We start from the raw sequence: 72,089 nt of genomic DNA, 5'->3' as shown, positions 1-72,089 counted from the left end.
TAATGTGAGATGGCCTCCCTCTTACCATTCATTGTCCGAATGAGCTTGAGGATGTTACCTCTATCCGTTCGCAGGGCATTTTCAAAGAGATCTGTGTCCCTGGGGGTGGAGTGTGACCTGAGTTTTTTCATTGAAGACTGAGTTGACTGCCAGCCTGCTAGTCCGGAGGAGCATTTTGTCACGACCCTTTCTCTTGCTTGCTCCCTGCTGTTTTGGTGGTCCGTCCATGTTTTATTGGGTCTTGTTAAATTCTGGTGACCCTGCCATTGGTGAAGGTGCCACTCCAGTGCTGGATCCAGCAGTCCCCAGGCCTTCATTTTTCCAGCCGTAAAGGTGGCTGCACTTCAGCCCCTCAGACTCCGCTGGAGGTGGTGCCTCTGAGTGGCCTGCCTTAGTGTTCAGGGGTACTATCCTCATTTGGGGCCTGTCTTTAATCATGTCTTTGAGGTCAACCAGTAGATTTGACATCATCACCGGAAGTGTTGACAGCTTGTCTAGGACAGGAGAACAGCCACACCTCTGCCCTATTCCCTGTGTGTCAGCCTGTGCCGTCTTTCGGTTTACAATTTTCAGTTTGCAATTTTATCATCAATGCCTGACACGTACATTGCTAGAGTATTCAGGAGGCTAATTTGTATGTCCATTTTGTTTGCCTGAAAATTGAGTACCTCTTCTGAGCTCTGCAGAATTCTTAACATGGTTGACCATAAGTCCCCTTGTGAGTTTGTGCTTCCTTTTGGGTTAGGGCTGGAGTTTGTTGGTGCCTCGTTGCCCAATGAAGCAAGCTTCCTCTCCCATTCCTTCGAGTAGAGATATAAGGTATCATTCAAAGCTGCTAATGAGTTCTCGTTGTCAGTACCAGCCAAATTGTCAGCTGTTTCCTGAGGGCTCAACGCAGTGGGGGGATAATCGCAGCCACAGCACGATTCGGCGGAGTTGAACAATTGTTATGGGATCCCATTCCTAGCCCTAGCCCTAGCTCTGTGTCAGTCCTGAGTATTTGACATTTACTTTCTTCCTCTTTCAAGTTGGTTTATTAACTGTAGCAGGTCGTCCTGCCCCCCAGCGGTTGACCGTGTTGGCTGCGAGAAATGTTCTGGTGTCAGAGGGTTATCATTTTTCATCACTATTTCCTGGGTCAGCTCAGAGTGTTCTAAGAGCTCTAGGCATAAAGGGCTGATTTTGACTCTCAGGCTGGCTTGAGCTACTGGCACCATATCCAGGTTATCTGAATTATTCTGCTTAACAGGGGACCTTTAGATATCTTTAATTATCCTGGTGCCATTGCTGGATGTCAAACCCACCGCCTGCAGGGGGGTAGCTGAGTTTTGAGCCAGTACTGTGGGGCTTAGGGAAACAGGAAGCCCTTTGATGTTCATGTTGCTTAAAAATAAGACTCCCCCAGCGTCTTTCAAGAAGGTAAACTTAAATGTAATCTTTGACTGTAGCAGTCCCACATTGGCCTCCCTAGGGAAGCATGAGAAGTCCAGGAGTGTAATTGTTGGAGTTTAGTGTGGAGATATCGATATAGGTCTTGGTGCCAGTGGCTGGCCTGGCTGCTTTGGTGTATTCCTTTTCCTCTTTTGGGTCACCACTGGAACCCCGGATTTCCCTGATCACAAGCTGGGATCTTTTTCCTCAAGTTATTCCAATGGGCGTCAGGAGGCCCCATCTCCCGTTGATTTATGCAGCGCCCGATCCCAGTTATCTCACAGTAAAAGCCAGAACCAATGTTGCCTTCCTCCTGTGCCTACAAATAACCCTTTATCGTACACTGCCTACTGGGAGAGGCACGAGCACACCAGTACCCAATATTAGTTGAGCCTTGTGTCCTGTTAGATACTTTATGGTGTCTTAAAAGTATCGAAACTCACTATAATAGTTCTCAGTTGGCTGTTTTGAGCACTTGTGGACAATTCTTAGCCTGTGGCTGCCCAGTGGGGATGTGCTGTGTATCCCAGCAGGGATTGCAACCAAAACTGAGCTTACTGGCAGAGATCAAGGGCGGGGGGGATAGTGGCAATATTGTTGTAAAAATGGTAAAGGCGGAGCTGGTACGTGGTTCTAAAAATGAATGCACAAGCTACACCCAGCTAAAGCCGGCCACCTTGGCACCTACCAGTTGTGTGCCACAGCTCTATGGCCTTACCTTAGCTCATACTTCACCCTTCGTGCCAGAGCTCAGCAATCTCTGCCATCCTAGTTTCCTTTGGAGATTCTCTGGACCTTGGCTTGCATTGCTCTCCGTGAGGGATTCGCCACCTTCTCCACTTGCAGCCCTGTTGACATGCAGTCTCAGTATCTCCAATGCGTGCTCTGCAGACCTTCAATGCAGACGCAGGGTTGCGAGCAATGCATGAGGTCCTGGAAGTTTTGGCACAAACCTTCCCTTCCTGGGAGCTGGCTGAAGAACAGTACGTGTCTCTGTCTGATATCGCGCCTCCGTGCTGCTAGGAGTCAAGAGCTGCAAGGGACTGGTGTCAGCGGGGCTGCAGTCTGGGGGCCACAGCCCTAGAGGCCTGTGTGGACTGGGGGCCCCTGGGTTGACCATCTGTGAGCCTCAGATGTCTCTTGTGCTGCCACTTGCTTCTCGTGGCACCATTCTCCTCAGCTTCACCTCACCGGCTGCAAACCATACAAGCTTCACGCTCAAACTGCGCCCTTCAAGCTCCTGCCTCTGCTTCTTTTTCCTACATCCTGCGTCAGACTCTGCACTGCTAACCATGAATTCTTGATTCTGTTGTGTAATGTCAGTGTTGCAATATATATATAATCTAGGCCTATTCCAAAGTCCGTCAGCACTCTCTGCTCTTTGTTCATTATTACTTTCTGTTTATGAGATTATCTGTCCTTACTGTTCAATCGACACTTGGTCAATCCCCACTGCTTGATGCACCTATTTTTGAGGACGCGCATTTATTTTTCCTCAACAGGCTTTGATCCAGAACAAAGGAGAGAAAACCCCCAAAAGTAGGAAAGGGGGAAGAGAAAGGCGGACAAACAGTGACACAGGGACAAATCAGGGATAAACAAGCACCTGCAAGAGTGAGATAAAGAGGCAGGGAGTGAGGTGGAAGCAAGGCAATGCAATGTTGAATGTAGCACACCTACATTTGATAATGCCAGCCGCGGACATCTGAGCAAAACTTTGGGCTCTGGGACTTATTCTTATATAAATTAAGCACTTCCTATTGCACTTCCTACCAGAAATCTATTCACTGTTCGTCTCCTTTCCTACCTTTCCTACCTGATTCTTTTTATTTAGCATCCTACTGCCAATGCATGTCTCACTTCTTTTCGCATCTGAATTCAACAGAAACCTAAGTTCTCAGCTTTATCTCTGAAACCCCCAACGCATCTAGTTTTGATGCCTTTATAAATTCTGCGCTGCTCACATGTGCACAGTTGATGATTTCCAGTGGTGCCTTACTACTGAAATTATAGACACAATACAATCCTGCAATTAGGATTATTCTACTAATATGCTAAATTAATAGGAGGCATTCTCTTACTTGAGACATACAGGATCTTATTTAGGGATTCTCAGATGTGAAACTTTAACAAAACGTAACGGGTATCCCCTCTGCCTTATTACAAGTGCCAAACATAGGCTGTAATGCTCTTTGTAATAAAGTGAATGAGAAATCCTCCACGGCTGTCATGTAATTGTAATTGGATTTATATAGTGTTTACTACCCCTGACGAGGCGTCAAAGTGCTTTACAACGAATAGCATGCTACTCTGGAATGGTTAGTGGTTATTCCAGTGGTTGTTGTTGGGTATTTTGATTAGTAATGTGCTCTCAAGAGAAAATGCATCCATTTACTCCGGTTACTTTGTTATATATTAATATCAGGTAAATGTGATCATTAGTGGGGGCTATGTGGTTTCAGGTGAACTGTTGGTGGGATAGATAGGCTGGCAGATATTAGTTATTGTTAGATCACAGGGATAGGGATTTAAAGAGGGGAGGTTGTAATCTATGAAATGAGGTATCAGCCAAATGCAGAATTACAATAAGAAGGATTTGGGCAGACAGGCAAGAGACAGAGAAGAACATTGTTTAATTAAACTACTATTCTCAGAAATAGAAGCTATGCAGAGGATGGAAGCCAAGAAGAGGGTCACTCTGAATGAAGAAAGGAGAGGAAATAAGCAAGAGTAAATTAATGCCATTTTTTCATGCAGTGTTTATGAGTATAGTAGGAGAAGGCTCTCTGTGTTAGCAAGTAGTCAAAGAATGTAAGCTGTAGAGACTAACATTATACATAGTGTTCTATATCCAGGGCAAACAGCTTAAACGTGATTGCAAGCTTATACATCATTCAAACATTAAGAGCCCTATGCATTGCAGAAAAAAGTGTGATGCTCATTTAAAGTGCTCCAGTTCCCCCGAACCCGAGTTCGCGCTATATAAAACTGTAAAATAACATCAGTATGCCGTGTAATGTCCTCTTTAAGTCACGCTTAGAGAGTGTGTGAGGCAATGGCCAGAAATGTTGAATCCAGAGCCAGGGAACAAGGCTCGAGTCTCCGCATCGAGCCAACATCCCATGACTCCGAGCAAACCACTCCATCTCCTCATGCCTACAAAATTGGCGTGTTCCTGTACAATGCAACTGGCTCCCATTCCAAGCAATCCAACACCCTCTGGTCGAGCTCACATAACACTATGTGAAAGACAAAGGGAGGCTAAACCCATGGCTATGCAGATGTGGGGCCGGAGACTTGTTGATTAAGAGGCTGATAGGGAGACCCATTTGTTGGGGGCTTTTTGCAGGGAGGCGTCCTGGAGGGTAGTGGTTGAGATGGCACCTGAGTTGATTATCCTGTTCCTCCCTCCGGTCTGCTCCTGGTTCAACCCATGTTTCCCAGTGTGGAGGAGGCCCTGACACCCATGCAAAGAAACAGGCAGCTTAGTTGGGACAGGAAGAGTGGGAAACACTCCAGTGAATGTAGCATGTTTATAGCCTCTGGAGTCATGTTTTTTTTTTAATCCTTGCCAAATGAAAATGAACCAGGCCCACAGAAAGGAAAGGCAGACAACTGAATCGAGGGGAGGAACGGGACACAGGGATGGAACTGAGACAGAAAAGATCAAGAAATGCAGGAATCAAGTGCGAAGAGAAAGAGACGACAGAGACGAAAGCAAGTGGTAGAGAGCAAGATGGTGACTGTGTAACCTACCTCACTGCGTATTTTGCCCGCCCCACCTTGATAGCTCAGTGGTCCATTCCAGTACCTGAACAGCACAAGGAAGTTCCGCGGGAGGTTGAGCCAATGGTGGTGAAATGGGAGAAGAGCTTTGGTGACTCGCGTTATGGATGCTTTAGATGCAGTCTCCTCAAATTTGGTGTGGATTATAATTTGGCTGTGATCCTTACAACGTCGAAGCAACTGGCTAAGGTGCTCTGAACACGGGCCGTTGCGCTAACACTAAGAGAGGAGCGGCCAGCAAAGATGGCAGGCAGAGGGGCCAAATCCACGAAAACTAAACCTCCGTCGGCAACAGTCACAGAGGCTCTATCAACCGGAGAGGCCAGGACAGGTGCACCTACTTCAGCTCAAGCACCGAGCAGCCAAGACACAGCAATGGAAGTAGGGACAGTCTGAAAAGGTGACAAGCAGATGGCTAAAGGATAGGGAAACCCAGATGCTGGCAAAAAACAAGCATAACGGCTGGCTCATGGTATTAACCCCATGGAAGCTGGGGATGGTCAGCCATCAATTGTTGATATGTTTTCTGCTACAAGGAGTAACGGAATGAAAAAGGCAGATATCACAGTGCTCCGGTTGGATTTGGACACCCTTGTGATGTCATCAGAGGAATTTCTGTTTACGACGCAGAGCGAGACAGCTAAAGAGACAGTAATCCTGTTGCCCTCATCAGCACTAAAGTCGGATGCATTGAAGTCGGCATCACCAGGGGGGTCAAATAGAGTGGAAAGAAAGTGGGGGTTAGATATCCGTGGTTGTTGCTTCCCCCCATAAGGCAGGTCCTACCCAGATAAACCAAGGCAGTTTAATGGGTCCAAAAACTTTGTTCCCCGGAGCATTTGTGTGAAAAATTCTTCTGGTTGGTGGATGACCCTGAGTTATCATCACCAAGAAACGAGTCCTGCACTACTGCCTTGTTGGACCTAAGCAGCAACAGCTCATTGGAGGAATCAGTGGTGGTTGTACGGGGAAAAAATAGGTCCGGGGTGGGGAGAGAAAAAAAAGCCTCACTACAGAATAGAGGGGAAAGAAAATGAAATGTGAGAAGAGAGAGCTCTAGACAAGATTGATTGAGTCTGGGAGACTCACCCAAACTAAACTGGGATTATCCAGACACACAGTTGGAAAATGAGAAACCAGAGAACGGAGTAATGGAGGGTCCCAACGGTACACCCGACTCAGAAGTATGGAGCACTGGGGAACCTTCACCCTCGGAAATTTTATTTTCTATAAAACAGATGCAGGAGTAAGTGAGAGGGGACCATCGTCGGGCACATCAGGCCTATAAAAAATTGCAGGGTACAGTAAGGAGTAAGGATGATCAATAAAACATGCACAGACATATCGGAGAGATTGACAATGGCTGAGGCTTGTACAGAGTCTCTCGAATCAGAGGTAGCGGAATTAAAGAAGACAAAGATATCTCAAGATCCCAAGATAACTGACATGATGTGGAAATTGGAAGAGCAGAGAATAGGCAAGGAAGAAATAACCTCAGACTTCTAGGAATACCTGAGGGCCATGAAGGGGGGCATGCAAGAGGGTTTAGAATAAAACTTTTGAAGGAGGTCTTCCCAGATTTTATAGAGTGGGACTGGGACAAAGAAATTCAAAGGGCCCATCGTTTTCCCTTAACTCCTAAAAATCATCACACAGGCAATCAAGAGCGGGCAAAGCTTATATTTTTAGGCAATTTTTGCTGAGGGAATGTATATATGTGCAAGCACGCCCAAACGCAAAAAGAGTTTGAAGGGGTTTCCTTTTTTGCGATACCTGACTTCGCCCATGCCACAGTGGAGAGGAGGTGGCGTCTGAGGCAATTATTCAAACCATTCCAGAAATTGGGGTAGAGGTATATTTTCAGAACCCTGAGAAACTGAAAATAGTAAAGAGAAGTGTTCATAGCTTTTTTTCTGAGATTCAGGGGCAGGAATACCTGAATGAACTGTTGGGGGAGATCTGAAAGGCCTTTATGGAGAAGTGGAGGATGGGAGCCGAGTAGTTAGATGCAGCTGTTGAGGAGAGAGATTCCCCAAAGATTTACAATGAGATGAGACCATCAGGCTTATGATTCTTTGAAGCAGAATGAAGTATGGAGAGGTTGTAGCAGATGGATAAAGTGGGAGGGTGGCGAGAGCGGTTATACAGACAACTGTACACTGGCTAGGCCTGATTGCTCACATGTGTGGGGCAAGTGGAGGAAGGGGGTGTGAAGGGAAGCAGGGCTTTGGGTGTTGGGTTGGGGTGGCTTGGAGTGAGGGGAGGAGAGCCTTTATTAATATTCGAAGGTTGAATGATGGCAAAAAAGAGCGAGAGTGGCTGTTGGTCTGCAAATGTTGAAAGCAGATGTAGTTTGCTTGCAAGAGACCCACATTGAAGGCTCACGGAGAGATGTCCTAAGTACTCTTGGCTATAGGTTGATTGTGGGGACCTCTCAAAGTGTTCGAATAGGGGGGGTGGCGATTTTGGCCAAAGGTAATAAAATACAGTTCATGCAAGTTCAAGCCGATAGAGAAGGTAAATGGGTGATTGTAGGATGTCATATTAAAAATGGAGGTGTACTGACATTATGTTCTGTGTATGGGAGTATTTTGGACGACCCACATATTATTAATGACTTATCTAATTAATTAACTCATCGGCATCTGCTGAAAATGGTATATGCGTATTTGAATATCAATCAGCCCAGTGGTTGGAATAGGGGCATATCTAAAAAGTAAGTGGGTCGGAAACTGAACATTTTTCGTGCCTTAGAAAACATCAGTGAAGATCATGGGCTTATTGATGTCTGGAGAAGGAAGAGACCTCTAGAGCATGGGTTCACTTATTATTTGGCCCCGCATAGTTTGCATGCCCGTCTAGACAATTTCTTTATCTCAAATACACTTTTGACGAACTGTAGAATTGAACGATACGCACATTTTTGTCAGATCATAATCCTTTAGTGCTGGAAATTCAAGGGAGGGGGGAGTGAAACTAAAACAAAGTGGAATTTTGAACAGGCCTTATTAACAAATGTGGATTATCGCAGTCGTATGAGGAAATGGATCCCAATATTTTTAAGGAAAATAGTGGTAGTGCACCAATGGGGTCGTTTGGGACACACTGAAGGAGTGTATACGTGGGGAGATGCTTAGGTTCTCATTGAATAGAGAGAAGGAAAAAAAACAACTCATTCAGTGTAAACAAGATATGGTAGCCACTGCTGAGGAGGACCTGGTTAGAATAGTCCAGCAGGGAGGGGAGGTAGGGGAGGCTTCACTAAGGGTCACCTTAGCTAGAACTGCATTTAATCAGATTTTTGCAGATAGAACCGCTGAAAAAATGGCAGCCTGGAGGGAAGGAGTGAATGGATGTAGTGAGCAAGCCAGGCATCATCTGGCTGTAAGAGCTAGACAGAAAAGCTCAGCAAATGAAGTGAGAGAAATATGTGATCCTACTTTCGGGCTAGTTTCTGAGACCAGGAGGATCAGGGAGGCATTTCAGGCTTAGTAGCAACAGCTATATACTGAGAGTCCAACAGCTAGCTCAGATCAGATAGCCGATTTTTGAGAGGAGTGCCGCTAAGGAAATTGTCCCCAGAAGTTAGAGAATCTCTGGAAGGGGACATATGTTGGGAGGAGATTTATACCGCTTTAGCTGGTATGGCTAAAGGTAAGGCCATTGGGCCTGATTCGATCCCAGTGGAATTTTATAAAAGGTTTGCGCCCCAATTGAAAGAACATCTGACTGATTTATTGAACCACATTTATAGAGGAACTCCCCCTCCAGGATCATGGTCTACGGCCAAAATGGTTGTTTTCTTAAAAAAATAATAAAGCAGCCAAAGTTCTTAGTTCATACCGAACAATAACTTTAATGAAAGCGGATGCAAAGGTTTTTACTAAGATTTTAGCTGCATGGTTGGCACAGGTTATGCCACAGATAGTGTCCAGCCGACAACATAGCTTTATAGTAGGGCAGGACACAACAGAACATATCAGAAGAGTGGTCACGCTGTTTAATGCAGTACAAATGTCAGGGGACCTTATGGATCTGGTCTTATTGGATGCAGAGAAAGCCTTTGATAGGGTCTCCAGGCACTTTTTCTGGCAGAGGATGCAGATTATGGGATTTGGGACAAAGTTTATACAAGCAGTTAAGGCCCTATAGTAAAAACCAGGAGCTAATATTTTGATCTCAAGTGATTTGTTGGAAAATATAGAGATCACACGGGGATCACGTCAAGGGTGTCCCTGCTCCCCCTTGCTGTTTGCACTGTATATAGACCCTCTGATACATAAATTAGGGCTAAATTTAACAATTGCACACACGGTAGTACAAGGGTACGAAAACAAAATCTTAGCATATGCAGACGATATAGCCATGGTGACCCCTAAACCTGAAATGGCCCTTATAACAATCGAAAGGGAGGCGGTACTCTTTGAGGAGGTTTCCGGATACTCGTTGAATAAACATAAAGCCCAAGTGGTGATAAATGATAAGATAAAGATGGTGGCTAAAAGGGTGGTAAAAAAAGCTGTCTATTTGGGTGTTAGCATCAACTCTGAGGTAGACAAAATTGTTAAAGACAATCTGGACCCTCTCATAGGAAAGATGAAAAAAGATCTAGGCAGATTAGACAATTTACATCTTACAATTGCGGTGAGATGTAATTTAATCGAAATGATTTTTTGCCCTAAAGTTCTTTATTTGTTTAGGTCAACCCCTTCAGAATTCTCGAACCATTGGTTGAAGACACTCGAGGCAGTGTTCTCAAGGTTTTTATGGGCCTACTCCAAACCTAGAAGGGCATTGAAATACTTTTCACTTCTAAAAGAAAAAGGAGGGTGAGAGTTACCAAGCCTCAAATTATATTATTGGGCTACTATGTTGCATTATAGCTCTATATTACTTGGGAAACCGCACATTATTAAGACTCAAGAGGATATACCTTCAACATATGAGTTATTGATTGCCAATGAATCCTGGGGTTGCTTCTGGAGACAACTAGAGTTTAGCTATTACAAGAAAGTTAGATTCAAGTGTATTTTGGGTGCCTATAAAGTCTGGGCCGGGGTACGCAAACTGCTGAAAATAGGAAGAATTAACTTTTACACACCGTTGCCCTTAATTTTTGAGGATCAGTGTATACAAAGATGGCCGCAATTAGGTCTCAACAGTCTAGGGGCTTTTCATCCCTCCACTGGGATTGTCTCATTTGATGAGTTAAAACTTTAGTATTAACCACAGAGACTTTTTTAAATATCTGCAAGTCAGGGACGATCTGCAGCGTATGGGTGGTGGCTAGGTGGGCTTTGGTAGACTTGAGCTGGTTGAGAAAATAACAGAATGAGGCGAAAGCAGAATTGGGAATTTACATCATATTCTCAGAGATGAAAGATGATCTTGAAAAGTTCTCGTCAAAACGGCAAGAGAAAGTATTGTTATCGGATTCGGATTTCTATAAAGCTGTTAATTTCTTGTAATCCATTTTTATGTCAGCTTATTTGCAAGCTCAATTCTTTAAGACCTGCTTTGTGTTATACTACACACTCGCTAGGATAGCAAAATGGGGCACGGCAGATGTACGAACTGTCCTCGCTGTTCAATGTTTTGTGCTGATTTAGTGCACATGTTTGCCACTTTTAGTTCCCTGAGCCCTTTAAAAGACAAAATCACCTGATTTCTTGAATATAAACTAGAGATAAAAGTCAGTCTGACCACAAGCCTTATTTTATTGGGAGTTCAAAAAGAGGGACGGTTATTGAAGGCAAAGCCTTTTTTGGATTGGCAATGGCTTTTGTAAGACTGACTACAGCATCGGCCTGGCTATATCCGAATCCCCCATCATTCCAACAATGTCTGAGCCGGCTATTGGCATGCCACAAGAAGGCTATTTATGCTAGGAAAGGCAACAAAGCAAAGAATTGGGGAAGTAAAATGAGCCCTTTCAAAGACAAAATCACCTGATTTCTTGAATATAAATGTGAGAAGTTGGCCTGGCATATGCTGGTCACTAGTTATAGTGGCCACCTTGCACCAGTCCAATTCGACTCTTATGATGTTAGGTTTAAAAGACAACCTATAAAGAAAGCTATCCTAGTGGTAGCTGTGGAGAGCAGCCTTCAGGCTAAGTCTTGAAGGAGTGTTAAGCTTATTGTTTTACCATAGATAACCTCTTGAATGACCAAATGAAAGAGTATTCCACACAGCAATATATATAAAATATATGTGTTTATTCTAGACAGAATCCCTGAGTCTCTTTATGAGGCTTAGGCAAAGTTATACATCAAACAAGCATTGATAGATACAAATAAATAGCACTGTTAACATTGGGCCCCAGGGGGAGACCAAACCATATACTAAAATAGTGGTATAAGAACCACGACAATTCTGCAGACAATGCCTAGAGCATTTAGGATCGCTGGCCCCTTAAGAATCCACCCTTGGTTATGAGGAAGGGGACCCACGGGAGGCGCGTGCAGTGGAAATAGCTGCTATCGAGATCCCTGTTGAAGTCTATGGAGAATGTCGCGGTTGGAAATAAACAGATTAAAAATACTTCTAGCAGGAGTACAAAGTTAAAACTTTAGACTTAAGCTTTTGAGGAGCCCACTACCTCGGGAGTACTGTAGTACCACTGTTACCTGCCCCAGGGAAGCCGGGTGCATAAGTCGATTCTGGTGTCGGGTCGCGGGCTGATTTTTAATGGGAAAATAGTCAAAAGTTCTTCTAGCCAAAAGCGTCGATGATGCCGTGAAGATCAAAGATGTGTAGATTGTAGAGATGAACCTGAAAGCAGAGGGGACAGAGTCTGGGTCACGGCAAAGTGACCAGGAGGCTCAAAGCAAAGAGCCCTTCGATGTCGGGTGCTTCAAGTTGAAAGTGGTGTAGCTTGGATCTGCAGCCACGGGCTCCGGGAGGCTTCAAGGAAGGCCAGCTTCGGGAGGGCGACTGTCCCACGTCGGATGAGGGTTGCTGCGGTGTTAGTGTCCGGATTGGATCCACTAAGCCTTGGCAACCGCAACCCATGCAAGATGCACAAATCTGCTACTGTTGCAGACCCACGAGGTCTGAGAGAGGTCTCCTTTGGGGAGACTGGAGAGCAGGCCTGGAGCAACCAGGGGAGCTCTTTAGAAGCAAGATTGTCCTCCGCTAGGGCCCACAAGTCAAGCGACAAGGGACCGCGGAGAGCAGCAAAATGGAGTGCGTAAAAGGACGCCCACGGGCCACCGGAAGGTGCTGGGGCGCTGATCTTTGGCACGGGTGCTGCTGGATAGTTGGCTCACAAATGGGCCAAAGCACAACTTCCCCACTGGTCGGGGTTGTGTGCTACGCAAGAAGTGGCTGGTGTCCTGGGGTATCGGGGATCTTGGCACCCACGGGGGCCACGGTGCCCAAACTCGTTGAGCACGCTCACTGGCCTCTGGGATGCGCTGGAAACCCACCTCAAGGGAGCTGGAGGTCGTCAAAGATCGTTAGAGCAGCGAAATTCCAACCGGGTCACTTGCAGTGTTTCAGGTGCCTGCCAAGCAGGGGGATAACTCCTTTATCCCAAGGGAGATTTCTTCCGTCAGCTGGGCAGCAGCAAGTCGAAGGTCAAGACTGTAAAGTTCAAGAGTAATCTGAGGCTCTGGGGCCACGTTATTCACCTTTATCCCCAAGATTAGGGGAGTGTCCAGAGTAGTGTCCACCAATGGCTGGTGAGGCGGGAAAGGGTGGCTACACCCTCTCCCCTTTGTGTGTTTCCCGCCTGGGCAAGGGGCAGGATGCCCCTGAACCGGTTCCAAGCGGTGTATGCAGAATTAGGTCTCTGCAGCTGCCTACGTGCAACTCTGAAAGGACATTTGGTGCACCCACCCTGTTCCATTCCACATAATCCTGTCTGGGAAGATGCTAGCACCTCCCTGCCACAGGAGCCCTATTGTCCAGCTGGCGAGGCTGGGATTTTCCCCAGCAACAGCCAGCCAGAGTCGTGTGGGTGGCGGGCAGTAGCCATTTTGTACTACTAGTGCACTTTTAAATTGGTGTCTAAATTCTACCGCTTTTTCCATATCGCCCCTCTAGCAGGGGGGAATCGTACCCTCATGCCCATGGCTGGACTGGGGGTATGATTCCTACATGTTTGACACCAAACACAATATGGTACTGTGTAGCCATTCTCAAGTTATCGCGATGACGCGATTTACTTATAGTGCGGTTAAGAGTATATGGTATGGCTACACTACAAACAACCCAGTAAGGATTTACGAAGGTTGCAGAGAGGCCCTACTCACGTAGGGGTCCCCCCTCACACATACCTCAGCACCCTGCCCTGTAGGATTAGCAGGGCCTGCTATAGGGGTGACCTATGAGAGTATGTAGGAGAGTAGGGTCTGCTATACTATGGTCACCCCAAATGTTTGCTTTTTGCTTCACTGGTTTTTGACATATTGAGGCTGTGGGCCTGCCAATCAGACCCCCAGCCTGCTGTTCTCTCTACTAAATTCACACTATGCACCCTAGGTGCATAACCAATTGGAAGTGGATCACCCTGTGAGCCCCTGTACCAGTGTACACTAGGTACCCAGGGCATTGGTGTATCTAAGGCCTACCAGGGGCTGAAGCATGTATTGTGCCACCCCTGGCCTGGCCTAACAAATTTGACACAACTGGCTGATCACTCAGCTGGGGTAAGTTGGTGTAACCACCTCTTACTTAGGTGTAGTATACCTATACCTAACCTTAAATGGGACACCTGGTAACCTATAAGTCACTCCTATGGCAGGCCTTAACAATCCTGAAGGCAGAGTGCTTGGTTCCATGTGAGATGGTGCTCTGGAATGAGCTGAGCCTGTCTGCAGTGGTCGGAACCACTTCCTTCTACTGTTTCCAGATATCGTCATACCATATACTCTTAAGTGCATTATGAACCTCGCGGTTAAATGCTATCTTTGGTTTGGCTTTATCAAAACATGTTGAGTAAGGTGTCATACGAATTGGAATACTAACCCCTCGCCAATTCTGGCGACGGGGTTAGCATTCCACCCTTCTAGAGGGACACGACATGTACAGTACCTGAAACCCGGGTAAAATCAGACATAGCCTCAGCTCCACAAAATGGATGCTGCCACCACAGACACAAGTCTGCCCTCCTGCTGCTAGGAGTCCTTCCAGCTTGGGAGGTGTGGACAAAGGGTTTCCTGCCAGGGAAGGTGCGTGCACCACCCCAGACAGGATTTTGTGTATTGGTCAGGTAGGGCTTGAAAGAAACCAGACATGCCTGAGGCTCACAAGGAGCCTCGGTGCATATGCCAGTTCAATCCGGTCCTGGGGCACACCAGTCCCGGGCCTGGGGCGAGCTGGACAAAGGATTGGGGGTGTAACCACCCCCCTTCCTGGTCCCACCCTTAGGGAGGGACCTAGCAGGTAGTCCGGCCCCTAGAATCCGCTTAAAGTTAGGAGCTGTGTCCTAAGACTTCAGACATCCTGGAATCGACTTGAAACTAAGAAGAAGACGGGAACTTCGACGCTCTGCCGCACAGAGGACTGAAGCCAATCTCCCCTGTGGTCAGGGAGTGACCACCTTGCTAACGCAAGCACCATTCAGCGAATCAACGTCTGCTTTGCCGCCGCCTCCCGCCTGAGCCCGAGCCCAGAGACTGACAAGACCTGGACCTCCAGACCTCTCACCGCCCGATCCACAGTCCCTGAAAAGAGGAGACCCGTGGAGGCACCGAGACACGTGGAGCCAGCCATCTTGAAAAGACCACGACAAGCTGCAAGCGCAACAACCGAGGCTCCCTCCAAGTTGTGCTTTGGGATCTGAGAAGCCCAACACCCGAGCAGCATCTGCACCAAAGGTGAGCCCTCCAGCACCTCCACGATCTGCGTGGGGCCCTTCTGCATTTTGCCACTCGACGCGCCTAACCGGTTGCTGGCCCGCTGGCTAGTGGCCATCTTGGCGACGAACTTCAAGAAATACACCACTGGTCTGGTTGCTCCAGACTGGCCCTTGCTCCCCTCCAAAGGAGCAGTCCCTCTGACCTTGCTGGTCAGAACCATCAGCTTATTTCGTTTTCCACAACAATTGCTTTTGCCAAGGCTTGTTTGCTTCGACCAAGTCGCCGACACCGCCGACAGTGAGAACCTGTGTGGGACAGCTCGTGAACCGGCTCCTGGACGTCGTCGACCTTCAGGGACCACGTGGCTGCAGAGACAAGCTACACCTTTCTTCCTGTTTGCACCCGACATCGCCTGGTACCCACCTGGTGCCACGCTGGTCACTGGCTAGTGACTGTGAACACTGTCCCCTCTGCTTACAGGTCTTCTACAACTCCGATCCACTCTTGGATCCACCGCATCCCTTCCGGACCGACCGCCTGCAGCATCTTTGTCCACAGGCTCCATTGAACAGATAGAATAAACCCGACGCACTTCGAGGCCTATGCACCCGCTTCATGTGGGTGAGGTAAAGCTGGCACTCCGGTGCCCAAGTGTAGAGAATCATCTCTAGTGTCTGTGTTTCCAATCTTGAGTTCATAGTCCATCCGGAAGATCCTTTTTGCAGTAACGTTGTAACTTTTACGCACCCATTGAAAACCTATGGGAGCACGCGTGTGACTATTTGCTCTGCACACGCAACCCGTGGACCTCCTGGTCACTAACTAAAGTTAGCTCCTTGTCGGCCTAGCGATTCTAGAGGCCCTAGGCCTTTTCCCTTTTCTGTTCGTGGTACTTATACCACTATTTTAGTATATGGTTCGAGCGGCCACCAGGGCCTATCCATATAAAGTGCAACTTCTGTGTATTCTAACGTATTCTTGTTTAACGATTTGTGCTCCTGTGCTCATAAAGAGTCTAGGGGATACTTTGAGAAATAAATACATATATATTTTCAATATATATCTGTGTGGTGTCCTTTCATTGGTATAAAGGGGGGTTACATTTGGTAAAACAGCCTGCTTAACACGTTTCACGAGTTTAGCCTCAAAGACTGCTTAGCCTACGCTACCACTAGGGCAGCTAGTTCGAAAAGGTTGACTTACAACCACACCATAAGGGTTGCTTGGCATGGTACAAGGTGGTCACTTTAACTAGTGAACATCATATACCAGGCCAACTTCTCACATTGGTGAGCAGCGGTTGGATTTGAGCTTGCTGTGTTTTACCATTGTAATCTCTTGGTTACCAATTGAAAGATCACATAGGTACCTGTAGGTACATATAAAACAAGATTAGATATACTTAAGTTCTACTGAACTTAGTTGTTGTAGAGCAAAGGGAGTAGCACACCCTGACTACAACTACTAGATAGGTTTAGTAGGTAAACCCAAGTGTAGGTAGATTGCAACACATCCACCCACACTTAAGAGCAATGGCTGGGGCAGAGGGGTCCACTGTACTTTTTTCTGTTGAGAGTGACCCCCAGAGGGCATCATCCATCTTTGCTACCCTTAATCAAAATGAGCTCAGGCAGTTGGCAAATATCAGGGGCCTTAAACAGCCCAAGAATCCTACTTCTGCTGAACTCAGGGAGCTCTTACAGGCTGATGAAGATCAGAAAGCTCTCAGGAAAGCCTCCCAGTCAGGCCCCTTAGGGACAGGAACAGGAGGGCCCCCTTCTGAAGATGCTACTGAAGTACCCCTTTCCAATAGCCATCCCTTAGATGAGAATCATACTACAGAGGAGGAAAGTGGTGGGGATACAGAAGGTAGTGAGGATGAAGGGAGAATTATCCCAGTGCCAAGTGTTATACGTGGCCCAGCTAACTTAAGGCTATTGGGGACTGACAATGGGATCACCCCATTGGATCTCCCCAGTGGACTTAACCAGGGGCTTGGGAGGCAAAGGAATCACTCAGGTGAATCCAATGCTTCTCATACCTCTAGAGGCTCTCAAGGTCACTCCAGGAGAAGGATGACCACCCCTCAGAGGAGGGAGCATGAGGCCAGAATGCAAGAAGCCCAGCTGAGGATCAGGAAGCAGGAGCTAGAAGTAGCTCTGATGGAAGAGAAACTGAGCAAGGCTAGGCAGCATAAAGAGAGTGGGTCTATACCCACTGGTGGCAGCATTGTCCCTAAGGACAAAGATAGGGTCTTTGATAATAGGAACCCCCTACAAAAGTGGGGATGACATCCACAAATGGATGACTGCTCTTGAGAGAGCCTGCAAAGTACAGCAGGTTCCTGAAGACCAGTGGGCAGCAATCCTCTGGCTCTCTTTTGAAGGAAGAGGCAGAGATAGACTCCTCACTGTTAGAGAAGAGGATGTCAGAAATTACAGAGCCCTGAAGAGTGTCCTAGTTGATGGGTTAGGCTTAACCACTGAACAGTACAGGTTAATGTTCAGAGACACCCAGAAGACACAGACTCAGGACTGGTCTGAATACATTGAATGTGCCACTAAGGCTTTGGAGGGTTGGTTGCTGGGAAGTAAGGTATCTGATTATACAGGATTGTACAATTTGATGATGAGAGAACAGATTTTAAATAACTGTCAAAACCAGCAACTTCATCAACACTTGGTTGACTCTGATCTGACCTCTCCCCAAGAATTGGGAAAGAAGGCAGACAAATGGGTCAGAACCAGGGTTAAGCAAAAGAACCAGGGCCAAGGGGGTGATCAGAAGAAAACAGACCAAAAGGGTGGAGATCAAAAATCTAAAGACCAGAAGTCTTCAACAGGGCCCCAAACTACTGCTAAGGTGGGTGGGTCCCAACAACAATCTAAGGGAAAGAAGAAAGAAGGTCAAAAGAAACCCTGGTGCAATCATTGCAAGAATACAACTCACTGGACTAGTGATTGTAAAAAGGGTGTAGCCCCCAACACTGTTGCCCCTAAGGCACCTGCTCCCAGTACTACTGTTAGCAGTGTTGGTCCCCAGACAAAGGGTGTAGTGGGAATCACTATGGGAACTGAAGGAGATTCTGACTTAGACAGAACCCTGACACAGGCAGTCTTGATCTGTGATGGGGACATTGATGTGTCCCTGACTGTGAGCCCCAGTAACCTGGGCAAGTACAGACAGACTCCTTTAATTAATGAAAAAGTGGCTCAAGCCTACAGGGACACATGTGCCAGTGTCACTATGGTGACACCAGGCTTTGTGGACCCTGGACAGTACATACCAGGTGAGAATTACCTGGTGACCAATGCCAGCAATGCCACTACTTCACATAGTGTGGCAGTTGTTAACTTCTCATGGGGAGGGGTAACTGGCCTCAAAAGGGTTGTGGTTAGTGCAGACCTCCCAGTAGAATGTTTGTTGGGCAATGACCTAGAGAGTTCTCTATGGTCTGAAGTGGAGTACAGGACACATGCAGAGATGTTAGGTATATCACCACATGTCCTTGCTGTGACCAGGTCACAGGCCAAAAAGTGCCTTACTGAACCACAGGTCTTGGATCCTGGAACAATGGACCAAGCACCTACCAAGAGGAAGAACAGGAGGGTCAAGGCTGTGCCTTCCACCCTGCCTCAGAGTGATGATCAACCTTCCCAGGAAGCTGATCTAGAGGACCCTGAAGGAACTGTCCCTGAAGAGCTTGAACCTGATCAGGTTGAGTTTCTGGGGACAGGGGGACCTTCAATGGCTGACTTGAGGCAGGCTCAGTTATCCTGTCCCTCTCTTGAACCCCTCAGACAGCTGGCTGCTGCTGAGGCTGCTGGGAATGCTCAAGGTACCCATAAAGTGTATTGGGATGAAGGGCTCCTTTATTCAGAGGCTAGAGACCCCAAGCCTGGTGCTACCAGGAGGTTGGTTATACCTCTGCAATTTAGGGGCTTCCTTCTTACCTTGGCCCATGATATTCCTTTAGCAGGACACTTAGGCCAGAACAAGACTTGGGACAGACTTGTCCCTCACTTTCACTGGCCTCACATGAATGAAGATACCAAGGAGTTTTGTCGCTCCTGTGTGACCTGCCAAGCCAGTGGCAAATCAGGTGGCACAACAAAGGCCCCCCTCATACCACTACCTGTGGTGGGGGTCCCCTTTGAAAGAGTGGGAATAGATATAGTGGGTCCCATGGATCCTCCCACTGCATCTGGGCACAGATTTATACTGGTGGTAGTGGATCATGCCACCAGGTATCCAGAGGCAATTCCCCTTAGGACCACTACAGCTCCTGTTGTGGCCAGGGCCCTGCTGGGAGTATTCTCCAGAGTGGGGTTTCCTAAGGAGGTGGTTTCTGACAGAGGTACCAACTTCATGTCAGGATACTTGACAGCTATGTGGAAGGAATGTGGTGTCAACTACAAGTTCACCACCCCTTATCACCCACAATGCAATGGGCTTGTTGAGAGATTCAACAAGACCCTAAAGGGTATGATCAAAGGATTACCTGAAAAGCTTAGGCGAAGATGGGACATCCTTCTACCCTGCCTTCTGTTTGCTTACAGAGAGGTCCCACAAAAGGGGGTTGGCTACAGCCCCTTTGAATTGTTGTTTGGGCACCCTGTAAGAGGCCCACTGTGTTTAGTGAAGGAAGGATGGGAGTTACCTCTCAAAAAGCCTAAACAAGACATAGTGGACTATGTACTTGGTCTCCGCTCCAGGATGGCTGAGTATATGGAGAAGGCATCCAAAAACCTTGAGGCAAGCCAGGCCTTACAGAAAGCTTGGCATGACCAAAAGGCTGTCTTGGTTGAGTTTCAGCCAGGACAGAAGGTATGGGTGTTGGAGCCAGTGGCCCCAGCAGCACTCCAAGACAAATGGTCTGGACCCCATACAATCCTGGAAAAGAAGGGAGAGGTCACCTACTTGGTAGACCTAGGAACTCCCAGGAGTCCCCACAGGGTACTCCATGTTAACAGGTTAAAAGCATATGTTGACAGGGCAGACATGGGCTTGCTCATGGCTACAGATGAGGGACAGGAGGAAGAGAGTGACCCTCTCCCAGACCTGTTGTCTCAGAACCCTGAAGATGGCTCAGTTGAAGGAGTGACCCTTGGAGGCAACCTCACTGCCCATCAGCAGACTGAATGTAGACAAGTTCTACAATCATTTCAACATCTGTTTTCCCTAATACCTAGCCAAACTGACTGGTGTACCCATGTGGTGGACACTGGTGACAGTCTGCCTGTAAAGAACAAGCTCTACAGACAACCTGACCACGTCAGGGACTGTATAAAGGCTGAGGTACACAAAATGCTGGAATTAGGTGTCATTGAACCCTCAGAGAGCCCCTGGGCTAGCCCAGTGGTTCTGGTCCCCAAACCTCACACCAAAGATGGCAAGAGAGAGATGAGGTTCTGTGTGGACTACAGGGGTCTCAATGCTGTCACCAGGACAGATGCACACCCTATTCCAAGGGCAGATGAGCTCATAGACAAACTAGCTTCTGCTAAGTTTTTGAGCACATTTGACTTAACAGCTGGCTATTGGCAAATCAGATTAGCTGAGGAGTCTAAGGCCAAAACAGCATTCTCAACCCCAGGTGGGCATTATCAATTTGTGGTGATGCCCTTTGGTCTGAAGAATGCACCTGCCACCTTCCAAAGGCTGGTGAACCAAGTCCTTACTGGGTTGGATGACTTTTGTGCAGCATATCTTGATGACATTGCTGTCTTTAGCTCCACCTGGGAGGATCACCTGATCCACCTGAAGAAGGCTCTTGAGGCTCTGCAAAGGGCAGGCCTCACTATCAAGGCTACTAAGTGCCAGATAGGGCAGAGTAAGGTTGTGTATTTGGGCCACCTTGTAGGTGGAGGCCAAGTTCAACCACTGGAGAGTAAGATACAATCCATCAAGGACTGGTCTCCTCCAACCACCCAGACTCAAGTTCGAGCTTTCTTGGGCTTGACTGGGTACTACAGGAAGTTTGTTAAGAACTATGGGTCCATTGTGACTCCTCTTAATGATCTGACATCCAAGAAGATGCCCAAAAAGGTTCAGTGGACAGTAAGCTGTCAAAAGGCATTTGATGACCTGAAGGAGGCCATGTGCTCTGCACCTATCCTGAAAAGTCCTGACTACTCCAAAGAGTTTATTGTCCAAACAGATGCTTCTGAGTTGGCTGTGGGAGCTGTGCTGTCACAACTTAATGTAGATGGTCAAGACCAACCCATTGCTTTTATTAGCAGAAGGTTGACCCCCAGAGAGAAGAATTGGTCAGCTATTGAGAGGGAGGCCTTTGCTGTGGTGTGGGCCCTGAAGAAGCTGAGGCCATACTTGTTTGGCACTCACTTCACGATTCAGACCGACCATAAGCCCCTCTTGTGGCTAAATCAGATGACGGGTGAAAACCCCAAACTGCTTAGGTGGTCCATTTCCCTACAGGGGATGGACTTTACAGTGGAGCACCGGCCAGGTACTGACCATGGGAATGCAGATGGTCTCTCCAGGTACTTCCACTTAGGACATGAAGACGAGACTGGTCAAGGCTAGTTTAATGTCCCTGCGTTTGGGGGGGGGGTTGTGTAGGAGAGTAGGGTCTGCTATCCTATGGTCACCCAAATTTTTGCTTTTTGCTTCACTGGTTTTTGATATATTGAGGCTGTGGGCCTGCCAATCAGACCCCCAGCCTGCTGTTCTCTCTACTAAATTCACACTATGCACCCTAGGTGCATAACCAATTGGAAGTGGATCACCCTGTGAGCCCCTGTACCAGTGTACACTAGGTACCCAGGGCATTGGTGTATCTAAGGCCTACCAGGGGCTGAAACATGTATTGTGCCACCCCTGGCCTGGCCTAACAAATTTGACACAACTGGCTGATCACTCAGCTGGGGTAAGTTGGTGTAACCACCTCTTACTTAGGTGTAGTATACCTATACCTAACCTTAAATGGGACACCTGGTAACCTATAAGTCACTCCTATGGCAGGCCTTAACAATCCTGAAGGCAGAGTGCTTGGTTCCATGTGAGATGGTGCTCTGGCATGAGCTGAGCCTGTCTGCAGTGGTCGGAACCACTTCCTTCTACTGTTTCCAGATATCGTCATACCATATACTCTTAAGTGCATTATGAACCTCGCGGTTAAATGCTATCTTTGGTTTGGCTTTATCAAAACATGTCGAGTAAGGTGTCATACGAATTGGAATACTAACCCCTCGCCAATTCTGGCAACGGGGTTAGCATTCCACCCTTCTAGAGGGACACGACATGTACAGTACCTGAAACCCGGGTAAAATCAGACATAGCCTCAGCTCCACAAAATGGATGCTGCCACCACAGACACAAGTCTGCCCTCCTGCTGCTGGGAGTCCTTCCAGCTTGGGAGGTGTGGACAAAGGGTTTCCTGCCAGGGGAGGTGCGTGCACCACCCCAGACAGGATTTTGTGTATTGGTCAGGTAGGGCTTGAAAGAAACCAGACATGCCTGAGGCTCACAAGGAGCCTCGGTGCATATGCCAGTTCAATCCGGTCCTGGGGCACACCAGTCCCGGGCCTGGGGCGAGCTGGACAAAGGATTGGGGGTGTAACCACCCCCCTTCCTGGTCCCACCCTTAGGGAGGGACCTAGCAGGTAGTCCGGCCCCTAGAATCCGCTTAAAGGTAGGAGCTGTATCCTAAGACTTCAGACATCCTGGAATCGACTTGAAACTAAGAAGAAGACGGGAACTTCGATGCTCTGCCGCACAGAGGACTGAAGCCAATCTCCCCTGTGGTCAGGGAGTGACCACCTTGCTAACGCAAGCACCATCCAGCGAATCAACGTCTGCTTTGCCGCCGCCTCCCGCCGGAGCCCGAGCCCAGAGACTGACAAGACCTGGACCTCCAGACCTCTCACCGCCCGATCCACAGTCCCTGAAAAGAGGAGACCCGTGGAGGCACCGAGACACGGGGAGCCAGCCATCTTGAAAAGACCACGTCAAGCTGCAAGCGCAACAACCGAGGCTCCCTCCAAGTTGTGCTTTGGGATCTGAGAAGCCCAACACCCGAGCAGCATCTGCACCAAAGGTGAGCCCTCCAGCATCTCCACGATCTGGGTGGGGCCCTTCTGCATTTTGCCACTCGACGCGCCTAACCGGTTGCTGGCCCGCTGGCTAGTGGCCATCTTGGCAACGAACTTCAAGAAATACACCGCTGGTCTGGTTGCTCCAGCCTGGCCCTTGCTCCCCTCCAAAGGAGCAGTCCCTCTGACCTTGCTGGTCAGAACCATCAGCTTATTTTGTTTTCCACAACAATTGCTTTTGCCAAGGCTTGTTTGCTTCGACCAAGTCGCCGACACCGCCGACAGCGAGAGCCTGTGTGGGACAGCTCGTGAACCGACTCCTGGACGTCGTCGGCCTTCAGGGACCACGTGGCTGCAGAGACAAGCTACACCTTTCTTCCTGTTTGCACCCGACATCGCCTGGTACCCACCTGGTGCCACGCTGGTCACTGGCTAGTGACTGTGAACACTGTCCCCTCTGCTTACAGGTCTTCTACAACTCCGATCCACTCTTGGATCCACCGCATCCCTTCCGGACCGACCGCCTGCAGCATCTTTGTCCACAGGCTCCATTGAACAGATAGAAGAATCCCGACGCACTTCGAGGCCTATGCACCCGCTTCCTGTGGGTGAGGTAAAGCTGGCACTCCGGTGCCCAAGTGTAGAGAATCATCTCTAGTGTCTGTGTTTCCAATCTTGAGTTCATAGTCCATCCAGAAGATCCTTTTTGCAGTAACGTTGTAACTTTTACGCACCCATTGAAAACCTATGGGAGCACGCGTGTGACTATTTGCTCTGCACACGCAACCCGTGGACCTCCTGGTCACTAACTAAAGTTAGCTCCTTGTAGGCCCAGCGATTCTAGAGGCCCTAGGCCTTTTCCCTTTTCTGTTCGTGGTACTTATACCACTATTTTAGTATATGGTTCGAGCGGCCACCAGGGCCTATCCATATAAAGTGCAACTTCTGTGTATTCTAACGTATTCTTGTTTAACGATTTGTGCTCCTGTGCTCATAAAGAGTCTAGGGGATACTTTGAGAAATAAATACATATATATTTTCAATATATATCTGTGTGGTGTCCTTTCATTGGTATAAAGGGGGGTTACATTTGGTAAAACAGCCTGCTTAACACGTTTCACGAGTTTAGCCTCAAAGACTGCTTAGCCTACGCTACCACTAGGGCAGCTAGTCCGAAAAGGTTGACTTACAACCACACCATAAGGGTTGCTTGGCATGGTACAAGGTGGTCACTTTAACTAGTGAACATCATATACCAGGCCAACTTCTCACAGAGTACATATGTTGTAATGGGGTGGAATATAGGGTACCTATATCCCTGTAAGGGGTGCTAGCACCACCTTACCCAGACTACAGTAGTGGTCTGGTGGTGTCAGTTTGTATGGCTGTCCCAGGGTGGCACAATAAGTGCTGCAGCCCTGGTGGGCCTACTGAGGGACCCATGCCCTGGGTACCTAGGGTACCATCTACAAGGGACTGTCAGGGCATCCTCAGCATCCTATTGGTTAGTACCTAGGGTACTCACATCGTTTAATCAGAGGAAGCAGATATGCTGGGGTCCTGGATAGCAGGGCCACAGCCTGGCTAAAGTCATAAAACAGTAAAAACATCAGCAAAAAGTTGGGGGCAACTATGCAGTCGATGCCACTCTCCTACACAACCCCCCCCCACCCCGAACGCAGGGACATTAAACTAACCTTGACCAGTTGAGTCTTCATGTTCTAAGTGGAAATATCTGGAGAGGCCATCTGCATTGGCATGGTTGCTCCCAGGTCTATGTTCTACTGTATAGTCCATCCCCTGTAGGGAAATGGACCACCTGAGTAGTTTGGGGTTTTCACCCTTCATCTGTTTTAGCCATAGGAGGGGCTTATGGTCGGTTTGCACAATGAAGTGAGTGCCAAACAAGTATGGCCTCAGCTTCTTCAAGGCCCAGACCACAGCAAAGGCCTCCCTCTCTATAGCTGACCAACGTTTCTCTCTGGGGGTCAACCTTCTGCTAATAAAAGCTACTGGTTGATCCTGGCCCTCCTCATTCAGTTGTGATAACACAGCACCTACCCCCACCTCTGAAGCATCAGTTTGAACTATGAATTCTTTGGAGTAGTTGGGGCTTTGGAGCACTGGAGCAGAGCACATTGCCTGTTTAAGGTCATCAAAAGCTTTTTGACAGCTTACAGTCCACTGAACCTTTTTGGGCATCCTCTTAGAGGTGAGATCATTCAAGGGGGTCACTATGGATCCACTTAGTAGCCTTGATAGTGAGCCCAGCCTTTTGCAGGGCTTCCAAAACTTTCCTCAGGTGGATCAGGTGATCTTCCCAGGTGGAGCTAAAGACAGCAATATCATCTAGATATGCTGCACTACAGTCTTCCAGGCCTGAGAGGACTTGGTTCACCAACCTTTGAAAAGTGGCAGGTGCATTCTTCAAACCAAAGGGCATCACAATAAATTGATAATGCCCACTAGGGGTCGAAAATGCAGTTTTGGCTTTTGTAGACTCAGATAACCTTATCTGCCAGTAGCCAGCTGTCAGATCAAATGTGCTCAGATACTTGGCTGAGGCCAATCTATCTATGAGCTCATCTGCTCTGGGAATTGGGTGTGCATCAGTCTTAGTGACTGCATTGAGTCCCCTGTAGTCGACACAAAACCTCATCTCTCTCTTACCACCCTGGGTGTGAGGTTTGGGTACTAGGACTACTGGGCTAGCCCAAGGGCTATCTGAGGGCTCAATTACCCCTAATTCCAACATCTTTTGGACTTCTGTCCTCATGCAGTCCCTGACATGATCAGGTTGCCTGTAGATTTTATTCTTGACAGGCAGACTGTCCCCAGTGTCCACTTCGTGAGTGCACCAGGTGGTCTGACTTGGAGTCAGAGAAAACATATGTCTGTAAGACTGAAGAACTTGTCTACAGTCTGCTTGCTGCTGGTCAGTGAGGCTGCCTGCCAAGGCTACTCCATCAACTGACCCATCGTCAGGGTCCTGAGAGAGCAGGTCTGGGAGAGGGTCACTCTCTTCCTCCTGTCCCTCATCTGTTGCCATGAGCAAGCCCATGTCAGCCCTGTCCACATATTCTTTCAGCCTAATCACATGAAGTACCCTGTGGGGACTTCTGGGAGTGCAAATATGTAACCTCTCCCTTTTTCTCCAAAATGGTATGGGGTCCACTCCACTTATCTTGGAGAGCTGCTGGGGCCACTGGCTCCAACACCCATACCTTCTGTCCTGGCTGGTACACCACCAAGACAGCCTTTTGGTCATGCCAGGCTCTCTGTAATTCTTGACTTGCCGCCAGGTTTTTATTTGCCTTCTTCATGTACTCAGCCATCCGGGAGCGGAGACCAAGTACATAGTCCACTATTTCCTGTTTAGGGAGTTTAAGAGGTTGCTCCCATCCCTCCTTCACTAGACACAGTGGCCCTCTAACAGGATGGCCAAACAAAAGTTCAAAGGGGCTATAACCAACCCCCTTTTGTGGCACCTCCCTGTATGCAAACAGAAGGCAGGGCAGAAGAACATCCCATTTTCGCCTAAGCTTTTCTGGGAGCCCTTTGATCATACCCTTTAAGGTCTTGTTGAATCTCTCAACCAGACCATTACATTGAGGATGGTAAGGGGTGGTGAACTTATAGTTAACCCCACACTCCTTCCACATTGCCTTGAGGTAACTACTCATAAAGTTTGTACCTCTGTCAGACAATACCTCCTTAGGGAACCCCACCCTGGAAAAGACTCCCAGGAGGGCCCTTGCCACCACAGGTGCTGTGATGGTCCTAAGGGGAATAGCTTCTGGGTATCTAGTGGCATGATCCACTACCACTAGAATGAACCTGTGCCCAGATGCTGTTGGTGGGTTTAGGGGACCAACTATATCAATCCCCACCCTTTCAAAGGGCACCCCCACCACAGGCAATGGTATCAGGGGGGCCTTTGTGGATTTACCTGCCTTGCCACTGGCTTGGCAGGTAGGGCAAGAGCTGCAAAAGCTCTTACAATCCTCGCTCATTTGGGGCCAATGAAAGTGAGGGACAATTCTGTCCCAAGTCTTGTTTTGGCCCAGGTGACCTGCTAAGGGAATATCATGGGCCAGTGTGAGCAGGAAGCCCCTAAACTTTTGAGGTATGACCAACCTCCTGGCTGCACCAGGCTTGGGGTCTCGACCCTCAGAGTAAAGGAGCCCTTCATCCCAATAAACTTTATGGGTCCCACTGGCATTCCCTGCAGCCTCAGCAGCAGCTTGCTGTCTGAGGGGTTCGAGAGTGGGGCAGCTCTGCTGCTCCAGGCTCAAGACTGCCCTAGAAGGTCCCCCTGCCCCCAAGAACTCAACCTGATCAGGTTCAAGCTCACCTGGGGCAGTTCCTTCTTCAGGAGATAGATCCTCTTCTGCTAAAAGAGTCTCTACAGACTGATCCTGGGGGGAAGGCTCTGCCTTACCCCTGCTACTCCTCCTCTTGGAAGGTCCTTGGTCCATTTTTTCAGGATGCAAGGCCTGTTCAGTTTCTGTCAGCTTTGCTTTTGACCTTGTCAGGGCAAACACCTCTGCTGATATACCCAACATTGCTGCATGGGTACTTAGCTCCACCTCAGCCCATGCTGAGGACTCCAAATCATTCCCTAGTAAACATTCAACAGGTAGGTCTGCACTCACCACAACTTTCTTGAGGCCAGTTACCCCTCCCCAAGAGAAGTTCACAACTGCTAGAGCATGGTCTGTACTAACGTTGCTTGCATTGGTCACTTGGTAAATTTCCCCAAGTATGATTTGGTCAGGGTTTACAAGGTCCTTAGCCACCATTGTGAAACTGGCCCCTGTATCCCTGTAAGCTAGTGACTCACTTCCATTAATTTTTGGCTGTTGTCTGTATTTTCCCAGGCCACTGGGGCTCACAAACAGGGACAGGTCCCCATCACAGACTAACACAGCCTGAGTAGGAGTTCTGACTAGGCCAGAGTCCTCTCCAGATCCCAGGGTCAACCCTACTATGCCCTTGTTCTGTGTACCACCACCTATAGTTGCACTAGGGGGAACAGCTGCCTTAGGGGCAGGTGGAGTGGTACTTGTGGAGTCTTTGGCCTTTGTACAATCTGAAGTCCAATGGGTCTTCTGCTTACAGAACTTACACCATGGCTTCCTTGGTTGTTTAGCTTTAGTAGCTTGGGTATTATTATTATTGTTAGATGCAGATTTTTGGGGGCCTGTTGAAGACTGCTGGTCTTTTCCCTTTTCCCCACCCTTCTCAGAGTTCTTGGCATCTTCCTTTTTAGTTGCAACCCCCCAAGGGCTGGACCTTCTGCTTAATCCTGGTTCTGACACATTTGTCTGCCTTCTTTCCCAATTCTTGGGGAGAGGTCAGATCAGAGTCTACCAGGTGCTGATGTAATAGCTGGTTCTGACCATTATTAAGAATCTGCTCCCTCATTATGAGATTATACAATCCTTGGTAATCATTCACCTTACTGCCAGTTAACCAACCTTCCAGTGCCTTAGTAGCGCAATCAACAAAATCTACCCAGTCTTGATTCTTTGCTTTTTGGGTATCTCTGAACTTACGTCTGTATTGATCAGTGGTTAAGCCAAACCCATCTATTAAAGCATCTCTCAAGATGTAATAATCATCAGCATCCTCTTCTCTTACAGAGAGGAGCTTGTCTCTACCTTTGTCTGCAAAGGAGAGCCACAGGATTGCTGCCCACTGCTCTACTGGGACCCTCTGTACCTTACAGGCCCTCTCAAGAGCAGTGATCCATTTGTGGATATCATCCCCTGACTGATAGGGGGGCACAATCTTGTGGAGGTTCCTATTGTCAGGGACTTTCTCTCTAACTCTAGGGGTTTCAATACTGCCACCAGGGGTCTCTAGACCCCACTTTCTTGAAGCTTTCTGAAGCTCCAGGGTTTCCCTGTCCAATGCTAACTGTTCTCTCTTAAGCTGTAGCTTAGCCTGCTCAAATTTGATCAGACTGCATTTCCTCTCATGGGAGGATTCTCTTCTCTGAGAAGAGGCAGAGGTCCCTTTGGATCTCACAGAATGGTTGGACCCCTCTGAGGGGGATCTGTTCCTTCTGTCTGGATCCACCATTCTCCCTTTAAGGATGGAGGGAGTGCCTCTTGGGCCATCACCTCCAGTTTGTGAATGGTTGTTGTCTTCCAGGTCAAGTTCATCCTCTTCCTGGTCCTCCTCAGAGTCCACCCCAAAGATGTCCTCTTCTGGGGGATGCCCACCCAATTCATCTACCCCACCAGACCCTAAAGTCTGCTTAAAATCTGCTATGAGCAGGATTTCCCTGAGGCGTTGAGTGTTGGCACCTTTGTTTGTCTTAAGTTTCCTAGAGGTGCACATCTACCTAAGCTCAGCAAAGGAAAGATGGTCATACTTGTCGACTGGAACCCTTTGGGGTCCTTCCAGAGCCTTATGGGCACCTGAACCTAAAGACATTTTCTAGTGTAGTGGTACTGGTGTATCTACCTACACTAAGTGTAGCCTACTGAACCCTCTCTTGAGTTGTAGTCAAGGTGTGCTAAACCCTCTACAGACAACTCTAAGTTCAACAGAACTTATTGTATTCTAAGCTTGTATTTATATGTACCCTTGGTAACAAGTGGCTTTCACTTTAGAAATTCAATTTGTTATCTGGTAAAACAATGGCAAGCTTGAATCCAACCGCTGCACACCAATGTGAGAAGTTGGCCTGGCATATGCTGGTCACTAGTTATAGTGGCCACCATGCACCAGTCCAATTCGACTCTTATAATGTTAGGTTTAAAAGACAACCTTTAAAGAAAGCTATCCTAGTGGTAGCTGTGGAGAGCAGCCTTCAGGCTAAGTCTTGAAGGAGTGTTAAGCTTATTGTTTTACCATAGATAACCTCTTGAATGACCAAACGAAAGAGTATTCCACACAGGAATATATATAAAATATATGTGTTTATTCTAGACAGAATCCCTGAGTCTCTTTATGAGGCTTAGGCAAAGTTATACATCAAACAAGCATTGATAGACACAAATAAATAGCACTGTTAACATTGGGCCCCAGGGGGAGACCAAACCATAAACTAAAATAGTGGTATAAGAACCACGACAATTCTGCAGACAATGCCTAGAGCATTTAGGATCGCTGGCCCCTTAAGAATCCACCCTTGGTTATGAGAAAGGAGACCCACGGGAGGCGCGTGCAGTGGAAATAGCTGCTATCGGGATCCCTGTTAAAGTCTATGGAGAATGTCGCGGTTGGAAATAAACAGATTAAAAATACTTCTAGCAGGAGTACAAAGTTGAAACTTTAGACTTAAGCTTTTGAGGAGCCCACTACCTCGGGAGTACCGTAGTACCACTGTTACCTGCCCCAGGGAAGCCGGGTGCATAGGTCGATTCTGGTGTCGGGTCGCGGGCTGATTTTCAATGGGAAAATAGTCAAAAGTTCTGCTAGCCAAAAGCGTCGATGATGCCGTGAAGATCAAAGATGTGTAGATTGTAGAGATGAACCTGAAAGCAGAGGGGACAGAGTCTGGGTCACGGCAAAGTGACCAGGAGGCTCAAAGCAAAGAGCCCTTCGATGTCGGGTGCTTCAAGTTGAAAGTGGTGTAGCTTGGATCTGCAGCCACGGGCTCCGGGTTACTTCAAGGAAGGCCAGCTTCGGGAGGGCGACTGTCCCACGTTGGATGAGGGTTGCTGCGGTGTTAGTGTCCGGATTGGATCCACTAAGCCTTGGCAACCGCAACCCACGCAAGATGCACAAATCTGCTACTGTTGCAGACCCACGAGGTCTGAGAGAGGTCTCCTTTGGGGAGACTGGAGAGCAGGCCTGGAGTAACCAGGGGAGTTCTTTAGAAGCAAGATTGTTCTCCGCTAGGGCCCACAAGTCAAGCGACAAGGGACCGCGGAGAGCAGCAAAATGGAGTGCGTAAAAGGACGCCCACGGGCCACCGGAAGGTGCTGGGGCACTGATCTTTGGCACGGGTGCTGCTGGATGGTTGGCTCACAAATGGGCCAAAGCACAACTTCCCCACTGGTCGGGGTCATGTGCACGCAAGAGGTGTCCGGTGTCCTGGGGTATCAGGGATCTCGGCACCCACGGGGTCCACGGTGCCCAAACTCGTTGAGCACGCTCACTGGCCTCTGGGATGCACTGGAAACCCACCTCAAGGGAGCTGGAGGTCGTCGAAGATCGTTGGAGCAGCAAAGTTCCAACCGGGTCACTTGCAGTGTTTCAGGTGCCTGCCAAGCAGGGGGATAACTCCTTTATCCCAAGGGAGATTTCTTCCGTCAGCTGGGCAGCAGCAAGTTGAAGGTCAAGACTGTAAAGTTCAAGAGTAATCTGAGGCTCTGGGGCCACGTTATTCACCTTTATCCCCAAGATTAGGGGAGTGTCCAGAGTAGTGTCCACCAATGGCTGGTGAGGCGGGAAAGGGTGGCTACACCCTCTCCCCTTTGTGTGTTTCCCGCCTGGGCAAGGGGCAGGATGCCCCTGAACCGGTTCCAAGCGGTGTATGCAGAATTAGGTCTCTGCAGCTGCCTACGTGCAACTCTGAAAGGACATTTGGTGCACCCACCCTGTTCCAATCCACATAATCCTGTCTGGGGAGATGCTAGCACCTCCCTGCCACAGGAGCCCTATTGTCCAGCTGGCGAGGCTGGGATTTGCCCCAGCAACAGCCAGCCAGAGTCGTGTTGGTGGCGGGCAGCAGCCATTTTGTACTACTAGTGCACTTTTAAATTGGTGTCTAAATTCTACTGCTTTTCCCATATCGCCCCTCTAGCAGGGGGGAATCATACCCTCATGCCCATGGCTGGACTGGGGGTATGATTCCTACATGTTTGACACCAAACACGATATGGTTCTGTGTAGCCATTCTCAAGTTATCGCGATGACGCGATTTACTTATAATGCGGTTAAGAGTATATGGTATGGCTACACTACAAACAACCCTGTAAGGATTTACGAAGGTTGCAAAGAGGCCCTACTCACGTAGGGGTCCCCCCTCACACATACCTCAGCACCCTGCCCTGTAGGATTAGCAGGGCCTGCTATAGGGGTGACCTATGAGAGTACATATGTTGTAATGGGGTGGAATATAGGGTACCTATATCCCTGTAAGGGGTGCTAGCACCACCTTACCCAGACTACAGTAGTGGTCTGGTTGTGTCAGTTTGTATGGCTGTCCCAGGGTGGCACAATAAGTGCTGCAGCCCTGGTAGGCCTACTGAGGGACCCATGCCATGGGTACCTAGGGTACCATCTACAAGGGACTGTCAGGGCATCCTCAGCATCCAATTGGTTAGTACCTAGGGTACTCACATCGTTTAATCAGAGGAAGCAGATAGGCTGGGGTCCTGGATAGCAGGGCCACAGCCTGGCTAAAGTCATAAAACAGTAAAAACATCAGCAAAAATTTGGGGGCAACTATGCAGTCGATGCCACTCTCCTACAATAAACTAGAGATAAAAGTCAGTCTGACCACAAGCCTTATTGTATTGGGAGTTCAAAAAGAGGGACGGTTATTGAAGGCAAAGCCATTTTTCGATTGGCAATGGCTTTTTTAAGACTGACTATAGCATCGGCCTGGCTATATCCGAATCCCCCATCATTCCAACAATGTCTAAGCCGGCTATTGGCATGCCACAATCTGGAGAAGGCTATTTATGCTAGGAAAGGCAACAAAGCAAAGAATTGGGGAAGTTAAATGTGGACACCCCTAAGTGATTGGGTAAACAACTATATATGTAAAGGGCTCTTTGGGGGATTTGTATTTACTACATATGGCCGTGGGGGACCCATGAGGTCAGGCTATAGCCTTTTCTATGTATTTTTAAAATAGCCAAACTAGCTTTACAGGTTATATTGTGTGGATAGCAAGACGGTTAGGAATTTGTATATGTATAGAAGTATTGCTCCATTGTTTGTATGTCCTGTGGACAAATTGAATGCAAATGGTATATGACACCCTCAAGTTGAGGGGAGTGGGTCTGTCACTTTTACTGGTATTTTTGGAGGGTTGTATTTATCTTCAATGTTTATTCTTGCACAATACACATTAAAGTAGGACATATGACTTAGTTAGGGGTAAATCTGCCCGAGGTTGGTCTGCTCCAACTCTATGTTGTGGTACAATAGAAAATATTGTATTTTTGGTTATATGAATGGAATTTTTTTTATGCTCTTCATGTATAGTGATTAACTCTGAAAGTATGGGGCAGGGAGGGGGGGTAGGTTCAGGGTGTTTGTATTGATAGAAAATGTGCAATAAAAATATTTAAAAACAGAGACGAAAGCAAGGGGGTCGGCGGGCAAGTCGAAGAGGGGCCAGTGTGCGGCTAGAAAGCAAACAGATGGAATGATGGAAAAGAACAGGGACGGGGAATGAAAGAAGAGGATCTCTAAGATAAGTTTCACTGTGCAACCACACAAAAACACGCATCTGCCGGACCGATAAAGTATGCATAACACGCAACACATATACACATTCACAGATCTCCCTGTGGAACACAATCAGCAAGGCTGCTATTACACTGTCCATCCACAGCTGACTCCAGAACACCTGCTCTGCACTACACAATAGGATTGTACGCCACATAGTCACACAAAGCAGAAATGCCCTGCAAAGCTGCGAATACACAAAACATGACAGTCCACTGGCATAAAAACCCCAGCATATATTATGAACAAGCATTTTCAATGCAATAGGCCTCACATTTGCGAGAGTTTAAGCTATTGGCATTGTAAATGGCAATGCCTTTTATTTCTCTCTTTTGAAACCCACACATAAATAAATAAAAGGCATTGTTATTTACAATGCCAATAGCTCAGTCTTTCACAAATGTGAGACCTATTGGTTCGTTGTGTATAATATTGAAAATGCTTCAGTTCTGACATGATGAGACTATGAAAGAACTACAACGAGTGTCTTCGAAGTTACATCAAAGGCAGTAAAGGGCAGTACTGCTGCAGAGTTTAAGACCTTTTTTTCACACTGAGGGTGAGGGCAAAAATAGAGAGCCCGATAGGAGCTCGTCTCAGCACCTGCTCTTTAAAACTACTGGAGCTGAGCACAGAAAAGACCTTGGCCCACTTAATGCCCTGAGTGAAGTGTTTTATAAAAAAGATTGCAGCATATTTCCTCATAGGTACCTCAAAGACGTGGGGAAGTATCACTACACCCCCCTCCCGCCAACTATAAACAACACATGCCCAGGATGCCTGGGTTATCACAGGGGGCGGGGAGGTATCTCTTCATCTACCCCCGCCAAGTTTACACTACACATGCCCAGGCTGCCTGGGTTATCAGAGGGGCAGGGGCGTATCACTATACCCCCACACACACAGTTTACCCTACTCAGTTCCTGCAGGAGCCACTTCCGTGCATTGTCACCACAACAATAAACCTGGAAAGTGAGATCACGCCTATCCCTGGTGCACTGGTGTGTGCAGGCCCAGATGGGACACAGTGCCACGTTCATTACAGCACAATGAAGCTTCATCGGTGTGACTAAGCACCTGGGATCACCACAGCTTGTAAGGGAGACCCCCCCCCCCCCCCCAGAGCACACCTGCCGGGGAGGAAGGGGCGGCCCAGGAGGAGTGCACTGCATGGAAAGGGAGAGCACAGAGAAGGAGGGGCGGTGTGTGTGAAAGGGGGGCAGGCACTCAAAAAGGAAAGAACATGTGGTGAGGAGAGAATTGCTACAGAGGGTAATGAAGGCGGGAGTAGGTGGTGAAGGGGGGCTGGCAGGGGTAAGGAAGGATTAAGTAAACACTGAAAGAATTATGAAAAGAAAGGCGTAAGAATGAGAAAGCAGAAATGGAGTGGCTAAGGAGTGTCGGGACGAACTAAAAGCAGAAGACAAACAGGAGAGAGTAGTTAGGGAAAGTAAAACGGAAGGATGTAGTACATGTTCACCCCTGGGTATCCAGGCTCCGCATAACAGATGTTTATTCTAATTCCACTTAACGGCGGTTATTGTATTTGTATTTACTATAGCACTGACCTCACTGCGGGGTTTCAGGGCGCTGTACATAGGTAGGTGTGAAAAAAACACCAGGCAGAAGTCAACTCATGACAAAGGTGAAGAGCAGGTGGTTCTCGGCGGCAGATCACACTAAAGAACCAAGTGTGTGGCTGATAGTCCCATCCACGTGAGTCTGCCTTAGTGACAAACCTACTTACCAGCGATAATCTCTTCCACACCAGCCACTGCGGTCTTCTGGATGCCCACAGTTAAACACTAGTAATGAGTCAGCATCTCTGCACCCCTTTCGCTGGGGCCGGCCCACTGGCGGAAGGCGGGGAAGTGCAGCTGCTAATTGCTGTGCCGAGGGCACGTACTGTGTCTAGGTGCCACACTCATTAAAGTAAAAAAAAAAAAGAAAGAGCACGGTGTCCGTGAAGCGGGCGCCGCCCATTACTAAAGTTAACAAGCATTTGCAATGCAATAGGTCCAATTGCATTTCAAATGGTTAAGTTTAAAACTGAGCTTGGCGCCGCTTCAAGGACACCGTGCTTGTTTTTTTTGTTGCTTTTTTATATAAGTTTAACACTGAGCCTGGTGTCCTTGAAGCTGGCGCTTCGCTCACTGCTAAAGTAAAAAAAATATGTAAAGAAACCGAGCGCAGTGTCCTTGAAGCGGCGCCGCGCTTAGTTTTAACATAACAAAAAAAAAAACAGAGCGCGGTGTCCCTGAAGAGGACGCCGCGCTCAACATAAATGTAAAATATAAATAAATAAAGTGAGTGTGGTGTCCCTAGTGGGCACCACGCTCATTAAAGTAATTAAAAACATAGGGGCAGATTTACGAGCCCCTTGCGCCACTTTTGCGTCACTTTTAACATGGGAAAAGTGATGCAAAAGTGGCGCAAGAGGCTTGTAAATAAGCCCCATACAGTTTAGAGCTCATAGCACTGCACCCACCATTGTCCCTATCAGTGTCCATTTCAAAAACAGTGCTCACCCACAAGATAAAGCCCACCGTTAAACACGGCAAGTAAACGATCCAGTCCGTATGGGAGGTCCCAAAAGGAGACAGGGAGGTAACAAAGAAGACTGCGTTTACCATAAACGATGACACCTGCCAATAAAAAAGATGGGCGGGGACTCAACTCCACTTCTAAAACCTACCCTATTACAATATGCCTCGCAGAGCGAGCAACGCATGCGCTCTGCAACGCTAGGTCTGTGAGACCTAAAAATGGTCACAACAACAATCTAACAAATTTATAAAGTAGTATCAAAACACAGTACCCCCTCTATAAAGGGATATCATGCCAGTTTCTTCTAGATTTAGGAAAGGTTGAGCTGCTGCTGTCCATGTGGTACCTTTATTGCGTTATGAAGCTTAGTATTATACTTTCCACTACACAAAGGACAAAACGATTTATATTGCCTATGCTTGTTTTAATGCATGATGTGAGTGAACCCTCACAAAATATGTGAGCAGAATTTACTTTTTGTTTTATGTGTGAAACAAACTGTTTTTAAGTTATTAGGATAAGGGGTTTATTTTTTTTCAATTTTTTTTTTCTCGCTATTGCTCTCGTGAAGATCGGGCGGGAAGGATAGATTCCCGTTATTGTCCTTTACGCAGGACCCCTCATTATGGGATTTTGGAAATCCATTAATATGTTGAACTAAGAACTGCAATAATATTGCCTTGATTCTATTCTACCGGTTGTCCGGCTATCATACTGGATGAGATGTTTGTTTCTTTGGGACTGGAATGAAACCACCCTTTTTGTACCTGCCTGGATGTTGGTGATTACCTCCAATACAGTAATAAGTGGAATAGTAAAGAATTATAATACCTTTGGAAAATGATTGATCTCGCGACATATGATCTCTTCATCTTTGAGAATCGTCGCCAAGATTACATAGTTGCCCTGAAGAAGTCCTACCAGAATAGGACGAAACGCGTTGGCTGAAGAATTGTTTGAATAATAAAAGTCATCAATTGGATTAAGTGGCCTCTCCTATATGTATTGGATCTAATGAGAATTTATGGACATTTAAGATCTGTGTGTGGAAGAGTGGTGCGATTCTGATCTAGTAAAAATGGGTTGTTTCCTTTTGTAGGTAGCACCTTTGGACAGAGGGTGTTTTCAGAATCTACACACAATTTTGATTACTGTGTTACAACGTTGTTGGTAGTACTTTCCACATTGGTGCTGCATTAGTGCGATAAACCCAACTGTCCTTTGTTTTTGTAAAAACCTTTTGACTACTGTGGACCCCCACTAAATCATTAATGGAATGTGGTGACCCCACCTGAGTCATTATTGGAAGACGGGGTCCCCCCAGCCTAAGCAATTTTCATGATTTGAATCTCAAAACAATGCACAAAAATACAAAAACAAACATATACCAAACAAATTCTCAAATATTGAAATATTTTGTTTAATTCACATCCAATATAAACTTTAACATTTTCAATTGTGCTTCCTTTTTTGTATACACTTTATTATTTTAATGTATTTATTTTAATGTTATTTCATTTCGTAACACAATCATGGACCCCCTGAGTTGGCCTCGCTGACCCCCAGGGGTCCTGGGACCACAGGTTAAGAACCACTGATCTAAATCGCTTTGATTTCATTTTTAAACATAGCTGAAAATTGTCTCAAGGTCTGTATAACCACACCAGCCAATTCTGACATTTTAGCCAGCAGCACTTTGAATGCTAGGATTATGAGCCCTTAATGAAAGTATAAAAAGGAAAACTACAAGGACCACAGTGCTGTGGTCTGAAAAGCCAGGAATGGCTGATATTATCATATGTCATAGTGCTACTAGGCAGGCTTGTGAAATGAAAAAAGGAAAATGACATCCTGACTGACTTTTCTGTTGTAAGGCATCAACAGCCAAGTAGGTGAGAGGACAGAGATAGCCTTTCAAAGGCAAATACAAGCTACTCACTGCTAATGGATTAACATTAACACTCATTGAAAATGAGCATGCTAACAAAGGATGCAATTTACCAGAACAGCGCAGCTGTAGAAGAAGCTGGACATGTCTAAAGACACATTTGGAAAGATAAAAACAACATGCTGGCACCATTCTTCCTGAGAGTAATTTTGCGTGATTTAGATGGGGCATATGCATCTCCACTATGATTGATGCAATCTGCCTTGAACAGATGCAACACTTGCTGCAGGTGTGCTATGTCGATCTCTTGCGCTAATTACACGCCAGTGTTATACTCTCAGCAGGGGTCATAAGTCACCATGGCCGAGTGCGAGGTTGGTGGTCACTGGGACACCTCTGTTCTTCCTGTTCGAGCACTGCCACTGCGCATGAGGAGGCCCAGCCCATGCAGCCTACTAGTTCAGTAGTATAATCAGCACCAATTTAAAATGATGAATTTAGTTTTGTACTTCTCTGCTGTGCTGTCAATCATTAGGTGCCTGTGTGCCAGCTTGCTTCCTATCCACTCAACACCAACAGACCAGTCATGGCATTGTTCACCCTAAGTGGCAGGGTATGCCCAGACGTGGGTCCCTTGCTCACTTTGCCACTGGATTCAAGCTAGCCTGGCTGATAAGGGGTGTTACCCCAAACCGGTCCCAGGATTCTTGTTTCAGGTCCAGGGAGGACTTGGCCTGGCAGTTCACGCTTGACTGTTCCCATGAGGATCAGGGTCAAGACTGATTTGCATATAGCTGGGTCCAAACTGAGGTGGCAAAGTGAGCCAAAGGAGGATGATGGATTCAACCCAAATCTGTGACTGGGGGTGAGTGTCTGAAAAGTTTCAGTGCTCTGTCCATCATTTCCTTGTGTTGTTCGCCAGGTGCTGCACAGACATGCACTTGGGCTCAGCCTTGATTTGCTGAGTTAATGTTATGAAGGATGGTGCAATCGTTAGGGATGATGACAAGTGTCAAAGACTGAAAGTCACTTGTGCCTTCTGTGAAGGCTGAGGCAGCACACATTGGTGTCACATGTTATTGTGCTTGTGGAGGGTCAGCAGGAATACCTGTATTTTCCTTGTTCCTGCACTGGCCCCGCCTGTGTAAGCGACACCAGCAATTATCACATGACCACCATGAATGGATGACTGTGGGTAGCGCAGTTCCAACTCTATCCAATCAGGCTGGCAGCAAAGAATTGTGGATGGACAAAGCAGGTTCCACACTTGTTGGTCAATCAAGCAAATTACTGAGTCTGAGCCCCACTGCAAGCAAGATAAATAGGACATATATAGTTTTATTTAGGTATGGAAACACAACTAAAGTGCAGATGTGTTTATACATTTAATCGTTTTACAAAGCTCTTAGATGTTGCCCTATGACTACTTTAGAGCACTATGGAAGTAAAGAAGGTGAAAGGAATAGAATTATATGGTGATGAAACGAATTGGACCACCTCGATATGGTACACATTAGTAGAAACGTCACTGTTAATCCTAGGAAAAGGTCTTGGAGGACATTTATGTCTGGTTTTTATATTGACTATGTTTTAAAGGGTCAACATTGAATGCATCTCTGAAAAGGCAGGTTCTAAGGTGTTTTCTGAACTGAAGGCACTTTACCAGGTTTCTCTTAAAAAGGGTCCAGATCGTTCCCAAAGTTAGGCCTCACGCACATCAATCATCTTCCTCATTTGTCAGTCTTCTGGGCTTGTGATGAATGAGCTGTGGAGCACTGTCGGATAATGAGGTTTTCATAGGTTGGTAAGGTTAGGCCAGATGCTTGACTGTATGATAAAGAGTGACTACTTTCATGTGAGTGCAGATGAGTGACTGCATGGATGAAAGCATAGAGGTACTTTCAGTTGTAAGCCAGACTAATTGACTTACACAATGCCTTCTCATTGTGCAGACACCACGATACAAGGTTTAGTAGTTCCAACTGATTCTAATTCATGATTTGTTGATTAAATACAGTTTTCTTTTGCAGGAGCATTAGCCCACCAAATCAGATTGCAACAGGCAGCACTACCTTTGAATATCTAGTTTCACATAAAGCGCCCATCTCCTTGGCTCTGCACATGCCCATGGAAGTCCAGGTTCACACCTGCTCCCACGATTCTGAAATATGAGAAAGCTTTGTGCAGCATGAAAGGGGTATCTCACTCATTCCTCTTGCATCTTGTAAATAGCTGCGCTTTGCTGGCCTGGGGACCTCATCTATGACCCACATGTGGAGGGGCTCTGAAGGAGTGACTGGAGCAGTGCTTTCCCATAGAAACTTAAGACAGAGTGAAAATCAGGTCAAACAAGTTAATCTTTGACAGCAGACTAGAAAGGCCCTCTTTACAAGTTCATGGCCAAATGCCACATACTTCACAAGAAACTCTGTGACCACAACACCTGGAGCCACTAACATACTGGATAAAAAGGAAGCTCTCCTTTTCGACTCTTTTCATACAAATCATCTAAATCATTTCCATATGAAACATTTAAGACGCATCTCATTTGGTTTTGTGTGGAACAGCTCATATTTAGGTCGAGCATTTGAAACCTGTTGTAACTTCTCTTGTGTGCTTAAAGCCATCCCCCTACTTTTGATTTGTTTGTTTCAGTGTCCTTAAAATATTCTTGATTGTTAGTGGTCAGTCCTGCCTCTTTGTCCCTCCTTTTTCTCTCCCGTACCTCCCACGCAGTAGGGACTAAGTACTGTTGTATTACATTAAGTTTCTTTATCTGTTCTCTGGGGGACTGTTTTCTTCTTGGTTTCCTGTCCTGTTGCTGTTTGCCTGCGTACAGCTTAGGCGTGATACCTGCTTACATTTTAATATAGCATTCCTCCCTTCCACCTTCTCTTAATGCCACAGTTGTGCTAGTGCTGCCTCCTGCTCCTCTGCCTGTTTTCTTATTATTATCTGTCTTTTTGCAAATGTCAATGTCGACTGTCATTTCGGCTTCTTTTAGTAGGAACTAGTTAGATTTTGGCTTCCTTTAAAGGGGGATTAGGCTTGTTTTTTTAAATGTAGTGATGGACATGCTCCCATCATACTCTGCTTTGGGGCACTGGAACTGCAGCACAGACGAGAAAGCAGGAACCTTCAAGGATGAGATAAAGGGGAAGATGGTGTCTGGTAGAGGATTAACGAGGTATGAGGTAGATTGAACACTATGCGACTTTAATTTTCAGCGAGCTAACATTTAATAGTGCAGAACGATGGCTCCTGAGGCGAGTTTTGGGCACCAGCCCTCATTGTTTTACCCATTAAGCACTGGTTATGGGACTCAAAATTCCGTGCATGGCACATGCACAATACTGCTGGCTAAAAAGCCAGGACATGTTAAAGTTTTCAGGTGATGGGACTACTTGCTGGAGTGCAGCAAGCAGTTCAGTGTCAAGCTCAAGTAGCCCTTATATTGCCATGTAAACAGAAAGGAGTGAATACACCCAAGCATGTCGTTAAATGGCCAGGTCACATTTTCTCATTATTTGCAAATAAAGGTAGAACCATGGTTGTTTTTAATTAATACAAGCAAAGATTTTCTTAAACGAGTTTATGAATTAAAAAAAGTAAAATCAATACTATTCCAAGATGGCCGCTGCATGTGCCTGTATTTACCAGCACTATCATTGGTAAAGTAGATGCTAAGTCTCGGGATGCCTGTCTAAAGCTGCTTCGACCAAGTACGAGAAATTGGAGACTAATGTTTAGACTCAAATAAAAGTAATTAAAATTAATAGTACAATTTATTGTTTTTATGAGTTCATACATTTTTTAATATTTCATAAAGTATTTACAGCTGTGTATAATGCACAAATTGGGTTTGGAAGCAAAGCTGGGGGTGTGTAAGTGTTTTACGAAAGTAACTGTGAATTAGAAGGCTACCGGTGAATTCTACACCAAACTATCACGTTATCTTTTTGCTAAAAACACCTGTTACGTTTAACCCAAACCACAAGCGATTGTCATTATGGATGAAAGCACAATTGGAGATTTATAAATGCATTTATCCTCACGGATGGAATGTCTCTAGGTCGAAAGAAGGTACACTCCAAATTGTGATTTCAATAGCTATTTTCTTTTTGTTTGCATTGAGATGCTTAGGATATGTGGGACTGGGTGAACGAAAGTGCACCAAAACCGAGCTAAATGCATAGTTTACAAATTGTATTGGACAACTTCAGATGTATACTCGCCAGGGACTGATCTGCACAAAATTGAAGGATCTCAGTTTTTTTGGTGTTCTGCAGTCTGTAAAACATATTCAAAAGTGTTTTTAAGACACCATTTAATGTATCTACCCCTCCGGTTTCATTCTGAACACTGAGTTCAGCCCACTTCAATCCAGCCCATGCCGACGTGCAGAAGGCACAAGGATCCTCTTGCATTTCCTCCTGCCCTTCAGATACTGTCTACTGTCCGCTGCACGAAATTCATAAAATTCCAACCACCTCCTGCGTTACTTGTTTTGTCAGGCACTGGCTTCCTCTTGCGTTTCCCACTGTAGTTCATTATGCTGCAGTACTTGCAGCATGTCCCTTCATCGTTATGCTGCCGTTGAAGTCAAGACTGTCCAACCTATCAGCCACCAGTTTGTTATTAACATCTAACATGTTTAGCTATCCTTGCACAGATGGTAAAGTATGGCTTTCAACACTGGCTGCTTCACCCTAATTGTTTTTTTATAACCGTCAGACTATTTTATCAGTAACCGAATCAATTATAGGCTTAGCTGCCCTTTCTGCACAAAAGGCACTCAGCAAACAGGAGGTTTATTTTACAAACAGAACTGTAGTTACCTTCATTTACTGAGTCAGCATGTTTAAAGCTTTTCAGCTTTCCTTTGTTTTTCGTGTGTTTTAGATTTTTTTGGGGGCGGGGAAATACATCATGTATGGAATTGACAGTGATCAAAGCACTCTCCTGTAACACCAGTGATTTCATGCTCTCTCGGGGGGTTTCACTAGGTATAAACAAATAACCCACTTATGCTGCTGTCCCAGGTATGACCATCTTCCCTCAACTAAAACTCTCGGCCACCAGTCTTCCACTAAAATTTACCACATGCTTCACTATCTTTGCAAAGACGGTAACGTATGGCCTCTAACACTTGCTGCTTCACTATAACTGGTTATCCATAACCATTAAACTATTTCATGACTAGCTGACACAGTCCTAGCTCTTTCACATTAAAATAGGCACATACAACTGTATCTGGTCCAATATTATCTTAATTAGATACATTCACGTGGACATCTCTTACTTCTTACTGACTCCATTGTTGGACCCGGCCTCATAACATGGCTTTACTGGTCCCCACACCACCTAACCTGGTGCCGGCAGCCCCAATCCCCCGGCCTCACCAAGCCTTTCCACCAAGAACACACGCACTCGACCCGGACATCCTCGTCCATGGCCTCTCTCCTTTCGGCCACCCCGGGCCCGCGTGCCCACTTCATGCACCAAGATGGCCGCCCGGCCCCAGCGCGACCCGGGCCTAGAGGCGCCACTCCGGCTGGAGGACATCACGCTTCCAGGGGTTGAGAGAGGGAGGAGCAGTTTCTATCGCACCTCTGAACTCCCCTGGGACGATGGGTTTCGATCGGCCCTCCGGCCTCCCTGAAGGCTGGCTCCATGCCTGCTGGGTGTCTGGGACTCCTCCCGACCCAGCTCTGAAAGGATCAAAAGACAATGGCAGGAAACCCCGACAAGCGACCCCCAGGTGACAAGACCCCTGCCTGCACAGACTCCGGACATCAAAGAGGGGTCGACCTATAACAAGGGGTGCTCTGAGACTGTCCGGCAGATTCGACGCTGGAACAACGAGAGCCTGCTGACGCGGTCGCGGCTCCTGGAACTTAGAACTACCTGAGCCCTGCTGAGTGACTCGCGGCTCCCTGAAGATCGTAAGACCTCCGAACTGCACCTGAGCCCTGCTGAGTGACTCGCGGCTCTCTGAAGATCGTAAGACCTCCGAACTGTACCTGAGCCCTGCTGAGTGACTCGCGGCTCCCTGAAGATCGTAAGACCTCCGAACTGCACCTGAGCCCTGCTGAGTGACTCGCGGCTCCCTGAAGATCGTAAGACCTCCGAACTTGTACTTGAGCCTGCTGAGTGACTCGCGGCTCCCTGAAGATCGTAAAACCTCCGAACTGGTACCTGAGCCCGCTGAGTGACTCGCGGCTTCCACAGACTCCACTGGCCCCGCCGGACCCCACGACAACTAGCCTACCCCCCAGCTCGAGGATTGTGAGCTGTGCGCCGGGTACATCCTTACCTTGCGCCTTTGTGCCAAAGACTGTCCCGCTACCCCCTATCCCTTCCGAGACTCATTGAGCCCACGCTCTCCTTGTACATATTTGCAGTGCTAACCTGTTTGATAAAGATTGATTCCTAAGGACGCACGGTGTGGTGTTTCTGTGTCGTGTGGTGCCAGAAGTACGATCCTCGATCCGAGATTTCTCCTCCTGAGGAGTCTCCCGCCAGTGCCCGGCTACGATACTTTGAGGGTGGGTCTCAGGGTAGTCAGGACCCCCTTTCCGGGCTCCTCTGAGGTCGCCGTCTAACATTGGTGGCAAGCGACGGGATTCGGGCCCATCACCGAGAGATCGTACTGTGAACGACGGACGCACTACCAACAAAGATGGCAGAAGGAAACACCATGATCCCCGCAGAAATCAACGCCAACAGGGTGTTCCAGGTGGAACAACTAGAAGAATACACACACAAAGAACTAAAGCAATTCTGCAAAGAACTTAGAATCGCTACCACCGGTCTCAACACCAAGGAAGATTTGCAGAAAGCACTGAAAGCCTGGGTGGATACCGGGGCCTCCCGCCCGGAAGACACGGGGGAGCGCCCCGACGAGGCCGAACCCCCCCAAGGCGAAAGCAGCAGCAATCCGGTGCGAAGCATCATACCAGACGGGGGCCTGTCCCAAGAGGAACTCGCGGACAGAGAGAGAAGCCGCAATCACGAACTCGAGCTAGCTAAACTCAAAATCGAAGGCGAATTAAAGTTAGCAGAGAAAAAGCTAGCAGTAGAGCAAATGCGCGTGCAAGGCGAGCTAGAAGAGAAGAAGCTCCAACGGGAACACGAAGGAAGGAAGCTCCAACTGGAGCACGAACGCAGCTTGAAGGAAATCGAACTCAAGGCCAGAAGTGAGGAAGGGAGGCCCCCGGGAAACCGAGAGGCGACCTCCCCAGCGGAACAGAAGGTCCACATCCCCAAGGATGTGGTCAAGGAATATTATAAAAACGATGACATTCAGCAATGGTTCAGGGCCTACGAGGTCGCCATGACCTCCCATCGGGTCCCGCAGAAGGACTGGGGGGCAGGGTTGTGGGGACGGTTTCTGAGCGAAGGAAGAGACACCCTGCTCGACCTACCCCTCTCTCTGCAGACCTCCTACAGCCACATGAAAGAGGCTCTACTCACAAGGTACGGTCTCACCCCCGAGATGTACCGTCAGCGATTCCGGGACTGCAGGAAAATCCCGGGCACCACCTGGGTGGAATATGTAAACTTTTTTAGTCGGGCCTTCGATGGGTGGGTCAAGGGCACCAAAGTCACCACCCTTGAGGAACTCACCGACCTCCTATTGTGGGAACACCTGGCTGCGAACTGCTTTGTGGAACTACGCCAGCATCTGCTTGAAAGCAAACTCACCGATCCCAGGAAGCTGGCGGTGGAAGCAGACCGCTGGACCAACACCAGGGTCACCCGGGGCATGGTAGGAGAATACCCCCGAGCCAGTCAGGGACCACCCCGCCAGAGAGGAGGGGGGAAGCAGGGAGGCCAGAGAGAGTCCCAGCCTAGTCCCTCGAAGACCCAATCTCCACCTTTCCCAGCGCCCCCCCCCACCAGTAACCGGACCCCGCGGGAGACGGGGACACAGGGTAACCGTCACTTGTTTCCGTTGCCAGAAGCCCGGGCACTACGCCAATGACCCAGAGTGCCCCATGGCCACCCAAAACACCCCTGCAAGACAGATAGCCAACGTAGCTCTGGGGGAGGAGGTTGAGGAAACCGGGGAGTGGGAACCCGCAGCCATGGCCCTAGTATCCCTGGGAGATAGGGAGATGGTCCCTGGTAGCCTCCTGCCCTCCAATACGAAGAAATACGGGCAGCTCGTTAAGATCAATGGCCACCAAATAGAGGCCCTGCGGGACACCGGGGCCAGCATCACCGGTGTCCTCAGGCACTTAGTCCCCGAGGAGCAGATCCTCCCCAACGTCTTTTGCCCAGTCATTTCCGCCGATAATAGAGAGAGTATGTGTCAGGTAGCTCTGGTGCCGTTTGAGTGGGGTGGAGTGATAGGTAAACTGAGGGTTGCCGTAAGAACCTCCCAGCCGGTCGACTGCCTCCTAGGGAACGACCTGGAGAGTTCTCCCTGGAAGCACGTCGAACGCAAGGCCCACCTAGAGATGATGGGGCTCCCCGAGTGGGTGTGCGCCACCACCCGATCTATGTCAGCCCGACTCACCCCCCTGGGAGAAGTCGAAGACGCCCCGACCGAAGAAGTCAGAGCAGTAACCCCCGAGGGTCCTCCCGTCCCCCCATCGGAGGGGCCCGTCGCCAGCGACGAGCCCTCCCTGTCCGACACCGCCCCGGTCCCTGAGTTAGGCGATCTACCCGAGTTGGCCCAATGGCGCCACGAGGGTGGGCCCACCCGGGAGGAGTTTTGCCGGGAGCAAGCCACCTGTCCTTCCCTGGTCGGACTGCGGCGCCAGGCCGAGGGCCAAGCCGCAGGCGACCAAACTGGCACGCACCGAATTTATTGGGAGAATAGCCTTTTGTATAGTGAGCAGAAGTCGGTGGAGCTGGGATCCGGACGGGTGCTGGTGGTACCCCTCCGCTTCCGAGACTTCCTCCTGGGCTTAGCCCACGACGTCCCCCTTGCCGGCCACCTGGGTCAAGACAAGACCTACAGCCGTCTCGTGACCCATTTTTACTGGCCTAAGATGAAAGCAGCCGTAGAAGCCCACTGCAAGTCCTGTCCCACGTGCCAAGCTAGCGGAAAGAGGGGGGGAAGCGCAAGGCTCCCCTCCAACCCTTCCCGGTCGTCAGTACCCCCTTTGAACGAGTCGGGATCGACATCGTGGGGCCCCTGGACCCCCCCACCTCCCAAGGTCACCGTTTTATCCTGGTCCTGGTGGATCACGCCACCCGATACCCTGAGGCGATCCCCCTACGCACCGTCACGGCCCCCGTAGTGGGCCGGGCCCTGATGGGGATCTTTTCCCGGGTAGGGTTCCCCCGCGAGGTCGTGAGCGATCGCGGCACTAATTTTATCTCGAGGTACATGACGTCCCTGTGGCAACAATGTGGAGTGTCCTACAAATTCACTACCCCGTACCATCCCCAAGGGAACGGCCTAGAAGAGAGGTTTAACCGGACTCTGAAAGGGATGATCACCGGCCTAGAAGAGCCCCTCCGGTGTAAGTGGGACGTCCTGCTCCCCTGCCTCTTGTTCGCTTACCGAGAGGTCCCCCAGAAGTCCCTAGGGTTCAGCCCGTTTGAGTTGCTCTATGGACACCCCGTCCGAGGTCCCCTCAGCTTGGTTAAGGAAGGGTGGGAGGCAACACCCCAGACCACCCCACGAGATGTGTTCCACTATGTTCTGACCCTCCGGCACCAGACCAGGAAGTTCCGAGCACTGGCCGAGGCCAACCTAGAGACAAGCCAAGAAGAGATGAAGCGCTGGTACGACCAGAATGCCACTCTGGTCGAGTTCCAGCCGGGCCAACAAGTATGGGTCATGGCTCCCGTGAAGCCAGGCGCCCTCCAGGACAGGTGGACCGGGCCCTACAAAGTGATTGAGCGGAAGAGTCCAGTCACATACTTGGTGGACGTCCAGTCGCCTCGGGATCCCCTCCGGGTCCTTCACGTGAACCGCCTCAAGCCTCACTTCGTGCGTACAGAACTAAGCCTCCTGCTGGCCACCGATGACGGGGCCGAAGATGAGTCCGATCCCCTCCCGGACCTCCTGTGTGTCAAGGAGCAGGATGGCTCCGTGGAGGGAGTGAATCTCTCCCCAGCCCTCACTGCCCAGCAACAAGAGGACTGTCGCCAGCTACTAGGACAATTTGCCGACCTCTTCTCCCTGATCCCCCGAGTCACCGACTGGTGTGTCCATGACGTGGACACCGGGGACAGCCCGCCGGTGAGACACCGAGCCTACCGGGTCCCCGACCGGGTCCGGTCCTGCATTCAAGCTGAAGTCTCAAAGATGTTGACCATGGGAGTGATCGAGCCATCGGACCGTCCCTGGGCCAGCCCCGTGGTCCTGGTCCCGAAGGCAGCGGCCCCCGGTGTCGCCCCCGAGCTCCGGTTCGGTGTGGACTACCGGGGGCTCAATGACATCACCCGAGCCGATGCCCACCCCATTCCACGAGCCGACGAGCTCATTGACCGACTCGGGGCAGCACGGTTCCTCAGCACCTTCGACCTCACCTGCGGATATTGGCAGATTGCGCTCACCGAGGGGGCCAAGGAGCGGTCTGCCTTCTCCACCCCAGATGGGCATTACCGCTTCCGCGTAATGCCCTTCGGAATGAAAAATGCCCCGGCCACCTTCCAGCGACTGGTGAATAGAGTCCTGGCCGGGCTAGAACAGTTCAGCGCGGCCTATCTGGACGACATCACCGTTTTCAGTTCCGGATGGAGTGAGCACCTCCAGCACCTCCGGAGGGTGCTAACCGCCCTGCGCCAGGCAGGCCTGACAGTAAAAGCCAGCAAGTGCCAAATTGGGCAAGGATCAGTAGTCTACCTGGGGCACCAGGTCGGGAGTGGCCAGGTCGCCCCTCTACAACCAAAGATCGACGCCATCGTGGCCTGGGAACCCCCCACCACCCAAACGGAGGTCCGAGCCTTTCTGGGCCTCACTGGCTACTACCGCAGATTCATCAAGGGGTATGGCAGCCTTGTCGGCCCCCTCACAGAACTCACATCCAAAAAACAGCCAAAAAAGGTTCAGTGGACAACCGCCTGCCAGGAGGCGTTCGATGCCCTAAAGAAGGCCATGTGCACGGCCCCCGTCCTCCAGGCTCCCGACTACTCCAAGGAGTTTGTAGTCCAGACCGATGCCTCCGAGCATGGCATTGGGGCCGTCCTGTCCCAGATGAATGACCAAGGCCTGGACCAGCCCGTCGCCTTCCTCAGTCGGCGGCTGTTGCCCAGAGAACAGCGATGGAGTACCATTGAGCGCGAAGCCTTTGCCGTGGTCTGGGCACTCAAGAAACTACGCCCTTACCTGTTCGGCACACATTTCAAAGTCCAAACCGATCATCGGCCCTTGCGATGGCTCATGCAGATGCGGGGAGAAAACCCCAAGCTACTGCGGTGGTCAATCTCCCTTCAGGGGATGGATTTCACCGTGGAACACCGCCCTGGGACGGACCACGCCAACGCCGATGGCCTCTCCCGGTTCTTCCGCCTCAGCGAAGAGAACCCCCCAAGATGATGGGCAGTTCTCTCCGGCTTTCAGCTGGGGGGGGACGCGTGTTGGACCCGGCCTCATAACATGGCTTTACTGGTCCCCACACCACCTAACCTGGTGCCGGCAGCCCCAATCCCCCAGCCTCACCAAGCCTTTCCACCAAGAACACACGCACTCGACCCGGACATCCTCGTCCATGGCCTCTCTCCTTTCGGCCACCCCGGGCCCGCGTGCCCACTTCATGCACCAAGATGGCCGCCCGGCCCCAGCGAGACCCGGGCCTAGAGGTGCCACTCCGGCTGGAGGACATCACGCTTCCAGGGGTTGAGAGAGGGAGGAGCAGTTTCTATCGCACCTCTGAACTCCCCTGGGACGATGGGTTTCGATCGGCCCTCCGGCCTCCCTGAAGGCTGGCTCCACGCCTGCTGGGTGTCTGGGACTCCTCCCGACCCAGCTCTGAAAGGATCAAAAGACAATGGCAGGAAACCCCGACAAGCGACCCCCAGGTGACAAGACCCCTGCCTGCACAGACTCCGGACATCAAAGAGGGGTCGACCTATAACAAGGGGTGCTCTGGGACTGTCCGGCAGATTCGACGCTGGAACAACGAGAGCCTGCTGACGCGGTCGCGGCTCCTGGAACTTAGAACTACCTGAGCCCTGCTGAGTGACTCGCGGCTCCCTAAAGATCGTAAGACCTCCGAACTGCACCTGAGCCCTGCTGAGTGACTCGCGGCTCCCTGAAGATCGTAAGACCTCCGAACTGTACCTGAGCCCTGCTGAGTGACTCGCGGCTCCCTGAAGATCGTAAGACCTCCGAACTGCACCTGAGCCCTGCTGAGTGACTCGCGGCTCCCTGAAGATCGTAAGACCTCCGAACTTGTACTTGAGCCTGCTGAGTGACTCGTGGCTCCCTGAAGATCGTAAAACCTCCGAACTGGTACCTGAGCCCGCTGAGTGACTCGCGGCTTCCACAGACTCCACTGGCCCCGCCGGACCCCACGACAACTAGCCTACCCCCCAGCTCGAGGATTGTGAGCTGTGCGCCGGGTACATCCTTACCTTGCGCCTTTGTGCCAAAGACTGTCCCGCTACCCCCTATCCCTTCCGAGACTCATTGAGCCCGCGCTCTCCTTGTACATATTTGCAGTGCTAACCTGTTTGATAAAGATTGATTCCTAAGGACGCACGGTGTGGTGTTTCTGTGTCGTGTGGTGCCAGAAGTACGATCCTCGATCCGAGATTTCTCCTCCTGAGGAGTCTCCCGCCAGTGCCCGGCTACGATACTTTGAGGGTGGGTCTCAGGGTAGTCAGGACCCCCTTTCCGGGCTCCTCTGAGGTCGCCGTCTAACATCCATCATTTCCCATCATGGCGAAAAACAATCTGAGGATGAAGTCGATGCCCATGCGCGCTGCCGTCCAGGGGAGGAGTCACCTGTCTTGTGACTGCGGGGGTCTCTTCCAGGACAGCGGCAGAGTGCAGGCATCCGAGCCCAGCACCGGATGGCGATCTATGCATGGTGTACAACTCTGCAGCTCTACATGCCAAGAAAAGATGCATACTGGTAAGCAGCATTTTCTTTATCTTTTTACGTATTTCTTGGTCTTAGAATAAATCTTGAGAGAAGCTTATTTTTATAGAATTGGTGTGGATCTCTTTTTTGAGTCGTGTGTCATGTATGAATCACTGTGTGCATAACAAATGTCTGTTCGACCACTCTGCCACCAATTGAGCACTTTGGGTTTATATTGAGCCTGTACACTTCTGGTGGAATCTCTGGACTCTTTGCACTCTATAACCACTTAGTGGAATATCATATAAAGAGCCAGCTTCCTACACCAAGACCTATGAATAGCCCCAGGCAGGTTCTGTGGTATCGCTAGGTGGGCTTTCACCACTGCTAGTGTCAGGCATTGGCTTGTAGGCAGTTGACAATAGCCTCCTTTGCATGGCATAAGAGGTGCAAGCCTTCACTGATTTTGCTCTTGATGGAACGGTAAGTATCTTCCCCCTGCTGCATGGGTCCCTGGTTTCTAGAAGATGAGCTCTTAGGAAAAGCAATAAATGCCCAAAGTATCAGGGTCAGTCCGTAAGCATCACAAGCACCTTCCCCTCCTATCCACATTGTGAAGGGATGTATGACGGATTACAGAATCCAAGCCGGCACTCACAGACCAGCTAGGCGCAGACTACAAAAGAACTGCTGCACCCATTGATGTGTCACAGAACAGCCTCTACTGCTTCTGCTTGAGGCTTGACATTGTGGACCTATAGTCCTCATCGGTGAGTCTTATTCCCTCTAACCTATGATTGACACCCAGAAATAAAACGTTGGTTCGTTGAAATTTAAATGTCAGACTCCAACCACTAGATGATTTAATAATTCACAGCATTTGACTCTAAAAAACGTTACATTTGCAAAAATATGTATATGTGTAAGAAATTAGTTTATATTCTACAGAGTGAACTACTGTTGTTGAGTCAGAGAGCTCCAGGTACCTGCTGCAGCTCAGCTGTTTTGGACGCATGTGCATATTACTGGCAGAAGTGTTTTGTTGAGGATTGTGATTGTTCATTATGTTTACTGTTGTGGACTTTGTGATCACCAGGTTCATGAGGATCTTTAAACTGTGCTATATTTGTGTTCAATGTTCTACCTAGTGTGTCCTGTTGGCTGTTGGCGGCTGTTTTCTAGTGGTATGGACTATAGTGTACATGGTGACCTTAAGTACTAGACACATCCGCAGAGCACTGCACTCCTAGGTGAATCATCTGGACTGTGCACAAATGTATTGATCTTGGTATATCTCACTTGTGTTGGATATTTGCTCATTGTTCTGTGCTCAAGTTGAGTGCTCTGTTTGCTAGTGAAAGCTGATGTTGTTTGCACAGTGACATCCAAGAGGATGTTGCATCTACACAGCTCTGCCCTCATGTGAAGCCTCTTCCGTATGCACTGTTAATTGTTGTGTGTGTTATTGAGAGATCTTTGATTACCGAGTTATAAGAAAGGTCTGGGCTATTTTTGAAGAGTTTGCAGCATACAGTGTAATGTGGAGTGTTGGATGTTGTCATTGTTGTGTTGCCAAGAGGAGTGCAGTGACAACATATTCAGTGTACCTGCACTATTTGTTAAGTTCGTAGTATAAATGCTAGAGCTACTGGTCTACATGTTGTGCTCTTAGAGGTGTACCATATATATATATTACCTACTGGCGGTCGCCAGTAGGTAGTTATAGTTAGGACCCTGTTCCATAGGAAACCGCAACATTCTATTTGGAATAACTTTGGCGCCGGTCGACGAATCCTCGCGAAATTTTCAAAACTAATGGGGCGCTACGCTCCGCTCCTACCCTGAAAGTCTCGGGGGGATTCGTCAAGCGGGGGCTGAGATAAAAGGGGGGTCCCAAAATGCGTTTTTCCCATGCATTTTTCCATAGGACCTTTAGACACAGCTACAGCCCGAACGGCTGAACAGAGTTCCTTGAAATTTGGCAGAGAGGTAGTCTACAGGTCAAGGAAGTGCCTTTTGTAGGTTTGGTGTAAATCTGTTCAGTAGATTCTGAGAAAATAGCCTTTAAATCAATATATATATCTGAGCCAGCTTACGGTGCGCTTACGGTGCGCTTACCGTACGCGCACGCCGCCGTGCGCGAGCGCGATTCTGATTGGCTGTTAGATCTTAGTAAACATTCGAATCGGTCGAAACCAGGAAGCGGCGGCCGCCATTTTCTCTCTCGCAGTCTGAGAGGGGGTTAAAAAACAAAGGCCAAAAACATGTAAAGGGGCTGTTTAGACAGCTCCTAAGCACCTAGCCATGTTGAGGGAGTCCTCAAAGATCCCCCAAGGCCAAAAACGGAATTTTAATTTTTTCGATGATTTCGCCGATTACGCTTACCGTACGCGTACGGTAAAAAGTAATAAAAAAAAAAATATATCCATACTCTCCCCACCCCATGTGCAAATGGTGCCCGAAGGGCACCATTAGTGCATGGCATTTTTACTCATGTGAAAAATTAAAATATTACCTTTCACAACGAAGCGCATCATATGTCCTCCATGTGCGCACGGTGCGCGAAGCGCATCGTGCGTACATGGCCCATCTAGCGTAACGTGGGCACGCGGTGCGCGTAGCGCACCGCGTGCCCACCGTGCGTGCACGGCACTAACTGCGTAAAGTGGGCGCGCGGTGCGCGAAGCGCCCTGCGTGCTCACTGTGCGCGCACGGTGCGCGAAGCGCACCGTGCGCGCACGGAACGAACTGCGTTAAGTGGGCGCGCACGCCACGAATGGCGTAAAGTAACTTAGCATTTAAAAAACCATACAAATTCACTGAAAAAACCATAGGTTTCACACACGTTATAGTTAGGAATTAGCATTTAAAAAACCTTGCAAATTCAGTGAAAAAACCATAGGTTTCACACATGTTATAGTTAGCTGGAAATTTTACTGATAAAAAACCAATGAAATTCCCCCGTTATAGTTAGTGCAGGCAACTATAACTCACGCGACCGCAATCTTCTGCTGATGCTAATACTGTATTTAGACACTTATTTGCCCATGTCTTCTTCCATTAAATTTTAGCTATACATATATTACAAATATTTTTTTTTCATAAAGACACATATGTCATCAGCAGAGGATTGCGGTCGCGTGAGTTATAGTTGCCTGCACTAACTATAACGGGGGAATTTCATTGGTTTTTTATCAGTAAAATTTCCAGCTCCAGGCACCACCCTTAGAGAACTTCTTTGCCCTAGTTATCTACCACCCAAAAAGAAAGAAACCACCTGGCTACCTGCAAAACCTGCTGGTTTTTACAGATGTGCCAATTGCAATATGTGCCAATTCGCTGCTAATAAAACAACTGATTTCCAATACAACACTATAATAAGACATGGTATAAAACAATTTATAAACTGCAATACCAACTTTGTGGTATACTGCATCATTTGCTGTTGTGGACTAATATATGTGGGCAGCACAATTCGCCCTCTCAGGATTAGAATGCAAGAACATCTAAGGGCAATACGTAATAACTTGAATAGCTATCCACTAGCGGTCCATTTCAATTTCCATCACACCTTAGCAGATCTGAATAAAATCAGGTTCCATGGAATATCTCACACTACGATTGGTACAAGGGGTGGTGACAGGACTCTTAATTTGAGAAAAACAGAGGCTCTTTGGATTATTAAATTACGAGCGGTCGAAATGGGCATTAATTTTGACAAAGAGATGCATGTTTTCTTAGCCTAAATAGCCACTGAGAGAAGCATTATTCATCAGTATACATCCCAACTTTCTGAAATTAAAAAATGTTGTCTAAGATGGCTAAACATGGGAAATGTGAAATGCATATGCCTACTATTCTTTTCTCCTCCCTTAGTGTGTAATCCTAAACGTTAGCTATATTGAGTTCACACACTATGTACCATATTTTTTTGGTCAACGGAATGAACTGTGTCATTGATGTTAATGTCTTTCAAAAAATACATGTATGTAACAGTATGCTCATGTACGCGCCCTACTGGAATTAGATAGGTAGCCTTATCTCTTCCTGTGTTCCGTTTTCATTTAACTCTCCAGCCCTTCTCTTTGATACTTTCATTTTAACTGCTATTTGGTCTTACCACACACATTTAATATTCTAATGCTGTAAAGATGACTAAAAGACTGTACTCGTGTTCGCCCTAAATATATTTTTTTATATTGCTAATTAGCTAACACCAAATATCTTCTTTAACTTACTTAGGATTACTAATGAAGTATTATGCGTAAAACACTTTATGAGAATTTTCGACACTAGAATTTCTAAAAATGTGTACCACCCCTTCTAATTACGCACTCATATTTGAAACACGAAGGAACATTTACTGTTCCAAGATGGCCGCTTTCATCCTCCTTTCCATTTTTTCGGACATAACCAATCCAGAACAACGTAACTTAAGATGGCCAATCATGGTTTGTTTTACTATTACAAACCATTACTCCTACAAACAACTCTGACTGCTCTAAGATGGCCGCCCCCATCTATAATTTTTTCACTTCTTGGCCGTAACCAATCTAGAACATCTTAACTTTAGATGGCCAATCATGGACCGCTTCACTTTTACAAACGTGTTACAGACCGTGCCAATTTCGCGCCAAATTTTGATTCCTCAATATAAGAAGCTACTATTTGTTGACCCCACGTCCATTGCCGGTACGAAGGGACGGGAGTTACGTTTCGGCCATCAATCACCATACTAGGAGGTAAGCGCGTCTTAGATACCGTCTCAAGGAATATTGTTCCCTTAGGTGGATGGCCATGAGATACTTTTCTCATTTGGGGTGTCTTTTAACAATTATTTTTCGTAACTATTGAAATCGTTGTAAATGACAACTATTTCCTTCAACAATTATGCCATAATTTCTAAATATATCCCATAATTAACTTACACATGGGATACAAATGTAATTGAGCTGTAATAATTATGTTTCAGCATCCCATTTATTATCTTACAAACGGGAAACAAACGCAATAGAGTTGAATTATTTCTTGTTCTCATTGAAATGGATATTTGTTTATAACTTAGAAATATTTTCACTTTTGCGGTATAACAACATACCGTTTTGTATTTCCTTTCTTCTTTTAACAAACAATGTCATTGGGTGAACACGATAAGTCCACCAAATAGCAATACTACTACTCAAAACAAACTTACTTATTTAGCTCATTTGATTGTTGTGATACCTTTATGAATATGATTTCATAATTGATGTTCGCAACAGATTTTTTTAATAATATTAAGTGAGGCTCGATATGTTTTTTAACGATTTATCTTCATGTTTTTAAACAATGCATTCTCGCTTTGCACTGTTTTTCGCAGGGCTTACCAGAGCCGGTTCTTTCACTTCACCTAATATGATGGAGCCAACAAAAAATCTATTAAGTAAGGAGGCCTCTTATATTAGGTCCTTTTAATAAATAATATATCATTGGATGAACTTATTCCTCCATTATTTATTTTCTTTATTTAGAAACCACTACTTAGACGACTATATGAAGACCGTCTCATCGATTCAGTCTTACAAATAGATTTCATAACACGGTGCAGCATCCCTGAATATTAGGTATTGTATATAACATCCTTAATATCCAGACTGAAAAGTTTCTATTTTCACACATGCTTATGTTGTCTTATGTTATCACTAGAAACCTTGGTGGAGACTCGTTCTTTTCCAAATAAAGCCGTAAGACACCAAGAACTTCCACTGAGATATGAATCACTTCCACTAATGGTTACAAGAATCAGAATTTTGAATATTTTACTCGTGGTCGATCTTCTTTATAGTAATAGGTACAGTATTTCAGACTCTTCTAAGCCCGATAATACCCTATTTTTTACATTTTCTTTTCGATAAACCAAATTAATACCCCTTTTTCTGTTTCCTATTATCATTAGAAATTATTGGTGGAGATCTGTTATTGCCAACATACAACTGATACAATTATCAGGAGCCTTACTCGCGACAAAACTTGCCTTTTTGGACCATCACTAGGTTCTAAAATTCTTGGGTATATATACTTTTTTCTCTCCTCTCAATTGTTCAAATTATATTTTGACCATAGTCACATCTAATAGTGTGTTTCTGTTCATTGTCTATTTCCAAACCTCTGCTCTCTATTACATACTCCTAACAGAACCATATCGCACGTCGGAGTCTTCTCTCGAAATTATCTACAATCAATATTGCGCGTCAACAGAAGTTTAATTACATGTTTGATATATAAAGCGCTCAAAGACTCTTTTTTCAAAGGTTAGTACTCATATTCCACCTTGGGACTAACGATCTGCCTTTCTTCACACCGGATGTGGTGATGGGGACAATACAATATTCCAATCTAATTATTTTACTTTTCACATCACTCTCTTCATTTGTTTTCTTACTAGCACTCTTTGAACCAACTCACGTTTTTCTCTCCCTCTCTTCTCCCATTTTTTTCATCCTAAAAACTCCTATATTTCGTGTATTTTTTATAACAGAATTGATAATAACAGATTGAACTAAATCATTAATGTGTAAATCGACACACTGATGGGGTCCGGTTTAAACTAAGATCTTGACATTCTTTTCACAGCCCTGAGGAAGTCACTATACGTGACGAAACACGTGTCGGCTGTCATCCATCTGTACCAAGATTTAGAAAACACAAGTCTCCCTTCTACGAAATAACAACTAGAACCAAATGTACTAGGGAGTTCTGATTTTTTGCTCATGAATATGATCTTCCTTTCTTTAAAACTTATGTATTAAATTGCTTTCTGACATATATTCTTGTGAGGACCCAATCTGTTCCGTAGCCAGTTTTCCATTATTACCATTGTGTCCTTCATTTTTTTGGCTAATAACCAATAAGAATAATACATGACTCTAGAGTGCCGGGATTTCTTTATGTACAAAATCTGTTAATTACGGGGATTGCTTTGCATGATACGTATAGTTCAGCACTCAGGTAGTAGGGTGCTTCCTAATCCCGAGCGGCACCATTTATCTAATTTGTTACCGATCTTACTGTTTCTCTGACAACTATTACTATACACCCAATTTGATGTCAATGACTGCTATGATGTGCATCCTCTGATACATTACTACCCCATTCTTTTGTTGAAAATTTCCAGCTAACTATAACATGTGTGAAACCTATGGTTTTTTCACTGAATTTATATATATATATATATATATATATATATAATATATATATATATATATATACTTCTTTAAAGAAAATTAACCATAGGCAGACAGTCTTCATTCCAGTAATGAATAACATGAACGGGCTAGTTTTTTGTAGGACCTACAAAATGAGCCACCTTTCAAGCATTGCACACAGGTCAAACAAAAGTGTGTGCTACCAAGCATACCAACCACACCTTCCCATTATCCACCTTTAGAACACAGAACAGAAAGGAAGAGGAGTTGACCTAACGGCTAGGGCATTCGACCTCGAATCTGGGAAACTGGGTTCGAGTCTCAGCACAGAAGCTCATCATCCTGTGATTCTGGGCAAATCACGTAATCTCCCCGTGCCTAACAAAAATGAATGTGTCCTCATGTAACGCAACTGGTGCTATGCAAAGCGCTCTGATACCCGATACCTCCGGGTCAAGTTCGCGCTATGTAAAACTCTGTAAAATAAACAACTGAAGCTTTCTTTTAAATTTGGTATTGTAATTACCTTCATTTAGAAGCTTTATAAAATTCTTTATAGTATTTGTACTTTTATATGCAAGCCTCCTAGGCAGCACATGATTGTCAACCGTAACAGTCTTTTAAAAAAACACTATTTTCTTACATTGTGGACTCCACCCCAAAATCTGATTTTGAAAAGCTATTTCTTTGCAGTCTACCTAAAACAAGCTCATCCGATAGGTTTATTTCAAATACGAACTTGTATTTACCTTCATTTACTAAAAACTTGCTCAGCCAATAGCACCTCTATTTTTTTCATTTGTATTATATTTTTATGTATTGGAAAATACAGTACTTGTTGATTGGCTTTACCAATAATAAAATTGCTGTCAGGTAATCCCAGTGAGCATACATGAATTTGTGTAATTTCTGTTGCTCTCACCATCGGTTTGTCACAAGGTTTAATAACACAAATAAGGTTCATACGGTGCAGTCGCAGGTAGGATTATCTCCCCCAACCAAGCCTATCATCCACCAGTCAACCATTAACATCTAACACATGGTTAACTATTCCTGCAGACACAGTATGGCCTATAACACTGGCTGCTTCATCTTAACTGGTTGTTTATAAGCAAACTATTTTATAGGTAACTCAGTCACAACCTTACATGCACCCATCACGCGCCATACCAAAACACATAGGTAAAAAACATTGTAATTTACAACGCCAATAGCACTAACCCTTGTAAATGTGAGACGTATGGCATTGCAAATGCTTGTTAGGAGAGCAGGAACCTGCATATCTCCATCCATTTAAAAACTTAAAATAAGGCTCATACTGTTTAGACTGTTTGCTCTTATTTACCAGAACTGGGCAGTTCAGGATATAATTCAGAATCTTATATTTTAACTTTGAAAGATACATTGCAGCAATCAAGTCTGTACACGAGGCATACATGCAACCACACGCACTCACATTGCATGCCCACACAGATGCAAACACAAACACAGAGACCTGCCGTGGAAAATAAGAGCACACACATACACTCACACAAACAAAACAAAAGCATGCAGTTGCCCAAACACATGCACATCCACATAATGCATGCCCTAACAAATGCACCCACAAGCATGCACACATGCAAACACACAGAAACGTGCCATGAAAGACAAAGGCACAGACACTTACAGAAACAAGCAAAGGCAGGTGCCTGAACAAAAGTAAGTAGATATACAAACATGTGTGCCCTCCACAGCTCACGATGAAAGTGGCACAAAGGCATACATGCTTTTTCTCAGACGCACAAACACAAATATATGCTCACACACCACAGACATATTAGCGCACATAAACTTGAATAACATTTCAAGAAAGATTTTACTGTAAATTACTTTTAAATCGTGCTTCCTAAAATAACTCTCCATGGACGTAATAAAAATATGTTTAGCCAGTGGTAGGAGACGGCCCAGATAAGAACTGTAATGTGAGCTAATTTCAGAAGCATTCTTTCTTTATTTCCTGTCCTGTCTAAAAGACGTAAGGGATACAATGGCTGTTTAAGAATCACCGATCTTTAATGCGTGCATTTCTACAAGCAGCTCTGCTCGGCGCGCTGCTCCCTTTGCCTGCTGGAGCAGAGGTTCTCCTCTCGTGGGGTGGGCGGGACTGCTGGGGGCTCGTCCAAGCTGTCCAATAGGCAGTACCTCCGAAGTCTGCCGAACACCAGGGGATACCGGATCCCGAGGGGATACCGCATATTACACAACAACGGAACTAGTCCCCACCTCGCAGCCGGGAGTGACCCGGTATCGGGATAACGGGGGCATTTGTTGTTATTAAAGCCGCATGGATTTTGCGGGCCGGGGCCTCACAGCGCGGGCGTTGCCCTGCGGGGGGGGGGGGGGAGAGGGGTCCTGTCCCAGCGAGCCCCGGCATGCCCCCCGGATACTCAAAGGTTCCAGAGCGGAACAAGGGTTGGGGCGGGAGCGGTGGGGGACCGAGGGCAGCAGCTGCGGATGGCCGCGGTTTAGATGTCGGATTAGGGCTTTCTGGTCTCTGCTTCCCCACCACCCAACTCGACTAGGTCGTGGCCAGGATTGCGCACTAGCCAGGCACCATTTCGCACCGGGGCAGACAACGACCCCCCCCTGTTGCGAAAGAGACATCGCTTGTGGAGCATGTCGTGTCGGCGGACAGTGTTTTTTAAAGTAAAGAGAAGCAATAGTGAGAACCAGCCCCGGCGGGCCAGAAGGATGGCGGGATTACGGGCAGAGCTGTTCATCTGGCATCTTTGTCCGGAAGCTCCTGTCCCGAGGCGTGTGCTAAGCGAACTGCGAGGAGACCGGTTTAACATCTGTTCTATATCCGGTCTTGGCCACGCAGCAGGGAGCAAAACAGACTCTATTGTAATCTTATATAGCACGACCTCGACAGTAAAGGTTTCGGGTGCCTTTCCATGAGCATCTGTTAGTTGCATGAAGACAGACGCATCCATTTGTGGGCGCGTGGAGATCGGGTGATTTGCCCGGAATCACTTTAGGCTCGAGCCACTCGCCAAGATTGTCAGCTGGCTGGTAGGCCGCCTCAGCCTGCACCGGTTCACGCTTGCGGGGGCCATGTTTAATGTCCGGCTCTTTCAGCCTCGGACCTTGGACCGCGGTGGCCTCCTCGTAGTACCAGCCACTACCGCTTCTTCCTTCCCCCCCTCCCCCCGGGAATCATCGGAACCGGGGCCAGGCTCCCTCGCACTTGACCGTGGCGCGCGGAGGTGCATCGGGTGTTACACAAACGTTTGTGAGTCAAAAAAGGATCTAAGGTTTGTGGCCATTCGGATCGGATGATGTTTATTTTGCAATGTTTGAAGTTCTGCCCCCTTTGTCACAGCGGTGCCTGTCTGCTGCGTGAGTGTGTTGGTTTTTATTACACTCGAGTCATTACCATAACCACATCAATCACGATGCTCAGCGGAGCGTGTGTGCTGCTTTAATGTAGTAAAGGAAGATTTGTGTTGTGCCACGACTGTCTACCGCACATTATCGATCATTGGAGGGGCACCATGTTACGCTAACCACTCGGGGGAATCTGCAAGGCTTGCTAGTGTTGCTCTTTGGGCCCTCTGCGCTTGCTGGATCGTGATTAAGCGTTAGTCAGGCAGCCTCGCACACGCAGCCGACTCCTCAGGACTTTGCACGTTCATGGTTCATCTTGAAAGTTAAGCAGGGTCAGGCCTGGTTAGTACTTGGATGGTTGGCCCAAATGGGAATAACAGGATGCTGCAGCCTTTGCAACGAGTTTAGGGCCTATTTTGTGGGCAGAATAGGTTCTTAAGGCAGGCAGCGCTATGTTGCTGGGGGGTCTCCCCTAAAATTGCGACTTGTGCAATTTTGCTATTTTGGAAACAGATATTTGATATGTATTATAGGGACGCATTTTCTTGTGCATGGTCAAAGGCATTTAGGGAAGGGGGCTAACGCTGGTGGGTGGCGGGGCAGGGCTTATAACACTCGCCTGGCTTCCTCCCCCTCTCCCCACAGAATGGACATAGTGGGGAGACGCAATAGCATCACATATGTAAACATTTTTGGGCATGATTAACGTGTCTCCTTTGCAGGTGCTGTGTCGTTCGTTTGGGTACAGCTGCACGGTGGTACGACGGTTCTACGGCCGCAGCGGGTCCTGGGACACAAGGATCTGCAGCGAAGATGTGACAGGGCACGAGGAGTCTTGGACGCCTGCCTCGTCCAGGGCACACAATAATTGTGCGCACGTAATGCGTAAATCCAGTTTGTGCTTCGGGGCAAATTAGTTACCTACCGTGCCAAGTGCATTGTAATGCGATGCGTCAATACCGTTGGTGGGCTTCTAGGCTTATCACTTATCTTCTGAGTCTATGTACAAGGGAAGGCTGTGCGCAGGCCAGCGCTACAGTATGGCTGTGGTTAATTATACAGACAGCAGACCATTTAAAAACAGGATTGACGCTGCATCGTTTTAAAAACTACAATCGAAAGTATAGGCATCCCTTGTCATCTTTTCATGAAAAAACTTTCTCCTTCACACCACGCTTTGGTATATATGAAAATAACTTTTTGCTCAGACTGCACCAGGTTAATTATAATAGTCGTTTCCCAGGGTTCACCAGAGGTACTTGTGGGTATGTTTTTAACCAACATTGTTCCCGCGTTGAAATGCACAGGAGGCAGGGTTCTCAACTGCATATTTTACAAGTGCACATTTCTGTGCCTGCAGCATGTGGTCCGAGTCTTGGCTCAAATCGCAAAACGTTGATCCTGGGCAAATCCCTTCTCCCCTGGGTCTACACATTTGACCTTGTCCTTGGAAGGTAACAGGTAAGCAGATTGGGGTATTATTGAACAGGACTTTTCCTTTCAAATGTCGTCATTTGAGGGGCCATGGCCTTTGCCATACCCTCTTGGTCCCTGACTAGAGAAGGGGGGGGGGGGGGAGTGATTTGCGATTAATGGGATCTTGTGCTCCACATACAGGCTTTGGGCCACTTTTGTCACTGTAGTAGCACAATCAGGATACTAGGAGCATTACAATATGGTGTAAAGAATGCATGCCGTTCCTACAGATCCCCAATCCTCTGCTCTAGTGTGCAGACCACAACTATGGAATCAGTATAATGTTTACACCAAATAGGCCAATTTGGGATAGAGGGTTGGCCAACTTGTGGGGGTTGGGACGGGTTTCTGGGTATGCCTTGGACAGTGACACACACTTTACACAAACTGGAGCCTCTGTGAAGGTATGATGGAAATGCAAACTGGTACATGGTACTCTCCCCCAACATGATGCTGGGCATTATGTTGGCAGGATCTGTGATGGACAGGCAAGGGCATCTAGGGGCTATATTAAGCAACAGGGGCACTTGCATGGTGAACCGAGTAAGTTGTCACTCCGCGAAAGGGGACGGTGGCGCCACAGTGGGCACAATTCATATATTTTCCAAACCAGGTCAGGAGTGCATACACGTGCAAAACAGCACATGCGGTAATATTATCAGTTGCCCTTGGTAGAACCTTATTTGGGGACCCCTGTTTGGAACAGCTTTGAATTTGATACAGTCCAGCTCTTTCATGCCCACTTTGGGAAGTTACTGACAGTGCACAGGCATACTCTTCCAATTTCTAAATGTGTTTCCATACAATATTCGGGGATGGTGACGTGTTCGCAATACGGTAGCACAGCAACAGCTCACTAATAGTAATGAAAATAATAGGTGACTCTACCAACTAGCATATAGGAGGTTCTGTTTTGATCTAAAAGAAACCTTTTAGTGATGTCGTAAGGGTGGAACACATGGCCCAAGTGGCGCATGGTTAAACTTTTCAAGGAGGCACACTGGGCTCTGGAATCGGAGCGCTGTGGGTCGGTAGTGTGACCGTTGGTGTTAGTTTTGCTCTCACAGGTTGAGAAGATTAAAAAGAAGACTTGTACTTGGTTGGCGCCAATTCGTTAAGAGACTGTGTTCTTTGCTAGCACATGCGCCACCTGTCCAGAATCGTTGCATTTTCAGTATACTACTACACCAAAGCCATTTTGGGGCGGTTCGCATTGTTGGTGTCCTGTGCTCGAGAGGTGCAGATTCGGGCCTCCCGTCCCCGGGTAGGGGAGGTCAGTGCTCTCTCTAGATGCAGCTGCTGCTTGGGGGGCCTTTGGGGTGCAGTTTGATGATGGCACCATGGATCAGTGAGTGGCGCCCTCAGTATGAGGCAAAGCTGGCACGAGCCGGTTCCCCCTCTCAGCGCAAGGTGTGTACATCACACAAGGCTTGTAGTTTGCAGTCGCCCATCGCCTATACTTTGGTGCCAGGCTGTTCAGACTGACTATGTATATTTGTGATACTCTGCTCCATCTGAGCTACGTCAGTCTCATACCAGACCAGGCACTTTGATTCCCAAAGTATCGTATATATGTTACTGTCTCACACATGCACACTCCAAGCTCGGGAATATCTCACAAAAGCAGCCTTAAACCTTGTTCGTAGAGTTTCTTGTTGGTCAAATGGGCGTTATTACTGATACCGGTATGTCTCCCTCATCTTCACAGTTTGATTGCTGGCAAGAAAGTGTCATTCATAGTCTTTTAATGTCACTCTTAGTGCACTGAATTATGGTACTGTCACACTTAGCAGTTGAAACCTAGGCAGCCATGGGTGAGGGCGGCTAGCTCTCGGTTGGCTATGCAAGAAAGCTATAATTGTGGCTTATTTATCTTATGCAACTGAGAAGCATTGACTAAGCCAACAGATGGGCTTGTTGTAGGTGTAGCGCTCCTTTTGTAGTAAATCTAGGGAGGCAATGACATAGCGGTTAAATACCAGGCAATATGCAGCACATTGCCTTAGCAAGCTGGGTAGCCCTGCAGATTAGTTGGGCCAACACAAGCCACACATATACATCCTACATTCTGGTCCACACCCCTATCACAAACTGAGGGAAGGCAACCATTCCCTTTGAATCCCCCGCTTAATGTACTCTGTCAAAATAGTGGGCACCCGAGATGCCAGGCAATAATGCTATATGGGGGCCTTCGTGGTCTTAGGCAAGTAACCAGAGGCACCGAAGCCAGTAGTACTAGCCTACAGGTTTATGTATTTGGTGGATACATCTGGACAATGGCCACCAGCTCATCTGTGCATCATCTCCCTCAAGAGAGCAGGCATTATTTGAAGCCCCCATCCATCGAAGGCATATATTTAATTTTGTGACACTTCTTGATCTGATAAAGTAGCACGGATAGGGAGCAGAGTAGTCGGACAGCGTTTGTGGCTTGACACACAACTCATGGCAGGGCACACATGGGGGGGATGCACAATAGACATACAGTCACACAATCCAGAGGGACACCTTGCAGTTGTTCCACACAATTCAACAACAGAATTGCCTGCGCAAATGTCTGATCGATGCAGCAGAGTAGGTGCACTCTGTATACAAGGGCATGCTACCAGTTGCTCATGCGAGACAAAACACCCGCTCTATAGCCGGGGAGCCAGGCATTTGCAGAAGTTCCCAGTTAACTAGTGGGTTGCGGTGCACAAAGCTGGGGGGAACATGGGGTCATAGCATAATTTGGTACAATGATTGAGGAATGTTTGTTTTGGCATTCCCACTGCTCGGGAAAGGGCAGGTATTCGTACATGTTGTTCCCCCCTCCTATACGTCAGGTACACGAGGACACCAGTGCTTAATGTTGCTTATTCCTTGGCAGGATAGTCACCAAGGGGCGGACGGGCCATTGGCATGCCTTGCTAGGACAGTGATAGCCACTCACACTATGTGGAGCCTCTAGGGAGGATTTATGTTGGAAACACAGACTGGGGTGCGCTGGTCCCATAACCCCTCACCAAAGTTGCGGGGGGCATCATGCTGTCAGGTGTCTGTGAGGGATGGGCAAGGGCATTAGCTCGTGACTAGGCATTTGCAGGGATGCAGAAGGGTCCCAGCGGATCCACCAAAGGGACTGCAGCGAAGCACGTGACACAGAACCTGATAGTCTGACACCACTACTGGTGTAAGTATCAAGGGTCACAGGTGGATAGCAGGGACTGGGCATCTGTGACTGGTTGAAGGTTCAGCAGGCAGGGTGGGCTGAGTAAGTTTTCAGTCCACGAAAGGGTGCAGTGTCTAAGAACGGGTACCATTCACATATTCCCTCAAACCTTGACACCATTACTATGTTCGCCAGGGAGCAATCCAAAAGAACAGTAAAATTGTCTGGTCAGTGGGGCGAAGTAATGCACCCTAGAAGGAGACCACAATGTGCAAATTAGCAACCAGTTGGGGACAGGTGAACTTTTGTGGTCTGGAATCACCCCCAGCTCCCGTGGCAGGGAGCTCGGTTGGAGGATGCGATGGAGCCTGCGCGAAGAAGGGCCATCTGCACTATGCGTTAATTCACTGAGCAGAGGGGATTTGGTTTCTTAGACATGGGTTGCTAAACGCCAAATTCACACGGTGCTTTGAGGACATTGGGGAACATCTGTCCAGTTAAGCATTACCTATTCTTGCTGGATAGGGGGAGAGGCACCATAAATAGCTAAAGATAAGGCCGCTACTTTGGGCAAAAGGACATCGCTTCAAACATTAAGGCCACAGTGTGCAAATTAAGCAACCAGTTAGGGACATGTGAACTGTGGTGGTCCGAGATCACTCCCCGGATCCTGTGGCAGGGAGCCCGATCTTGGGAGGCAATGGAAGCTGCGCGCAGGAGAGTCACGCGATGCGTAAATTCACTGGACAAATGGGGTTTGGATTCATAAGACATGGTTTGCTTCATGCTAAATCCACGGTGTTTCAAGGACGATGGGGTACATCTCTCCAGATTAGGCATGGACGTGTTCCTCCTGGACCTAGGGGAGGCCCTGGAAATAGCGTGATGTAAGTAGGAGCGCCGGCCTTGGTGGGGGGCCCTGGTTGCGACGGTCGCCACACCCAGGGCTGTGGCGGAGTTACATGGCGATCCAGAGGCGGAAAGGTACTCAGGGATACCCTCTTCAGGAGCACAAAGGGTGCTGAGGCCGAATATCCCCAGGAAGTCTGTGCGGTGGACCCTGGGGTGCGACGGCCCCCATCTGTCCTACGGGCGGTTGGAAACCTGTACAACCGGGGTCGCTTGAACGCTCCGCCCCTCGTAGGGGGGGGGCGTAAGTTATATGGTGGACCAATGTTTCACCGGAAGTGGGAGGGGCTATCCCCTCACCACAACCGCTAAGCACCGATTGGCTAAGACCACGATGCAAATTGGCCCATCAGGTGGCAGGCCGTGAGGGGCGGCTTGCCTTTGGATCGCCTGTAAGATAACCCACCATGTTGGCATATTTGGTATGCTAATAAACCTGCAGCAATTTTCTCCACCAAAAATTTGTCTTATCTGCTTATTTATGCTACCTGTATGTTGCTGCGGGAGGGCTGGTGAGTGTGGCCGATATTGGCACTATGCGGGCTGACCGACAGTCCCCGCAGGGGACACTCATAAGAGGGCAGCCCCTTTAGTGCCACAAGATGGCACACTGGGCAGCCTAGTGTTTGGCCTGAGACCCCTCTTGGGGTCCCCGGTGCGTCACTTCCGACGGGGGGGGGGGGGTCAGGGAGAGGTATATAGTCCTCCCCCACCCCCGTGGCAGCCTCTTTGTCCCCTCGCCCTGACGCCGACTCCCTTCCGACCGCTTACCTGGCATGTCAAGGTGAGGGGAAGAAGGGTGTTCTAATCTTTTTGTTTGTGTTGCAGGCGGAGTTACATGGCGATCCAGAGGCGGAAAGGTACTCAGGGGTACCCTCTTCAGGAGCACAAAGGGTGCTGAGGCCGAATATCCCCAGGAAGTCTGTGCGGTGGACCCTGGGGTGCGACGGCGCCTCATCTGTCCTACGGGCGGTTGGAAACCTGTACAACCGGGGGTCGCTTGAACGCTCCGCCCCTCGTGGGGGGGGGCGTGAGTTATATGGTGGACCAATGTTTCACCGGAAGTGGGAGGGGCTATCCCCTCACCACAACCGCTAAGCACCGATTGGCTAAGACCACGATGCAAGTTGGCCCATCAGGTGGTAGGCCGCGAGGGGCGGCTTGCCTTTGGATCGCCTGTAAGATAACCCACCATGTTGGCATATTTGGTATGCTAATAAACCTGCAGCAATTTTCTCCACCAAAAAGTTGTCTTGTCTGCTTATTTATGCTACCTGTATGTTGCTGCGGGAGGGCTGGTGAGTGTGGCTGATATTGGCACTAGTTTACATCCTAAATTAGGGGCAACAAGAGACAGGAAGGTGGGCGGAGGTTGAAACACAACCTACAGACGTAACAGCTTGGCAGGCCCTGCCCCAAAATTCAGAACCTGCTTCTTATTGTCTATGTGGAATGCATTTCAGCTGCAGGTGGAGAAGAAAGACTGTGCTGTGGTGGTGCTGAGGCTGCAGGGGTGGCGTTACAAAAGAGCTGCAGAAGATGTTCACTGCTGCCAGGAGACAGATGGCGCTCTGGGATGCTACCGCAGGGAACTGAATGGCAGTCTCAGCTGACTGACTCCTAGAACGTCTCACTGCAGAAGAACGAGTGACGGAGCTGTATTTGGTTTCAGGCCAGTCTACTTTTGCAGAGCTTGGATGTTTCTTCCCCGCGTCCGTTGGTCCATTGGTCCGTTTCACATGCAGCCTGTCATTGCCGTATGGGGATTGGTCGCAGCGTGCGGCCTCAGCCCCGTCATTGTTTGGGTCTGCACGAGCGCGCCGCGTGATCACCACTTCAGTGCAAGGCTGAGTGGAGATTGCACCATCCAGCAACAAATTCTCTACACGTGAGCCCGGTGGAGCGCGAAGGAGCCAGCTTGGCGAGCTGCAGAGCATCTGTATAATGTTTCATGCATGTTTTCCCCCCCACCACTAAAAGTCCTTTGTGGTATAGTGTCGTGGGGGTCTGGGCCCACGACGCTGAATAATGACACAGTACACCAGGTATACAATTATCGTTAGCTCCGGACCACTCCGCTCCGGGGCCCCGGGCTTTTTATTCACTTTGTCACCTTGGTCGAGACCACTGCTAAACAGGTTAACCTGGGGTTTGGTATATCGCTAGAACACCCCTATCGTGATGAGAGGCTTGGGCTGTCCCATCGCCTCTCGCGATATTACATTCCTCCTTAGCCAGGAGACAACTTAAAACAATTATCAACAGAGTCCACATTCCATTCTAGTCCTGACCATTGACTACCGGTCAAACCATAACAAAATGAAACAGTCTTACTTGGAGTTGGATTGCAGCAGCTCACCCTGGCTGCGACCTAACATCTGGTCGCCGATTAACCACTGGTTTCAAAGTCTTGTATCGTTGGCAGAGCTTGGGGCAGGGCTGGAGGTGATACTGGCTTTGACTGCTGTGCATTTGCGAATCTGGAGCCTGGTCAGCTGGATCATGATTGGAAGTCCCACTCTGCTCTTCCTCCGAACCCCGTGCTGATGGTGGTGAGGACGGCTGGTTGGTGGAGTGACCGCAAGGGCTTTGCTGCCCATGTTCATCACTTCTGTTCCTCGGCGTTGCAGGTCTCCTTTGGTGCGCCCCATCTTGTCCAGGAGTGTTCACTGGGCCGCTATCTTCTGTGGGAGGGACTTTCTTAAAGAATGACACATTTCGGGTCACTGTACAGAGCGGTCACCATGGTGCCCTTGATGGCAATGACAGTCCATGGGGTTGGTTCGAACGGTGTCCGGAATTTCCCTCCGGGATGCCAATCTTGTACAAGCACTTGGTCACCCAACACGATGGGGCTTTCTCGGGCGCGTCTCCTTTGAGATGCTGCCTCGTTGTTTTTTGTTCGCCTTAGGTCTGATAGGTTCAGAGGATTTGCGATTTTTTCCCATGTGGAATGGTGAGGAATGGTGTCCATGACAGCTCGGCCAAAGCATAGGCGGCTCGGGGACACCCCTGTAGTGCAGTGTGGGGAGAGTCAGTACTCTCGAAGGAACCGGTACACGGCCCGCTTTAGGTTGAGCCCTTCGGCCAGCACAATCTGTATGGTTTTATTTAAAGTCCGCATCAGCCGCTCTACTTCACCATTGGCTTGGGGCCACCTGGGCGTAATTTTACGGTGCTTTATCCGATGGGATACGAGGTACTCCGCGAGTTCCGTGCTGGTGAACGGTGGCCCCTTGTCAGTCTTGAGTTCTCCAAACAGCCTGTGAGTGGCTATCACTTTCTCGAGTTTGGGGATGATTTCTGCTGCGGATGTTGAGGAGACAAATTCTACCTCTGGGTATCTGGAGAAGTCGTCGACTACCACCAACATGTGTCGTCCCCCAGGGAGACTGCTGAAATCCGCGCTGACCTTAACCCATGGGCTGCTGGGGCCCGCCTCGGTGACCACCGGTGCTGGCCTGCTTGGGAGACTTGTGGCGAGGCATGCGGGACAGTGCTGTACGAGAGACTCAATTTGTTGGTCGAGGCCGGGAAACCACACTTTGCTCCGAAGTCGGTTCTTGGACTTGACGATCCCCTGATATGCTCCATGGGCTAGGACTGCTGCTTGTCTGGTGAGGCTCGCAGGTTGGACTAACCGCGGACCCCGCAGGAGACATCCTTCCGTCGACACCGACAACTTGTGATGGACTTGGTGTAACGATTTGAGCGTGGCTTGAGCTGCGGCTGTACGTCTGATCGACGGGTTTTGAAGATGCTACCAGTCTCCGGAGCCAACCGCCTGTATTGCCAACTGAAGGCAGTCGTCGTCTTGGGTAGCGGCTATGACTTCTTGCAGTGATATCGGAAGGGGTCGGGACCGTTCAACAACCATCCGGACGTAGTCCTCTGTGGCAGCTGCTTCTTCGGCTTCGGGAAGGGTCACTGGCCGGGCGTGCCGCGACAGGAAGTCGGCTGGGTTGCGCGTGCCGGGTCGGTATTCCACTTTCAATTGGAACTCCTGTAGCTGCAGTATCCACTTTTCAATTCGTGGAGGGGGCTGGGACGATGAGCCTAGGAATAGTGGAATGAGTGGCTTGTGATCCGTGATAACTGTAAACGGGTGACCGTACAGATAGATGTGGAAATGATGGCACCCCCACAGGATTGCTATGGCCTCTCTTTCAATTTGTGAATAGCGCTGTTCAGTGGGTGTTGGAGTCCTGCTCGCATAGGCTACTGGCGCCTAGTCACCGCAGTCCTGGCGATGCGCTAAGACGGCACCTAGACCGGTGGGGCTGGCGTCTAGGACAGTTGGGAGTCATGGCGTGGGTCAAAGTATACGAGGGTTGTGTCTGCGGACAATGCGGCCTTGGTCTGTTGGAATGCTTGCTCCTGTGTTGGGCCCCAGTTCCAGTGGGCGGTGGTCTTTGTGAGCTCTCGAAGGGGGCCTGTCAGGTCCGACATGTTCTGGATGAACCGGCCACAATATGTGACCATGTTCAGAAAGCTGCGGACTCCAGTCACCGAGGTGGGGGCGGGCGCATCTTGTACATCTTTGATTTTGGGAGGATCAGGCCCAATGCCCCAATGTCTGAAAATCGGTACCCAAAGAAGCTTATATCTCGGCGGAGGAACTCGCACTTCTCCCTGTGGAGTGTGAGGCCGCGATCTCTCAGGCGTGTGAACACTGCGTTGAGGCGGACGATATGTTCCTCTAGAGAAGGGGCGTGGACCAGGATGTCGTCGCTCACGTTGAGCACTCCTTCTAGCCCATGCAGGACCGTTTTGATGATATTTTGGAATACTTCGGCTGCGCTGGAGATCCCGAAGTTCAGGCGCTTGTAACGCCACAAACCGGCGTGGGTGGAGAATGTCGTGATTGGACGTGAGTCCGGGTGGAGCGGGACTTGATGATACCCCGACCGAAGGTCTATCTTCGAGAACCACTTTGACCCTGCAAGCTCGCCTATGATGTCATCTACTGTTGGCATTAGGTGGCGTTCCCGTTGGATGGCGAGATTCGGGATCCGCATGCCGATGCATATGCGGATGGCGTCAGGCTGCTTCAGTTTTTTTGCGACCACGGTGG

The sequence above is a fragment of the Triturus cristatus genome, chromosome 1_1, assembly GCF_964204655.1.
Source record: "Triturus cristatus chromosome 1_1, aTriCri1.1, whole genome shotgun sequence".
In the NCBI taxonomy this organism is placed as follows: domain Eukaryota; kingdom Metazoa; phylum Chordata; class Amphibia; order Caudata; family Salamandridae; genus Triturus; species Triturus cristatus.
This window is presented reverse-complemented; position numbering follows the sequence as displayed.